This window comes from Callithrix jacchus, chromosome 1, assembly GCF_049354715.1.
Source record: "Callithrix jacchus isolate 240 chromosome 1, calJac240_pri, whole genome shotgun sequence".
Classification (NCBI taxonomy): domain Eukaryota; kingdom Metazoa; phylum Chordata; class Mammalia; order Primates; family Cebidae; genus Callithrix; species Callithrix jacchus.
Window position 1 is genome coordinate 138843961 of NC_133502.1, and position 72089 is coordinate 138916049.

Consider the following 72089-nt stretch of genomic DNA (forward strand, 5'->3'; position numbering starts at 1 on the left):
TATGAGCATAGAGACCAGAGGAACTGAATAGAGTTCACAGACCTGTGCACACATAAGTGAGACCCTCCCTGAGCACCACTGGGTAACCTCCCTATCCCTCATACACAGGTATACCATCTTGAAGTATAGAAGCAAGAAAGGAAGAAAATATAAATAAATGACTATTTCCTTCCCCTCAAAAAAGTTAAATTTAAAAAGGTAATTTTATTTTATTGGAATGAATTATTGAATTGAGTTTAACTTAGTTCACCCTTCCTATTTATGTACTTCCATCCCAAGGCTGTGCAGTAGGGTGAAGTTTTCTGTTAAGACTATAGGATATATTACATAAATATAATTTATCTATATGTGTGTATAAATTTACAAATCTATTGAGCAATCACATTATACTGTTAACATTTAAAGTAAAATGCAACATTAAGCCTAAAAGAAGAAAATGTTTAGTTTTTTAACACAAATTTTATGATTGCATTCAATAATCTCTATGAATAAATTGCTTTGAATATTAAAAGTGATGGAAATGTTTATTGATTAAATTAAAAAGGGTGTTGCCTTTCTACACTTCACAGAACACTTATAATAGTGGTTTCCCCATAGCTATCCAGAAAACTGGAATGGGTATAAATAAATTTAATGCATCATATTATTACTGTTCTTTTTATTATTGACAATTTTACTACATATTTTAAAATTTTATTGTTAAATTCTCACAAGCATAACAATTTCTAGAGGTTTAAATTAGAAAGTTATGAAAATTTCTTTTTGATTGCTTGGTTTTGTTTCTTTTTTCTCTTAACCATTGAATTGTAGTTATTTTTGGTGTGGGAACACATTATATAAAATATTTGGTAATACCACAATCTTTTTTCTCTTCAAAGATGAAGAAATAATTCAGCACTTTCTAGACTGAACTTAAAGAAGCGGGGGAAATAGCAAATACTTGATCCCCAAAGATGTTTGTGTTTCTTATTGGTGTACTTACTTATATAAAATAAATCCAGCTTATCAATGAAGGAAGCAAAACAATTAATAAATAATAGCATGTGTTTGCCATAGCACACAGTTCTCTGTCAGAGACGCTTTGCTAACTATGTCCACAGAATGAATGGTAAATGACTCTCTTGAGGATTGAGTACAAATAGGAATATGACATTTTAGTTTCCATTTGAAACCACAAACCACTCTCCTCTTCATATTGAAATATAATTTGTCATTGCCTATTGCTCTACCTATGCTCTTGGAATCATTTATTAACTTATTTATCCATTAAACATTCAGAGAGCATATCTTATGTGCCAGGAATCTGTTCAGAGGCTGGAAATGCAAACAGAAAAGAAATACAGGTTGCTTAGTTTAAGATGGAATGATAACCAATGAGAACCAGCTGCTTCCATGTAATACATACAATGATAGAAAACTAAATACAGCATCATAGGAGCTCCAAAACAAGTGTTTGCCTTAGACAGTAGTATCATAGAGATCATCTTATAGGAGGTAATGATTGGGCTGAATTTGAAAGGATGGTTAAGAGTGCTATGATGGGAAAGCCAATTTACTTAGTATTCTTTAATTAACATTGGGTTGATTTTTTTATACAGGGTGAAATAGGGTAAAATTTTATTCTTTTGCATGTGGTTATGTAGTTTTCTCAACACCATTGGTTGAAGAGATTGTCTTTTCCCTATTGTGTGCTCTTGACTTCTTTGTTGAAGAACAATCCACAATAAATATGCAGATTTATTTCTATTCTCGGTATTAGGTTCCATTGGTCTATAATTCTGTTTTTATGCCAGTAACATACTGTTTTGATGACTATAGCTTGGTAATATATTTTGAAATCAAAGTGTGTGATACCTCTAGCTTTGTTCTTTTTTCTCAAGATTGCTTTGGCTATTTGGAGTCTTTTGTATTTTCATATGAATTCTAGAATTTTTTTTTTTACTTTTGTGAAAAATGCCATTGGAATTTTGATAGTGATTGTATTGAGTCTATAAATCACTTTGGGTAGTAAGAACAAGTTAACAATATTAAGGCTGCTTTGCCTATGGAATAGTCATTTTGTTGGTTCTTTGCTTTTCTAAAAAACTTGCTTTCAAAAGTTATTAATACTTAGCATTTGGCATAGGAAGATAAAGGTATACAGGCCCCTAAAAGCATAGTATGTGCATAATGGAAAGTAGTTTAAGTCCATTATTGTGGGGAGGGCTCCCGTGTGAGACCCCTAGTAAATTGGGTCTCACCTTGCAGTGAGTTTGAGCCCAGACACAGAGTCTCCAGTTGGAGGAAGTCGAGCTAAGAAACGCAGGATCTAAAAGAGGCTTTAGGTTAAAGATAAACTACTGCAGACAATCACTAGATGGCCATGCAGTCTTGAAGAGCACCATGACCTAATAGTTAGCAGCCATGTGTAGCAGTATATTCATTTTCACAAGCATATTCTTCTTTGTTCTGTCAAGACAGTAGTGATTGACTGTCATAGCTTAAGAGAACCTTCTGTGTAGCGAGATGATGAATCTGAACTTTTATAAAATAGATAACAAGACCCACCTGCTGGGTTCCATTGTGTATCTGATCTTTCTACTGTAACCACCTGATTTATGTTGTAACTTGTGATTTCACTGTAAAACTTTCTGTTCCCCTTGATCTCACGGAACAATGTATTGAACTGACGTAAGCAAAGTTTCAAGAATGTATATAAACTGACCCTGAGCTAAATAAAGCCATTGGCAAAGCATAGACTTCTCAACCCTCCAGACCCCGGCTGTCTATCATCTTTATCTTTTGCACACCGCCCCCCATCCAGCTTGGAACCCCCTTGCTGGACAAGAGGTCCTGGCAGACGTGGCCCCGAGACATTATTATTGTAACAATGAGTACAGGGCAAAAGAAGGGAAAGAGTGACCTGGAAAGTAAATAGAGACTTTTTTGTCAAGAGTCATATGTCTTGTTCAGGAAGCTTCATTTTCTTCTACAAGAAGTAGTCATTCTCTAACGTATCTTTTGTGTGTGTGTTGCATATATATGTGTGTGTGTGTGTGTGTGTGCGCACGCGCACATGTGTATAACCTTTATAGATGTATTGGAAAATGAGCTTCACCGCCAGAAACAGAAAAAATGGGGTAAAGAGGAGCAAATGTTCTAAGAAATGGCTTCAACTGCAAATAACTCACCAGTTTCCAATCATCCTGTTACAAGCACCCAGCTCATACCCCACCTGCACTCAGGCATCCCATCTGCAAGTATTCAGCCTAAGCAGCACAACGTTATATAATTTTCCTCCAACTCTGCCTCTTTGCAGAAAGCCTTCCCTCTGCCATCTAGCCCATTGCTTTTTTGCATTACCTCTCTGGCTTTCCTCTAAATAATGCAATACATCTCTGTCTTTCTAAACTCATTTTTGTCTTGGTCAGTTCTTTTACCATCCGTGTGCTGGCCTCAGACAGTTGTTGATCACAGCATTTTGGTGGCCTTTATGGAGATCTCATTCCCTATGAGAAATCTCTCCCTATAGGAACACTCTCCTCACTCACTCCCTTTCTACTAGGGACATTCAGTGGACAGAACAGGACAACTGAAGGTTTCAGGCCAGGGCTATACCTGGTGAAGCTGAAATGTGTTCATGTAGAAGTGCCTTACCACCACCACCCACTTAGGTGAGGGACCTAAGTTCACTTTTCTTTTTCAGCATGCCAGCAGCCAGCCTCCAGTAGCCCTCCGGTAATTGACAGTATATGGCTCATGCTGCTCTCGGGTGTTGCCAAACAGGGCTAGCTGCCTGGCCCAGAAGGGAGGAAAACTCTCCTATTCTTTATGGTCAGAGGTCCCCAATTCCCAGGTGTGGTTCAGTTACCAGTGGCAGCTCATCTAGGGCAAATCTACATACAATTTGGGTGACTTAGACTCTCTGTCCCTCTTACTCTAGTTCTGCTGTGAATATAGCCAGGCTTCCTGCTTCAGAAGTTCCCACATCAGGTGATTTAAGGTGGTCTCATAGTCATTTTCCCATTCCTGTTCCCTCTTTTAAGCTAGTTCCAGGATAAGTTCCCCCTTCTCCCTTGTTCCTAATAAATGGAGTGGCCATCCAGTGTAAGGTCCCAGTGCTGTCAACCCCAGCACTAGGAGATTTTTTCAATAGGTGGGATTCCCCTTTGGAAAGTACATCTCAGAGTCCCTCAGCAGACATGAGTTAAACTTTTTTTCTTGTGGGACACCCCTACAGAAATTGTGGCACGTGTTCCCAGCAGACATGAGCCCCAGGTGGTAGGATGTTTCCCAGTTCCTCCATGGGAAAAACCCTGTCTACTTCTTTAGACTAACCTCTGGTTTGCATCCCAAGCATTGGGATAAATTTGGCCCCCAGACTCTCAAAAGAAATGTGTCATTATCCTGTGTAATGTGGTTTGGCCTCTGTATAACCTCCCAGATCAATTAACCTGGAGTCTGAATCAGACTTAGATTCTAACGCTCTTTTGCAACTCAATTTGCTATGTTACAACTCTTCTGAAATTGCTTATGTCCAGGCTTTCATGACTCTATCTTGGGATGTCAATCTGTAGCAAACCTGGCAAATATGCTTAGCTAAATTCTTTATCCCCTCTGACTCTCCTGACCTTCTAAAAGACTCTCCCTTTACCCTCTTCCACTCTTCCAAACTGTCTGGACTGGTTGAGGCTACCCCTTCTAAACCTCCTTCTTTCCCTGACAAATCACCTTTACGTTAAACTGTACTTACATCTGCTCCTTCTCCCTCACTTTCCTCCAACATCCCAACTTTGAATGTCATTCTCTAGTGCTTCCTCCTTTTATTAGGGGCCCTTCTCCCCTTCACATGCTAGATCAAATGAAGGCCACTTATGATCTCACTTCTGCCCCAGACAACACTTTGCTGCTCTGAGAAATGGCAAATGTGGATTGAGGAACCATCAGACTCCATGTTCCTTTCCTAATGTCCTACCTCTCTCAGATAGAAGCGAAGCTTGGCTTCTTTAAGCAGGATGCTTCCCATTTCATAAAAGAATTCGAAGGACTTATTATTTACTTTGAACACACATGGCAGAACATTTATATTATCTTTACCCCCAGTTGTACTCATGAAGAAAAGCCCTCCATTTGGTCCCTCACTCAAGAATGGCCATATGAGGTTCTTGCCCACAACCCTCAGTAGTCTGGCCCGGGTAGAACAGCAGTTCCTGATGTTGATCCTAAATAGGGCTACTGGGAGAGAAACATTGACAGGGAATGCCTTAATTATATGACTACTTGTTTAACTGAAAGCATGAAAAAGGCTGCCATAGTACCAGTCAACTATGCCGAACTAAGAGAGGTAACACAGGGGTCAAATGAAAACTCAGCTCTGTTTCACTCTAAGCTGGCTGAAGACAAGAGAAAATATGCTAATATGAACGCTGAGAGCTCAGAAGGCCTCACTAATTTGACTCTTCATTTTATCAGCCAGGCTTTCTTCAGATATTATGCACAGACCCTGGAGACTAGGCCAAAGACAACAAATTCCATTCCCCACTTTGCTGGACATGGCCTTCAATATCTTTAATACCAGAACTGTAAAACCCTCCCCAGCCACCTTTTGGCACTCAGGGACTACTGATTGGCCCCTGTACACACTGCAAACAAGCCAGGCATTGGAAATGGGTCTGCCCCTCTCTCCCACATGTGGGAGAGTCATCCCACTACCAGCAACCTCAATTATGAGCTAATTTGGGAGGACAGAAACAACAAATGACCCTAACTCTGTTCCTCAACTACACGGAAGCTAGTAAGACTGAGATAGCAGAAAGATAACTGATGGGACCCAGACGCCATCCAGACTCCTGTATTAACCATCTCTATGACTGAGCCTCGAGTTAACCTTAATGTGGCAGGGAATTAGACTGAGTTTGTCATCAGCATAGGAGCTACTTATTCAGCCCTAATCAGTTTTTCTGGACCTACCTTTTAGTCTTTGATCCTCCACGCCAACATAGACATCCAGCCACATCAGGGATTCTTCACCTCCCCCTTGTTATGTACTCTGCAGAAACAGGTTTTCACTCACTCTTGCCTGGTTCTACCAAGCTGTCCTACCAACCTTCTTAGAAGGGGCATAATGACTCCAAACTAGCTTTCAATTCCCCCAAAACACTTACCCAATATTAGCATTACTAGCTCCTACCATCAAAAGTGCCATTCCTCTAAAATCCTTCATTTAACAACAAATTCTAGAGGTATGGGATACCTCTACTCCATCATGTTCTTTGTTTGCAGACCCTGTAAACTACTGGTTGACCCCTGTACCAATCAGTAAAAATCCATCTTAATAACTCTAATATTTTTCCTAGGAAGCACCAATATCCCTTGAAGCCTGAAGCCAAAATGGGCCTACAGCTCCTGATAGGATTTGGCTGTGTCCCCACCCAAATCTCAACTTGAATTGTGTCTCTCAGAATTTCCATGTATTGTGGGAGGGACCCAGGAGTAGGTAAATAAATTATGGGGGCCAGTCTTTCAAATGGTATTCTCATGATAGTAATTCTCACATGATCTGATGGGTTCATCTTTTCCACTTTTGCTTCTTCCTCATTCTCTCTTACTGCCACTATGTAAGAAGTGCTTTTTGCCCTCTGCCATGGAATTTTCCCCAACCACCTGGAATTGTGATTCCAATTAAACCTCTTTCTTTTGTAAATTGCCTAGTCTCAGATATGTCTTTATCAGCAGCATAAAAACAGACTAATAAGGTAAATTGTTACTAGTAGAGGGGTGCATGCTGAAAAGACACTTGAAAATGTGGAAGCAACTTTGGAACTGGGTAATAGGCAGAGACTGGAACAGTTTGAAGGGCTCAGAAGAAGACAGAAAAATATGGGAAAATTTGAAACTTCCTAGAGACTTGTTCAATGGCTTTGCTCAAAATGCTGATAGTGATGTGGACAATAAAATCCAGGCTGAGATAGTCTCAGATGGAGATGAGGAATTTGGGAACTGGAGCAAAAGTGCCTCTTGTTATGTTTTAGCAAAGATAAATGGCAGCATTTCGCCCCACCCTAGAGATCTGTGGAGTGTTGAATTTGAGAGAGATAATTTAGGGTATCTGGCAGAAGAAATTTCTAAATAGCAAAGCATTCAAGATGTGACTTGGGTACTGTTAACAGCATTCAGTTTTAAGAGGGAAACAGCATAAAAGTTCAGAAAATTTGCAGCCTGATAATGCAGTATAAAAGAAAACTCATTTTGAGGGGAGAAATTCAAGCCTGCTGCAGAAATTTACATATGTATTAAGGAGCATAATATTAATCCCAAAGACTATGGTGAAATGTCTCCAGGCCATGTCAGAGACCTTCCTATCAGCCACTTCCATCACAATCCAGGAGGAAAAAGTGGTTTCATGGACTGGGCCCAGGGTCTCTGTGCTGTGTGCAACCTAGGGACTTGGTGCCCTGTGTCTCAGCTGCTTCAACCATGTTTAAAAGGGGCCAACATACAGCTCAGGCTCTGACTTCAGGGGGTGGAAGCCACAAGCTTTGGCAGCTTCCATGTGGTGTTAAGCCTGCAGATGCACAGAAGAATGGAGGTCTGGGAACCTCTGCTTAGATTTCAGAAGATGTGAGGAAACACCTGGATGCCCAGGCAAAAGTTTGCTGGAGGAGCAGGGCCCTTATGGAGAACCTCTGCTAGGGCAGTGCAGAAGGAAAATGTAGGGTCAAAGCCCTCACACAGAGTCCCTACTGGGGCACTACCTAATGGAGCTGTGAGAAAAGGCCCAGCATCCTCCAAACCCCAGAATGGTAGATTCACTGACAGCTTGCACCATGCACCTAGAAAAGTCACAGACCCTCAACACCAGCCCATAAAAGCAGCTGGGATGCTGTACCCTGCAGAGCTTCAGGGGTGGATTTGACCAGGACCATGGAAACCAACCACTTGCATCAGCATGACACAGATGCAAGACATGGAGTCAAACAAGATCATTTTGGAACTTTAACATTTGACTTTTCTGTGGGATTTTGGACTAGCATTGGGCCTGTAACCCCTTTGTTTCGGTCAATTTCTCCCATTTGCAATGGCTGTATTTACACAATGCATGTGTCTCCATTGCTTCCAAGAAATAACTAACCTGCTTTGTCCCAGGCAGACACAGATCTGATTCTGGCAAAGCTGTGGAGAAAAGTGAACACTTTCCCCGCTGTTGGTGGGAATGTAAACTAGTACAATCACCATGAAAAGCAGTTCAGAGATTTCTCAAAGAACTGAAAACATAACTGTTATTAGACCCAGAAATCCCCTTACTGGGTATATCTCAAAAAGAGAACAAATAGTTCTACCAAAACGATACATGCGCTCATATCGCAGCACTATTCACAATAGCAAAGGCTTGGAATCAGTCTTGGTGCTCATCAATGGTGAATTGAATAGATAAGATGTACATATACATCATGAAATACCACACAACCACAAAAAAGAAGAAAATTATGTCCTTGGCAATAACATGGATGCAACTGGAAGCCATTACTCTAAGCAAAGTAATGCAGAAACGTGAAACCAAATACTACATGTTCTCAATTATAAGCAGGAGCTAAACTGAGTACTGAGAAATATTAAGATGGCAGCAACACAAACTGGAGAGTACTAGAAAAGGAAGGGAGGGAGTGGGGCAAAAGTTGAAAAAATAACTGTTGGGTACTAGGCTTAGTACCTGGGTGGTGGAGTCATTTGTACCCTAGTTTGTTATACAAGTAACAAACCTGTATATGTACCCCCTTAATCAAAAATGAAATTAACAACCACTAAAAATGTATTTAAGAAAACATAAATCTGATTTGTGTCCCAAATTATTTTCTATTATTGGGCATATTATGTAAATTCCATATAGAATCCTTCACTTACACATATTTTTGCATTCATCCATGAAGGAAGCATGTACCAGCATTTCATTTGTTTATAGTGCTCAATAGCATTTCGTTGTACACATACATACAAAACATTGTTTTTACTCTCATCTCGTTGTTGGTGTGTATTCAATTTGTGGGTGTAATGAAAAAAATGCTGCCATGAAAATTTATATATACATCTGTGTTCTTAGTTAGATACATTATTACTCCCTTTTAAAGAAGTTTACTTTGAGTTCTGAGATACATGTGCACAACATGCAGGTTTTTTACTTTAGTCAACATGTGCCATAGTGGTTTGCTGCACTGATCAAGTCATCACCTAGGTATTCAGGTCTACATGCATTAGCTATTTGTCCTGATGCTCTCCCTGCCATAACTTCCCTAAACAGGTCCCAGTTTGTGTTTTTCCCTTTCCTGTGTCCATGTGTTCCCATTGTCCAGTGCATATGAGTGAGAACATGCAGTGTTTGGTTTTCTGTTCCTGTGCTAGTTTGCTGAGTATGACAGCTTCCAGCTTCATCCATGTCCTTGCAAAGGACATGATCTAATTTCTTTTTAGTGCTGCATAGTATTCCATGGTGTATATGCACCACATTTTCTTCATCCAGTCTATCATTGATGAGCATTTGGGTTGGTTCCATGCCTTTGCTATTGTGAATAGTCCTGGAATAAACATACATGTGCATGTACCTTTATAATAGAATTATTTATATTCCTTTGGGTATATACCCGGTAACAGAATTGCTGGGTCAAATGTTGGCAGAAGCAGTAAAGGAGAAAGGACTTACAGAATGCCTACATAAATTGATTATGAGTAACATATAAACTGGGAACAACAAACCACTGCAAACTTCAGGAGGCCTCTGGGGAGGCAAACTTCTCAATGCCTCATGTTCCAGTGCAGGGTGACCTAGGCCCTGTTACCATAAACATTGTGCTCAAGAACATAAAACTCCTGCATAGCACTAAAACATAACCAGACTTGTAGGCTCCTTGTGAGGCTTGTGTTCCACCAGCTGCGCATAGATAATAAGCTGAAGATAACCACATGTTCTTGTTTTGTGAAACTCCCAAACTGCTGCTGTTATCAGTCTTTAGGATGACACACCAGTTCTGGCTCACTGATTCAGTTCCAGCTCACTGATTCACCCCACCATCACATCACTCTCTCCCCACCATCACTCCACTGCCTACTGTATAGATCAAAGTGTTTGTAACCAATAAACACTGTGAAAGATCAGAGCTCAGGGCCTCTGCAGCCTCCAGTTTATGCACTGGCCCCCTGGTCCCACTATGCATTCTTAACCTGTCTTTTTCTCATTCTTTTATCACCACTGAATTCAGGGTACCCATGGGCAGTATGTGGGGGCTGGCTTCCTACAGTCAAATGGTATTTCTGGTTCTAGATCCTTAAGGAATTGCCATACTGTCTTACACAAATGGGTAAACTAATTTACATTCCCACCAACAGTGTATAAGAGTTTCCTTTTCTCCATAGCCTCATCAGCATCTGTTATTTTGACTTTTTAATAATTACCATTCTGACTGGCATAGGATGGTATCTCATTGTGGTTCTGATTTGCATTTCTCTAGTCATTAGTGATGTTGAGCTTTTTTTTTTTTTTTTTTTTTGGCAACTCTGCCAGGACGATGTTGAGCTTTTTTAATATGTTTGTTGGCTGCAAAAATGTCTTCTTTTGAGAATGTCTGTTCATGTCCTTTGCCCAGTTTTTGATGTGGTTGTTTTTTCTTGTAGAGTTGATTAAGTTTCTTGTAAATTCTGGATATTAGACTTTTTTCAGAGGGTAGACTGCAAAAATTTTCTTCCATTCTGTAGGTTGCCTGATTGCTCTGATTAGACCAATGGTACAGAACAGAGACCTCAAAAAAATTTTTTTTTTCTAAAGCTTACCTTTAGAGCAGTTTTAGGTTCACAGCAAACTTGAGCAATGAAGGTAAATATATTTCCCATATACCTGCTGCCCCTCACATACATAACCCTTCCCCATTATCAAATTTCCCACCACAGTGGTAAACTGTTTTACAGTTGATGAATCTACATTGATACATCATTATTATCTAATGTCGATAGGATAGGGTTAATTCTTGGTGTTGTACATTCTTGGAGTTTAAGCTAAATTTATATGTATCTATCAGCATAGTATCATACAGAATATTCTTGATATCCAAACTTTTCTTTGCTCTGCTTATTTATCCCTGTCTCCTCCTAACAACTGGCAACCACATATCTTTTTGCTCTCTTAATCATTTTCTCTTTTCCAGAATGTCATATAGTTGGAATCATACCATATGCACATTTTCAGATCAACTTCTTTCACTTAGAAATATGCATTTAGGTTTCCTTTATGTCTTTTCATGGCTTGGTAGCTCATTTCATTTTAGCACTGAATAATCGTCTATTGCCTAGATGTGTACCAGCTCATTTATACATTCATCTGCTGAAAGAGTTCTTGGTTGCTCCCAAGTTTTGGCACTTAGGAATAAATGTGTTATAAATATCCATATTCAAGTTTTTTGTGAACATAAGTTTTTAACTTCTTTGGGTAAATGCCAAGATGTGAAATTGCCATCTTTTATGGTAAGAATATGTTTAATTTTGGAAGAAACTGCCAAACTATATTCCAAAGTGACTGTATGGTTTTGCATTTCTACCAAAAATGAATGAGGATTTCTGTTGCTCAAAATTCTCAGCAGCATTTGATGTTTTCAGTCTTTTAGGTTTTGGCCATTGTAATAGGTCTTATATTGATGTCTCACTGTTGTTTCAGTTAATCTACATACATTTTAAATTCAGCTTGCCAATCTAAATAACAGCAATAACAACAAGTAAAGCCTGCTTTGGTTTTTAATAAATAATATGCTGAATATAGTAAACAGTTAGGAAGAACTATTTACTTAACCATATTGAGTTTTCCCATCTGTGAATTTATATTCACAGATGAGAAAATTAAATGTTCCTCCATTAATTTAAAGCATCTTTAATTTAAGCAATATAATGTAGTTTCAGTGTGCAAGTCTTGCACTCCTTTTGTTAAATTTGTTTCTAAATGTTTCATTATTTTTTATGTGATTTGGGGTTTTCAAATTGTTAATTGGTAGTATTTAAATGGTAACTTATTTTAATGTATTAGCCTTGTATCCTGCAACTTCGATACTCTCACTTATTTGTTCCAGTGGTTGGGTTTGGGGTCTGTATGTGTGTATGTTGCATGTGTGTGTGAATATGAATACATATTTTTTGTCAGTAAGAACAGGTTAGCATCTCGCATTTTAAATGTTATGTCTTTGATTTCTTTTTTATTTGATGTTTCTTCCTTCAAACAATAGAATCATTATCATAATTTATATAGGAACTCTATAGAAACAAACTTTAGAAGTGAGGATGAGAATTATGGATTAAATAGTCAGAGGAAGCCCAGGGCTTTTCTATATTTAATAATGTTTATTACTTGAGATTTAAAACATAGTACAAAGAATAAAGATTATGCCTTGTAAAAGGAATGTGACTATTAGAATTACTTCCTGACAAAAAATGATAGGGATGAAATTAGAACATACTTGTTAGAATTCAACTGATATAGCATGAGGGATACTTTGCAGCACTGTGGCAAAAAAATAATAAAAATGGAAATATGAGAAATTATCATTTTGTCATTCTAACCCATGTTAGATTTAAAACAAAAATCTTTTGAATGAGCTCTGTTATAGATGTTGATAAAGAATTTACAAATAAATACATACTCAATGAAACCATCTTCAGGTGTTGTTACATTTTGAATTTCACTCTCAATTATATGCAGGTAGGTAGATAATAATCAATTAAATAGAAAGGGTCAAAGAGGGCACTTGTGCTCAGTAAAGGGATCCCACTCTCTTCAGGTTTCCATGAAGCCTGAAAATGAGGGTGGGTATTCTAAGCCAATCTGCTTGCACAGATTGCTGCTGGCATAGTCAGTAGAAAGACATATAATGATGGAACTTTGAGGGACTGGGAATGATCCTAATACCAGCAAGCAGAACAGTATCCAGGACATAAGGGTAGTCGTTGCTGTTCCCATTTGATTGCCACTTGTATACTCATAAAACTGGAGATTATTTTGAAAATTCTTCACACACGCAAAAGTCAAATAACATGAAGGAAAAAAACTTTATCTAGATATTTTTCAAGAACAAAGTACTAATCAAAGGACTCCTTATCCGTAATAAACCCATTGCAAAATACATTTATTGCATCTTTATGATGATTTCTGCTTTGGACATACGCATATAATATCTGTAGCAGAATATTAATGCAAACCATGATTAGCTGAAATTTGTGATAATTTAGAGAATGATATCAAGCAACTGCTTTAAAATCATGGACTTCAGTAACTAATGGGAAGCAGATGTTTAGCTGGGCAAAAAACAGAAATTCTTATTCCAGATTTTATTTTGGCATCTTTTTCAAAGGTAAGTGTTTTGCAATTGAGTTGGAAAGGGCTAAGCAAATCAAGCAAATCAGCTATTAAGAGAGGAAAGGATCAGCTCAATAAGTCCCTGGTGATCAACTTCAACAGTGGCTTGGAAGACTGTAAACTTATTCATTGTACCCGACTCTGGCAGCATTGACCCCTTCCTCAGGCACATCAGCCAGCTGACAGGAAGACAGGAAGCACAAGTTTACTTAACCAGTACAATAATCATAGCATATCTTTAAGGCAGGTGTTAGTATTTTTATTTTAGCAAATCTAGAAAACGAAGATTAGAAGACTAAAATAGTGCAACCCTACATGATTAGAAGGAAAAATGAATGGAGGAAGGCAAGAAGGAAGACAGGTAACGATGCTGGTATTCATGAATATGAATGTATTTGATACCCAAGTGACTCGATGTTGTAATTCCAATGTAACAATAAAGGAAAGAGAAGAGGCTAAGGATTAGGAAGAAGGAAAGGGGGAGGATGGAAAATATTGATAGTAAGAATTTGTGATAGTTGCCCCACTTGTAAACATTGCTGACCTGAGATTTTTGCCTCAAACATTCAATTCCAGAATACATATTCAATCTAAAACATCAAGCTCTGGGCTCAGTGAATTCCTTCCTGAACTGTGTTTTAAAAAATAGTTTAAGATTTAGTTTTTAGCAATACCACAGAAATATTTGGTCTTTTTACCAATTCCCATTCCTGCTTTCATATTCCCTTCTACATTTGTCGTATTTAATGGTAGCCATGTAATACATACACATTTCAACTTAAAATTTTTCACAATCATATTTTTTCTTCTTACTGAGTGAGAATTTTTACAAAAATAGATGACCCATGCAAGCCTTTCACAGCATGTCTACTGCATTATTCGTATGAGAAGCAACCTATGTAAAATGACAGATCCTGCTGTGGAAAATTTAAAGATAAGACTTTTTTGTTTCTATTACAACTGCTTTAATTCTATATAAAAATAATCTGTTCCCCTTTCCAAGACACACGTATTTTCTTTGTAAATAGCTTCATTTTCCCACACTCAGAATTTGGACTTTCTGTTTACAAGATGCTATTCCTAACATAATAATGACATATATATGGCTGGCATGTTATGCTGGCCTAGGTTTCTAAATATTCAGGAACTAAGCTTCAGTATGAGACTGTCAGGAAATATCAGACTAACAGATGCAAAAGGGGCTGATTTATTGACTACTTCATGCAGTTCCTGACAAATTAGATAAGTGAAATTTGCCGATATTGAGTTGTAAGTCATTGTTCTGCTATGCCCCAAATACATCTAACTTGAAAAGAAATATGAGTTACCTGAATGAAGAGGCTTCATCAGAAAGTAAGCACTGTATTTAGTGCAAAGTGGGATGGATTTTCTCTGTGTAACTGTGTAGCCCTAGATTAAAGAGTTCTAGTGCTAGTTATTTCTTAAAGGAATAGCCATGTAGATTAACTTCATGTGTTTATTTAGATGATACTGAAGAGTATTTATTAACTCTAATTCTTCTTTATCACTGATTTGCAAATGAATTTTCCATGTTTACATTAATTAGCCTAAGTTTACGTGACACTGTTTCTTTATCGAACTATATTGTATACCCTGTTACTAACCCATTGTAATTTGCTGGAGAAAAGATCAATTAAAATTGTTATTTCTGGGTTATTTTGATAACCTGAACATGAATCAGTTTTGGGAACTTAGTCACTATGCCTCTCATTTTAGTTGCAAAGAAAAACTGTTTCTTATTAGAAGTATTTATGAATTAGCAATGCAATTGATATTGTATACAAGAGTAGTAGTGCTCAAATTTTCTTCTGAGAACAGTTTTACAGTCTTAAAAATTCTCGCATGCCCAAGATCTTTGGCTTGTGCGTGTTATACTTATTTTTATTTATTATAGTCAATATTGAAACTGGAAAATTAAATACATATATATTTAATAGTTTACTTTGTATGACAAAGATAAACTCATTACATTTTAACAAAATAAATAATTTTATAAAATATATTTTTACACTAAAAATAGTAAACAGAGTGGCCTTTTAAAAATATAACTTTATTCAATTATTATTTCTCTTCTGTATTCAATCTATTGCAATAATAGATGTTATGTAGCTCTTGGGGAATGTGGCTATATACTTGTAAAAGAGTGATAGTTAAAATAAAAATAATATTTTAATTTAATTATGAAAGCAGACCAGATCACACTTTGAGAACCACTGGGCTGTAGTATCGTCAAACAGAACTTACAATCTTACTAACATAAAACATTCACAAGTTCTGTTTAAAATGTTGAAAATCCAGTACTAAAATAAAGACAAATAACAGAAAGTTTAAAAGTTATGTTTATTATTAACTTCATTTTAACTTACTAGAAAACCCTCTGAATTTAAGCCCCATGCCCCTCCTGGACAAATTCTGAACGATCTCTGCTGAGCAAAAAAATTCAAGATTATCTAGACAAAGTAGCTTTTTGACATTGGCTAAAGAAGAAATTGTAAAATCAAATATGGTTGTATGCATGACTTAACAAGGGCACATTCTGAGAAATGCATCATTAGCTGATTTAATCATTGTGCCATATCACAGTGTGTGCTTACACAAACATAGATAGCATAGCCCACTACACATCTAGGCTATATGATATAGCCTATTGCTCCTAGGCCACACACCTATGTAGCATGTTACTGTACTGAATACTATAGGTAATTGTAACACAATAGTATGTATTTGTGTATCTATACATATCGAAACATGGAAAAGGTATAGTAAAAATATGGTATTAAAGATTTAAAAGATACAGTATTAAAGATAAAAAATGGTACAACTATAGCAGTAAATTCGTATGAATGAAGATTGCAGGAGTGGAAGCTGTTCTGGGTGTCAGTGAGGGAGCAGTGAGTGAAGGTAAAGGCGTGGATTATAACTGTATACTACTGTAGATTTTATGAACAGTATATACTTAGGCTGCACTCAACTTATCAAAAATGTAGTAACTGTGCAATTATTTTATGACAGCCACAATGTCACTAGACAATGGAAATTTTTCAGCTCCATTGTAGTATATAGGGTCCATCATTGATCACAACATTGTTGTGTGGTATATGACTGTAAATGCATTTTCCTAAGAAAAAACTAGAGTGTCCAAGAAGCTGGAAACCATCATTCTCAGCAAATTGACACAAAGACAGAAAACCAAACACCGCATGTTCTCACTCATAAGTGGGTATTGAACAATGAGAACACGTGGACACAGGGAGAGGAACATCACACACCGGGGCTTCTCAGAGGGTTGGCGGCTGAGGGGGTAGCAGGGGGTGGGGGGATTGGGGAGGGCTAACATTAGGAGAAATACCTAATGTAGATGATGGTGGGATGGAGGCAGCAAACCACCATGGCACCTGTATACCTATGTAACAAATTGGTATGCTCTGCACATGTACCCCAGAACTTAAAGTATAATTTAAAAAAAAAGAGAGAAAAAAACTAGAGCATCCAGTGACAAGGTGAAGACTAATATTCTGACTAGAAGTCATTGATAATTTATATTAAAGAGGCTGAACAAAAATTAGTCAAGGGAGGAGACATCTGGGGGGATACTAAAGGGATGCTTATCTTGAGCTAGTGTGCATAGGAGCATTACTCTTGTGCTAAGAGTTTGGAAAGTTTCCCAAAAGTTTTAGAACAGCCTCATAGACCTTTCTGTCTTGACATTTGAAGAAGCAAATTGATGAGATTAGCAAAAGGAATTATTTAACACAATTATTTAGAAAAGCCCAGAATTTTATTATTGTTTTTAAATTTTTTAAAGCAGACTAAATAATAATTACACTAACACCACAGATTCAAAAATTAAAAACTGGAATTTTATGCCAACTGGCATGACAATCATCACTAAAAGAATATTCAGAGAAATGAAGAAAATTTTACCTTTTTTCATGTAACAACTAGCCAGAAGAATCTGCTTCTCTCTTTTTACTCATCTGTTCCAATTCCAAATAAAATTACTCATTAAATTGCAGAATAAGATTATTATGTTTTAATACCAGAAATTTTGCCTTTGCTATATAGGTTGCCATTTGTATACAGAACAGGATTTTGGCTGATGTAATATTTGTCCCAAATACCACAAAAACAAATGGTGGTATTCCTCAGATAGCAAAAAGCTTCTGAGAGTAATTCAGAAGAAATGGAGTTCCTATAAAGCTTTAGAATATAGAAATGATTGGATAGACACCCAGTGATTTTCTTTGTTCATTTATTCCACAGTAAGAAGTGTGACTGGCATTACTATATTACTGAGAATGCCTATACTACTTTAAGGGTGCTTAAGACCCTGCTAGAATTGTTATCAAGTTGTTAATAAGGATAGATCCTAGGATGATTAATTATCAACTGTAAGAATAAGCATTTATAAAGGACCTATAGTGTGTAGGTTCACGCATTTAGTAACTAGTTATAACAGATACAAACCTACTTTGACATGATTGCCACCTACAGCATATAGGTTAAACTGGGTTTTCTTAATGCCTGCAGTGGGGTGGCCTATGACTATAGTTAATGTATGCTGACTATATTTTGACTGTGGTCCAGATATTTTTTATGGAAAATACAATCAAGACATTTCCTTCTGTGATGTACCTTAAGGATCCTTAAGGTACTTCTATTTTTATAGCTTGATTAAATTCTGTTAACATGTTAAGGAAAACATCTCTGAAAAACTGCTTTAGGCTTTGAGGATGGAAAAAACTGGATCAGAAGAAGGGGATAGATATAGTGTAGGATTGGGAGAGGAATGGTGTGACTATGGTGATATTGGCAGTGGAAACAATGTAGGTGAAAGTACAATGGAGAAAATAAGCAAAGCAATTGAGAAATAAAATGAAAAGAGCTGCTGACTAACATAGAGAAGTAATATGTGGGTGCTGTAAGAAGCATGAAATGAGAAATAAATTTGGATTTGCAAAGAAGAACCTAAATAGATAAATGTTTAAATCTCCACACAAAAGAATCTAAACTGAGCTTAACCATTATAGATTTCTCATCACAAAGCAGTGTTTGAAGAAGATTTTGGAGTGCTAAGTGCACAGGAAACTGGGAGAAATTAAAAACAAGGAATCAATCGCTTAGATCAGTTATCTCATAAAATATGTTACATTCCCATAAGGTGTGTATTTACATCCATTAATGCAGAGATAAACTTATTTAAATTTATTTTCTTCTTATACTTTGATTATTTCCTTTTATTTAGATTGTGTATTACAAGCTAGTTGATCAGTACATGTTTACATTTTTAAAATAGATATACATATGTAAAATAAGTGATTAAATAAATATTTAATAATAGTGATATATGATAAAACAGTTTTTAGATGACATTGAGATTAAGTCAGCCTAATATGGTAGAATTGATAATAAATTTGGAAGCCTAAAAATAAAATCAGAAGGTTGTGAAGGCCAAATTTGACAAATATCATAAAGGAAAGTACAGCAGAATTTGGTGACACATGCAGAATGAGTAAAAAGGCCGATACAGTGAAAACTAATACTAACCCTTGATGCCTGCAGAAATGAGATCATGATGCTCTTTACCAAAATTTAGATATTTGAGGATGAATTCTAATTGCAAATAGTGGTCAGCTTGATTTAGAATTTGATTGTTTTTCACTGTATTGTCAAATAGGTGATAAACACCTTACTTTGTGTTTTATTTCTTATCTAGATAGAAAATCTTATGTGCTGAATAGTACTGAAAGTACAGAAAAAGATAAAAGGTCTCTGAACCAATAAGAACCTCAAGATATTGGGTGAATATATATATATGAATGTATACATTTGTCGTACAACCATTTAGTGTCATAAATTGGTGCCTGCATAAATTCTTATAGCCATATAGATGTCAGAGCTATTGAATCTGCCTGGGACGACATCAGAGAAGAGCTGACATTTGTACATAGCAATTCAAATACTTCACCTATTCTTTATTTTGGATATTTATTACTTTTGACAAAACAATTAAAAATAATAATTGCCACCTGCCTCAAAAAATACTGTTTTCTTTTTCTTTTTGACACGGAGCCTCGCTCTATTGCCCAGGCTGGGGTGCAATGGCTTGATCTTTGCTCACTGCAAACTTTGCCTCCCAGGTTCAACTGATTCTCCTGTCTCAGCCTCCTGAGTAGCTGGGACTACAGGCACCGACAATCACAGCTGGCTATTTTGTATTTTAAGTAGAGATGGGGTTTTCCCATATTGGCCAGGCTAGTCTCAAGCTCCTGACCTGCCTCAGTCTCCCAAAGTGCTGGAATTACAGGTGTGAGCCACCGTGCCTGGCCTAAAATACTGTTTCCTATAATTATATATTTAACATTAAACTATTCATTTTTTCTGTAATCACTGTGGGTTATCTAGAAAAATAATAGGTGATTTAAATATGATATTTTAGAGGTACTTGATACTGTTTATAGATAAGCATGGTCAACTAATTAGATGATGTTATCAAGTACCACTATATAAAGAAATAAAACCATATATAAAGAAATGCCTCATGTTTACATTTTTAACCCATCTATAGTTAATTTTTGTGTAAGGTATAAGGAAGGGATCCAGTTTCAGCTTTCTGCATATGGCTACCCAGTTTTCCCAACAATATTTATTAAATAGGGAATCCTTTCCCCATTGCTTGCTTTGTCAGGTTTGTCAAAGATCAGATGGTTGTAGTTGTGTGGCATTCTTTCTGAGGCCTCTGTTCTGTTCCATTGGTCTATATCTCTGTTTTGGTACCAGTACCATGTTATTTTGATTACTGTAGCCTTATAATACAGTTTGAAGTCAGGTAGTGTGATGCCTCCAGCTTTTTTTTTTTTTTAATTGTCTTGGCTATGTGGGCTCTTTTTTGGTTCCATGTAAAGTTGAAAGTGGTTTTCTCCAATTCTGTGAAGAAAGTCATTGGTAGTTTGATCAGTATAGTATTGAGTCTACAAATTACTTTAGGCAGTATGGCCATTTTCACGATATTGATTCTTCTTAACCATGAGCATGGAATGTTTTTTCATCTGTTTGTGTCCTCTTATTTCTTTGAGCAGTGGTTTGTAGCTCTCCTTGAAGAGGTCCTTCACATCTCTTGTTAGTTGTATTTCTAGGTATTCTATTCTCTTTGTAGCAATTGTGAATGGGAGTTCACTCATGATTTGGCTCTTTGTTGGTCTAGTTTTGGTGTATAGGAATTCTTGCGATTTTTGCACATTGATTTTTGTATCCTGAGACTTTGCTGAAGTTGCTTATCTGCTTAAGGAGATTTTGGGCTCAGACAATGGGGTTTTCTAAATATACAATCATGTCATCAGCAAAGACAGACAATTTGATGTCAAGGAAAAAAAAAGAACTAGAGGAGCAAGATCAAACAAATTCAAAAGCTAGCAGATGGCAATAAATAAGATCAAAACAGAACTGAAGGAGAGAGAGACACAAAAAACACTTAAAAATCAATAAATCCAGGAGCGTGTATTTTGAAAAGATCAACAAAGTAGATAGACCACTAGCCAGACTAATAAAAAAGAAAAGACAGAAAATTCAAACAGATACAATCAAAAATGATAAAGGGATATCACCAGCGATCCCACAGAAATATAAACTACCATCAGAGATGACTACAAACACCTCTATGCAAACAAACTAGTAAATCTAGAAGAAATGGATAAATTCCTGGACACTTACATCTTCCCAAAACTAAACCAGGAAGAAGTGGAATTCCTGAATAGACCAATAACAAGGTCTGAAGTTGAGGCAGCAATTAATAGCCTACCAACCAAAAAAGGTCCAAGACCAGATCAGTTCACAGCTAATTCTACCAGTGGTACAAAGAGTAGCCAGTACCATTCCTTCTGAAACTATTCCAAACAATACAAAAGGAAGGAATTCTCCCTAACTCATTTTATGAGACCAATGTTATCCAGATATCAAAACCCGGCAAAAATGCAACTGAAAAATAAAATTTCAGGCCAATATCCATGATGAACATTAATGCAAAAATCTTCAATAAAATACTGGCATACCAAATCCAACAGCACCTCAAGAAGCTTATCCATCATGATCAAGTTGGCTTCATCCCAGGGATGCAAGGCTGGTTCAACATCTGCAAATCTGTAAATGTAATCCATCACATAAACAGAATCAAAGACAAAAACCACATGATTATCTCAACAGATGCAGAGAAGGCCTTTGACAACATTGAACAGTCCTTTATGCTAAAAGCTATCAATAAACTAGGTATCAAGGGATCATAACTCAAAATAATAAGAGCTATTTATGACAAATCCACAGCCAACATTATACTGAATGGGCAAAAACTGGAAGAATGCCCACTCTCACGACTCCTATTCAACAGAGTATTGGAATTTCTGCCTAGGACCATCAGGCAATATAAAGAAATAAAGGTTATTCAAATAGAAAGAGAGGATGTCAAATATATATTTCTAAGTCAGTGGAAGACATAGTAACATGTTAAAGACACAAAGTTAAATTATAAGAATATATATGATTATACAAGTCTTTATACAGTTTTTGTGTGTGTGTGTGTGTGTGGGAGTCTAGGGAGTCTAAGTCTCCTTACAGGTCTTATGTATCTGGGTGTTACGATCATTAGCTCTTATTGTTGCATTGATCCTTTTACCACTATATCTTTGTTGCTTTAAAATCTATTTTATCAGATGTGAGAATTGCAACTCCTGCTTTTTATTAATTTATTTATTTTTGCTCTCCATTTGGTTGGTAAATCTTTCTCCAACCCTTTGTTTTGAGTCTTCGTGTATCCTTGCATGTGAAATGGGTCTGGATGTAGCACATCGTTGGGTTTTGGCTGTATCTTTTGATTGGGGAATTTAGTCGATTTAAATTTAGGATTACTGCCATTTGATGTTAACTGGCTGTTTTGTCCATTTGTTGATGTAAATTCTTCATTATGTTGATGCTCTTTACTTTTTGGTATATTTTTAGAAAGGCTAATATTGGTTGTTCCTTTCTATGTGTAATGCTTCTTTCAGAAGCTCTTGTAAAGCAGGCCTGGTGGTAATAAAGTCTCTGAGTACTAGCTTGTTCATAAAAGATTTTATTTTTCCTTCAGTTGTGAAGCTTAGTTTGGCTGGATATGAAATTCTGGGCTGAAAGTTCTTTTCTTTAAAGATGTTGAACATTGGCCCCCACTCTCTTCTGGCTTGTGGGGTTTCTGCTGAGAGATCTGCTGTAAGTCTGATAGGCTTCCCTTTATGGGTAACCTGACCTTTCTCTCTGGCTGCCCTTAGTATTTTTTCCTTCATTTCAACACTGGTGAATCTAACGATTGTGTGCCTTGGGGTTGCTCTTCTTGAGGAATATCTTTGTGGTGTTCTCTGTATTACCTGGGGTTGAATATTGTCCTGCTTTGCTAGGTTGGGAAAGTTTTCCTGAATAATATCCTGAAGGGTATTTTCCAGCTTGAATTCATTCTCTTCGTCGCATTCAAGTACACCTATCAAATGCAAATTAGGTCTTTTTACATAATCCCGTATTTCTTGGAGACTTTGCTCATTCCTTTTTATCCTTTTTTCTTTAGTCTTATCTTCTCATTTTATTTCATTAAGTTGGTCTTCAACCTCTGATATCCTTTCTTCTGCTTGATCAATTCAGCTATTAAAACCTGTGCATATTTCACTAAGTTCTCATGTTGTGTTTTTCAACTCTGTTAATTCATTTATATTCCTCTCTATATTGTCTATTCTTGTTAGCATTTCATCAAACCTTTTTTCAAAGTTCTTAGTTTCTTTACATTGGGTTAGAAAAAGTTCTTTAAACTCCTACAAGTTTCTTATCACCCACCTTCTGAAGCCTACTTCTGTTAATGGAACACAGTCCTTCTCCATCAGGCCTTGTTCTGTTGCTGATGAGGAACTGTAATCCCCTTTAGGGGCCGGGCACCGTGGCTCATGCCTGTAATCCCAGCACTTTGGGAGTCTGAGGCGGGTGGATCACAAGGTCAAGAGATAGAGATCATCCAGGTCAACATGGTGAAACCCCGTCTCTACTAAAAATACAAAAAATCATCTGGGCATGGTGGTGTGTGCCTGTAATCTCAGCTACTCAGGAGGCTGAGGCAGGAGAATTGCCTGAACCCAGGAGGCAGAGGTTGCGGTGAGCCGAGATTGTGCCATCGCACCCCAGCCTGAGTAATAAGCGCAAAACTCCATCTCAAAAAAAAAAAAAAAAAATCCCCTGTAGAGGGAGAGGCATTCTGATTTTGGGTATTCTCAGCCTTTTTAGGCTGGTTTCTTCCCTTAGTTATAAATTTATCCATCTGTCATCTTTATACAATTTTAAGAGCTATGCAAGCACTCAAATATTATCCATATATCATTTTCTATCATTTGAGATGTTTCTTTCCTTCGTATGTGCACCTAAATCTACATAAACTTTGTCATCTTATGATTAGCCACATATTATTGGAAATCAAAACTGAAGTTTCATGTTTGGCTACATCTTTCTGACATATAGCTCTTTAACACCTAAATACTTATATTATTTAACTGAAAGTTTGGTCTTATATTAAAGATGCAAAGGCAAGTGTAATAGCAAATATTCAAAAATTTTTAGATACATTTGAGGGTGGAGATTAATGAGTTATCAACACAAATGCAGAATTGTATCCAAAAATACTATCGTAACTTAATTAAAGATATCATATGTTTTCTCTGATGAACTGCTAGTTGTGTACTGGAGATTCCTTAAAGAGAATTATGAGACAAATTGTGAGGGAAATAGTAAAGGGTCATCTGGATCAATTAATGGGCAAAACAGCCAGCTAGCATCAAAATGGCAGTATCAAATTCACACATAACAATATTAACCCTAAATGTAAATGGGCTAAATGCCCCAATCAAAAGACACAGACTGGCAAATTGGATAAAAAACCAAAACCCATCAGTGTGCTGTATCCAGGAAACCCATCTCACATGCAAGGATACACAAAGGCTCAAAATAAAGGGATGGAGGAAGATTTACCAAGCAAATGGAGAGCAAAAAAAAGCAGGAGTTGCAATTCTCATCCCTGATAAAATAGATTTTAAAGCAACAAAGATCAAAGGAGACAAGAAAGTCATTACATAATGGTAAATGGATCAATGCAACAGGAAGAGCTAACAATCCTAAACATATATGGACCCAATACAGGAGCACCCAGATATATAAGGCAAGTTCTTAACGACTTACAAAGAGACTTAGACTCCCACACAATAATAGTAGGAGATTTTAATACTCCAATGTCAATATTAGACAGATCAACCAGACAGAAAATTAACAAGGATATCCACGGCTTGAACTCAGACCTGGAGCTAGCAAACCTGATAGACATTTACAGAACTCTCCACCCCAAATTAACAGAATATACATTCTTCTCAGTGCCACATCACACCTACTCTAAAATTGACCACATAATTGGAAGTAAAGCACTCCTCAGCAAATGCAAAACAATGGGAATCATAACAAGCAGTCTCTCAGACCATAGTGCAATCAAGTTAGAACTCAGAATTCAGAAACTAACTCAGAACCGCACAGCTTCATGGAAACTGAACAATGGGCTCTTGAATGTTGATTGGATAAACAATGAAATGAAGGCAGAAATAAAGAAGTTCTTCAAAACCAACGAGAACAAAGACACAACATACCCGAATCTCTGGGACACATTTAAAGCAGTCTCTAGAGGAAAATATATAGCAATAAGTGCCCACATGAGAAGAGTGGAGAGATTCAAAATGTACACCCTATTGTCAAAATTGAAAAAACTAGAGGAGCAAGATCAAAAAAACTCAAAACCTAGCGGAAGACAAGAAATAACTAAGATCAGAGCAGAACTGAACGAGATAGAGACAAGAAAAACCCTTCAAAAAATCAATAAATCCAAGAGCTGGTTTTTTGAAAAGATCTACAAAATAGACAGACCACTAGCCAGACTGATAAAAAAGAGAAGAGAGAACAACCAAATAGATACAATAAAAAATGATAAAGGGGAAATCACCACAGATTCCACAGAAATTCAAACCATCATCAGAGAATATTACAAACACCTCTATGCACATAAACTAGTAAACCTGGAAGAAATGGATAAATTCCTGGACACATGTGTCCTCCCAAGCCTAAACCAGGAGGAAGCCAAAACTCTGAATAGACCAATAACAAGGTCTGAAGTCGAGGCAGCAATTAAGAGCCTACCACAAAATAAAGCCCAGGTCCAGATGGGTTCGCAGCCGAATTCTGCCAGACACACAAAGAGGAGCTGGTACCATTCCTTCTGAAACTATTCCAAATAATCCAAAAAGAGGGAATCCTTCCCAAATCATTTTATGAGACCAACATCATTCTGTTACCAAAACCCGGTAGACACTCGACAAGAAAAGAAAACTTCAAGCCAATATCCATGATGAACATAGATGCAAAAATCTTCTATAAAATACTGGCAAACCAATTGCAACAGCGTATCAAAACACTTATCCATCATGATCAAGTAGGATTCATCTCGGGGATGCAAGGCTGCTTCAACATACGCAAGTCTATAAATGTAATTCACCACATAAACAGAACCAAAAACAAAAACCACATCTGCATCTCAATTGATGCAGAGAAGGCATCTGACAAAATTCAACAGCCCTTTATGCTAAGAACTCTCAATAAACTCGATATTGATGGAACGTATCTCAAAATAATAAAAGCTATTTACGACAAACCAACAGCTAATATCATACTGAATGGGCAAAAATTGGAAGCATTCCCTCTGAAATCCAGCACTAGACAAGGATGACCTCTCTCATCACTCCTATTCAATATAGTACTGGAAGTTCTAGTCAGAACAGTCAGGCAAGAAAAAGAACTAAAGGGTATTCAAATAGGAAAGGTGGAAGCCAAATTGTCTCTATTTGCAGACGACATGATAGTAAATCTAGAAGACCCCATCGCCTCAGCCCAAAAACTCCTGAAACTGATAAGCAACTTCAGCAAAGTCTCAGAATATAAAATCAATGTGCTAAAATCACAAGCATTCCTATACACCAATAACAGACTTAAAGAGAGCCAAATCAAGAACAAACTGCCATTCACAATTGCTACAAAAAGAATAAAATACCTAGAAATATAACTCACAAGGAACGTAAGAGACCTCTTAAAGGAAAACTACAAAGCACTGCTCAAGGAAATAAGAGAGGACACAAACAGATGGAGAAACATTCCATGCTCATGGTTAGGAAGAATTAATATAATGAAAATGGCTATATTGCCCAAAGTAATTTACAGAATCAACACTATCCCCATCAAGCTACCATTGACTTTCTTCACAGAACTGGAAAAAACCACCATGAACTTCATATGGAACCAAAAGAGAGCCTGTATAGCCAAGTCAATTCTAAGCAAAAAGAATACAGCGGGGGGCATCACACTACCGGACTTCAAACTATACCAAGGCTACAGTAATCAAAACAGCATGGTACTGGTACCAAAACAGAGATATAGACCAATGGAACAGAACAGAGGCATCGGAGGCAACACAACATATCTACAACCATACAATCTTTGATAAACCTGAAAAAAACAAGCAATGGAGAAAGGATTCCCTGTTTAATAAATGGTGTTGGGAAAACTGGCTAGCCATGTGCAGAAAGCAGAAACTGGACCCCTTCCTGACACCTTACACTAAAATTAACTCCAGATGGATTAAAGACTTAAACATAAGACCTGGCACCATAAAAACCCTAGAAGAAAATCTAGGCAAAACCATTCAGGACATAGGAGTAGGCAAGGACTTCATGAGCAAAACACCAAAAGCATTGGCAACAAAAGCCAAAATAGACAAATGGGACCTAATGAAACTCCACAGCTTCTGCACGGCAAAAGAAACAGTCACTAGAGTGAATTGGCAACCAACAGAATTGGAAAAAGTTTTTGCTTTTTACCCATCTGACAAAGGGCTGATATCCAGAATTTACAAAGAACTAAACAGATTTACAAGAAAAAATCAAACAAGCCCATTCAAAAATGGGCAAAGGATATGAACACACACTTTACAAAAGAAGACATACATGAGGCCAACAAACATATGAAAAAATGCTCATCTTCACTGGTCATTAGAGAGATGCAAATCAAAACCACATTGAGATACCATCTCATGCCATTTAGAATGGCGATCATTAAAAAATCTGGAGATAACAGATGCTGGAGAGGACGTGGAGAAATAGGAACACTTTTACACTGTTGGTGGGAGTGTAAATTAATTCAACCATTGTGGAAGACAGTGTGGTTATTCCTCAAGGCCTTAGGAATAGAAATTCCATTTGACCCAGCAATCCCATTACTGGGTATATATCCAAAGGACTGTAAATCATTCTATTATAAGGACACATGCACACGAATGTTCATTGCAGCACTGTTTGCAATAGCAAAGACCTGGAACCAACCCAAATGCCCATCGATGATAGACTGGACTGGGAAAATGTGGCATATATACACCATGGAATATTAGGCAGCAATCAGAAATGATGAGTTTGTGTCGTTTGTAGGGACATGGATGAATCTGGAGAACATCATTCTCAGCAAACTGGCACAGAACAGAAAATGAAATACCGCATATTCTCACTCATAGGCGGGTGAGGAAAAATGAGAACATGTGGACACAGGGAAGGGAGTACTACACACTGGGGTCTATTGGGGGGAATAGGAGAGGGACAGTGGGGGCGGGCAGCTGGGGAGGGATAGCCTGGGGAGAAATGCCAAATGTGGGTGAAGGGGAGGAAGGCAGCAAAACACACTGCTATGTGTGTACCTATGTATGCAACTATCTTGCATGTTCTGCACATGTACCCCAAAACCTAAAATGCAATAAAAATAAATAAATAAAACCTTGTTTCAAAAATATTAAAAAGTCACAAGAAAGATAAACATGTGGATAAACAAAATAAAAAAATAAAAGTTATCCAGTAATAAAAATAAGTCAAGATAATTGGAAACATTTTAAATGTAGAATTGCACACAGTTTTTAAAATTTTATTGTCAGGAAAAAATATCATCCATCATGTTGGATTTCATTTCAGTTTATTGATATGCCTACAAATACATTTTTTAAAATTCTGTTCTCACTTTCCCAATTTTTATAAATTCCAGTCAAAAAAGCACAATAGGTGAAAGAGAGTCATTGAATTAACTTCTGATAAATCAACTCTCCATTTGAATTTAGAACTCATTCCAGCTGTTTGATGCTTTATATCACAATTTAAAAGAGAACATAAATCTAATTGTTGTCTTTCTGAGAATATCACTGGGCTTGTTTTTTGTTTGAATTTTGTTGTTGTTGTTAATGTTGTTTCCTTACATTAGGATCTATAGTCCTATATGATCTGCTTTGGGTATTACTGAAACTGCTGCTCTGTGGACCAACCAATTTCACTCAACAGTTTCCTTACTTCCTAGTCAACACACAAAATCAGCTCAAATGAATTGGAAGATAAACAAACACTCTACTACCGATTATCACTCTGGTAAACCTATCACAAGAGACTAAAATTAAAAGCCTCTACTAAGACTGAAAAAGAAAAGTTTCCTCTATTCCTTTTTAACAGTTACTTCTTTCGGGTTTCTATAAAATAATGAATGAATCCTTCTTTCAAGAAAATGTATGTATAATTATAAAAAGGAAAAAATAAATATGTATTCACAAATCTCTCATGCAGGTTATATAGCTCTAAATGAAGCCACAGATATAATAATATTATTTGTTGAAACTACAATTTGTGTTATGTATGTTTCCTTTTTGTTTCTCATTAGAGCTTTACATCAGTGATTAAAGTGGGATGAAAATTGTATGTTTGACTGCATAGCATTTAGAGTTCAAAAGCATTTTCATATAAATAAATATTTAAAAGTAAATAACCACTTAATATCCCCAGCTACAAAATCAGCTTGAATTTTTTGATTATACTGCTAAATAGTTAAAAACTGTGGGGCAATGCACAGATTTTTTAAAATTATACCATAAGTTCTGGGGTACATGTGCAGAATGTTCAGGTTTGTTACATAGTCATACCCGTGCCATGGTGGTTTGCTGCATCCATCACCCCATCATCTACATTAGGTATTTCTCTTAATGCTATCTCTCCTCTAGCCCTCCACCCTCCAAAAGGCCCCTGTGTGTGATGTTTTCCTCCCTATGTCCATGTGTTATTGTTCAACTCTCACTTATGAGTGAGAACATGTAGTGTTTGGTTTTCTGCTCCTGTGTTACTTTGTTAGAATGATGGTTTCCACCTTCATCCATGCCCTGCAATGTATATGAACTCATCCTTTTTATGGCCGCATAGCATTCCATGGTGTATATGTGCCACATTTTCTTTATCCAGTCTATCATTAATAGGCCTTTGGGTTGATTCCAAGTCTTTCCTATCATGAACAGTGCCACAATAAATATATGTGTGCATGTGTCTTTATAATAGAATGATTTATAATTCTTGGGTATATACTCAGTAATGGGATTGCTAGGTCAAATGGTATTTGTAGTTCTAGATCCTTGAGGAATTGCCACACTGTCTTCCACAACGGTTGAACTAATTTACATTCCCATCAACAGGGTAAAAGGTTTCCTGTTTCTCCACATCCTCTCCAGCGTCTGTCTCCTGATTTTTTAATGATCATCGTTCTAACTGGCATGAGATGATATCTTAATGTGGTTTTGATTTGCATTTTTCTAATGACCAGTGATGATGAGCTTTTTTTCATATGTGTTGGCTGCATAAATGTCTTCTTTTGAGAAGCACCTGTTCATATTCTTCACCCACTTTTTGAAAATCACTGTAAGCGGAACAGAATTAGAAAACAAAAGCTAATTTATTGCCATTTCAAAATTAGCCATTTGAAGCCTAAGGTCATTTTAGACATGTGTCACTGTCTATATAAAGTTTACATCCACATTTTTTATCTTTTTATACATTGTTGCAGTAGGGGATTGACAGTTTTGTAACTGCAGTTAAAAGGATAACAACAGGACAGAGTATTGTGACATGTGAATAGGTGATTGAACTAACAGAGATAAGACTTTATGCAGCAATCAAAAATGATGAGTTCGTGTCATTTGTAGGGACATGGATGAATCTGGAGAACATCATTCTCAGCAAACTGACACAAGAACAGAAAATGAAATACCGCATAGTCTCACTCATAGGTGGGTGATGAAAAATGAGAACACATGGACACAGGGAAGGAAGTACTAAACACTGGGGTCTATTGGGGGGAATAGGGGAGGGACAGCGGGAGGGGAGCTGGGGAGGGATAGCCTGGGGAGAAATGCCAAATGTGGGTGAAGGGGAGAAAGGAAGCAAAACACACTGCCATGTGTGTACCTGTGCAACTGTCTTGCATGTTCTGCACATGTACCACAAAACCTAAAATGCAATAAAAAAAATCATAATAATAAAAAAAAGACTTCATGCAAGGCCATAGGAAGGGGAAGAAAATAAAACAAGCAAAAATCTACCAACAACAACAATAACAAAACAGTACAATGATGGTTTCTGAAAGAATAAGGTGGTGATAATATGAGTAAATCTAAGTGAAGATATATAGAACAAGAGGGACTGAAAGGTTATCAAATGCTAAGACTATGACCAGTCAGCCAAACACAGAACTGGGGGGCTTTTCATGAGTGACAGAGACACACATGCACTGTGACACCCTGGCGATGATGTTTTCAATGGGATTTAAGAAAAAGTTGATGCAAGAAGTGCTCCATATATTCAGTTTGGTATATATGTTAATGTTGGGTAGTTTCAATCTTCATGTTCACTCACAGATAATGTAATGGTTATGATAATTTCAAAAGTACAATTATTTTTATTCTTTAATCACTATGGTGTTTGTGGCATAATTATTATATACCCAAAAGTTCTGGGAGAAGTAAATTTCTAAGCAATAGCTATAATAAATAAAATCAGTTACTTAGGAAATTCAGGATTCATGATAATCAATTCAAATAGGCCAGGCACAATGGTTCCCACCTGTAATCCCAGCACATTAGAAGGCTAAGGTAGGAGTATTGCTTGAACCCAGGAATTCGAGACCAGCATGGGCAACGTGGCGAAACTGTGTCTCTACAAAAAATACAAAACTCTTCTTGGTGTGGTGGCAAAAGCTTATAGCAGTTGCTTGGGAGGCTGAGGCAAGATGATTAAGCCCAGGAGGCCGAGGCAGCAGTGAGCCACGACAGTGCCACTGCATTTCAGCTTGGGTGACATAATGAGACTCTGTCTCAAAACAAACAAATCATAAATAAAATTTAACAGAAGAAAATGAAAAGTAAAATCTGGTAAAATATTGTTTTTGAATCTGTGCATGCATATAATTTCTTAATATTATGGACATATTTGCTTCTATTTTGTATGTTTTTACATAAAACATTTTAATTAGAGATAATTTAAATTATCCTAAATTTATAAGAAATAATAGGGAGAGATTCCTTCTACTATTTACCCAGTTTCTCTAGAAACTATGGTATAGTATCATTTTACAAAACTATGATACAGTATCACAACCAGAATATTGACATTGGTGCATCACAATTCCTTGATCAGAACATCCCTTCTGATAGCCACAGCCAGTTCCCTCTTAACTCACCAATTCCAATCATTAATTTATTCCTCATGTCTTTTATTTTTGTCATTTCAAAAATGGTATACAAATTTAAGTTATGGTATGTAACCTTTGAGGTTGATGTTTGCCACTTAGCATAATTTTCTAGGGATCTATCTAAGTTTTTTTTGTACCAATAGTTCATTAGTTTTATTGTTCAGTAGTATTCTGATATGGTTTGGCTGTATCCCCACCCAAATCTCATCTCGATTGTAATAATCCCCAGGTTGTCAGGGGTGGGACCAGGTGGAGATAATTAAATCATGGGGGAGGTTTCCCCCATACTGTTCTTGTGGTAGTGAGTAAGTCTCACAAGATCTGATGGTTTTATGAATGAGAGCTCCCCTGCACAAGCTCTCTTGCCTGAGGTCATGTAAGACTTGACCTTGCTCCTCATTTGCCTTCCACCATAATTGTGAGGCCTCCCCAGCCATGTGGAACTGTGAATCAATTAAACCTCTTTCCTTTATAAATTATCCAGTCTCAGGTACATACAATATAACCAGAGGTAATGAGGAAGAATTTAAAATTATTGTAATGGCAGTTATATACAATTTTTTCTCATTTTATAGAAATAGAAGGACATTTTGAGGAAAAAAGAATATGTGAATTAAAAGAAGAAGAGATGCTGTAAATTAGAATATTTAATACTATTAACATTACTAACATTTCCACACATTTAGGGTAATTATTTTAGTCATAATATTAATATCCAACTTTGTTGTACCAACTTCTATAGTGTATATTATACAGTTGTTCTTTAAGAGAAATCTATATTTACATATTTCTTTTTTTTTTCTTGTAACCTTTTTGTCACTGGCTTTGACACCAAGGTTTAAATTAATGGTTTATTATTCTCCACCTTTATTTATCGTCAAATATAGTCTTTTTGGGAAATAGAATTCTCAGTAACTTAGTTTTGTTTGAAATTAAAATTTGTAGAAAAAAGTTAAGATTGTATAAAAATGTAGCAAAATCCCAATTGTCCAAAGAAATGTAAAAATTAAGCAATAAGAAAACAAACGCATTTTTAAAACAGCAATAGATTTAACTGCACATCAACCAAAGGAGATGTGCAGGTGACAAAAATGCAAAATCATGATCAGTCTTGTTTGTCATTAGGGAATAGAAAAACAAAGCCACAATGTGATATCACTACACATATTAGATTGGCAATTTTTTAAATCTTGTCAATTAATAATGAAGGTGTGGAGCCGCAGGAATAATCATTCACTGCTGGTAAGATTGCAAAATAGTACCGCCACTTTGGAAGAAAAATGCAAGGAATGGCTGCTTTTGAAATTGAAGCTATGAAGAGAGATAAATAAATGTGGAGAATAATAAACCACTAATTTAAACCTTGGTGTCAAAGCCAGTGAACATTCTGGTGAGCATATAAAAAGAGCAGAGATGCTTCAAAACTAGAAGTGAGGAAAAAATTTATGAGGGTAATGGACCACAAGATAAATGAGAATCCGGCTAACAGCTGTGTACTGATACATGTAGTATTATCTTATTATAGGAATTATTTATGATATTACCTTATTGTAGAAAGTATTGATGAGGTAAAAAGTAGCCAGGATTGTTAGCGGCAGCAAAGAATGGGAGGTAGGCATGTTTTCATAACCTAGACATTTTTTCATGAGTCATGAGCCATAAGGTTGATGGCTTTTTGGGGCTGAAATGGCCATGCTCACCCAATCCTATCTGGTGAGTGACTCAGGCATTTATTATTATTTTTTGTCACATTTCTGGTAAGAGAAACCACTAAATATAGTCTTTCAGTGAGATGAAATTCTCAGTTACTTAGATTTGCTAGAAATTAAAATTTATAGAAAGCTTATTTTAATTCAGAAAAGATCAGTCCCTCATCAGATCACCACTGTCCTAAGTACAGAGGGCCTATTCATCTATGCAATATTGTCCATGCTTCTATCGTCCATGCTGTATTGATCAAATGTAATGTTGCTTGCAACCTCTCAATATATCGCTAATATTTGATCATAATTTTCATGACAGTTTCCCAAATCAGAAATGATTGATTGAGAAATTTTTTCTCAAGCTTTTTCTGACAAATGAGTACTTTAAAATTTAACCAAAGTTAGAAATTCTTTTCATTGAAAATTTCAAATATATACATATATGGAAAAGATAACATTTCAAAGTTACATATGGATGTCAAGTAAGAATTCTTAATTTTAGATGATTTAGTTTTTTACATACTTTATTATATCTCAAATTCATATTTTTTCTTTCCAAAGCTTATTTATAAAGCATCAGAGATACGTACATCAAGGATATATAGTGAGATGTAAAAGGGCTCAGGCTAAAATTTATTTGGGAAAAAATGTTTCAGCTATGTATTTTGTTCCCAAGATATTAAAAAGGTGATGAGGTCACTTTGTTACTATCAGAAAAGATGATTTAGTTAATTGGTCAATAAGAGAATGTAATTAGTGTAATTTTCCTTAAAGGTAAGAGTGTTGCGCTTAAGGTCTGTTTCCCACATAGCACTTCTGTATTTAAATAAAGGTTAATAAAGAAGAAGATGGAAAGGAGTTATGATGAGAAATTTTAGCAGTCTGTTAAAAAGTATATGTCATATCGAATTATCAGTTTCTTAATTTTATTATTTTAAGACCCATCAAAAGCATTATAGTTTATTAACTTGTGCATTGAAAATATACTCATTGCAGTTGACATTTTATTGTAAAGACATTTTATAATATAATTTGATCCATATTATTACATGCCTTTTTAAAATAATTTAACAAACATTGACTTCCTAATGTGAAATGAGCCAATTAAAGTCATTTTAAAAATTCATAAGTTTCACTAGGCTGCTATCAATTTTAAATAAGGATACTATATAATATACTGCAGCTTCATTTTTTATATTTGAAAATACAGTTAATCTCACCACAATTATAGTTCTCCATCACATTTACAAATTGAATTGACATTTCAGGTCACCTCTGATCTTCCTGCTTATCTTGATTTCCTAAAGAGATAGGAAGTCATGCCAAAGAATTCCATCTTTTAGTGAATTTGGAAAGCTCTGAATCAAATTTACTTGTGACTTTTATTCCTTTTTCTTTTCTGTTATAAAATTAGGGAAGCATCAACTGCACTAGAACAAATACGTATCTTTAGTTTAATGAGCATAGTAGCCAAATAAGATTTCAGCTTTAATAGGTCGCAGAGACTAATATTTAACTTGAAAACAAAAACATCCTTAAAAAAAAAAAACTGGGGGAAAAAAAACATCCTAGAGGAAAAAGAGTCTGTTAATAAGACTGACTCAGTAACTAAACTCCACTCCTGGAAGACATGTAAGAATTTTTAACAGGGCAATGAAACTGAAGACCACCTACCTTTGAGACTCTGCTTAAATCCCCAGATCCTTAAAAGTTAATGTGTTAAATTTAAAAATCTTAGGTGTCTAATTGAATCATTCCTCCCACGGTTAATATATTAATAGAGTGACAGAGGAAGGACATCAGGATGTGCCTACACAGGCTCTTTTCTGGTTGTGCATCCTGCCTGGAGCTAGTAGAAAATAAAGGGATTCAGTCACCAAAACTAAATAAGAAAATAAGTTTAGCATAGTTTTGGTTTGCATACTGAAACTTTCAGAGTCAACGTAACAAGATCCTGTTGTCTTTCTTTATTTCACTTCCTTCAATGTTTGAATAAAGCAAGTACAGTATTTTTTCCCTAGGAATACAACTAAATATGGAGGTGAAAGATCTCTATAAGGAGAACCATGAACCACTGCACAAAGAAATCAGAAAACGAAACACCACATGTTCTTACTCATAAGTGGATGTTGAACAATTAGAACACATGGACACAGGGAGGGGAACATCACATATTAGAGGCTGTTGGAGTGTGGGGGGCTAGGGGAGAGATAGCAGGGGGTGGGGGGATAGCGGAGGGATAGTATTAAGAGAAATACCTAATGTAGATGATGGGGTGATAGACGCAGCAAATCACCATGGCACGTTTATACCTATATAACAAACCTGCACATTCTGCACGTGTGCCCCAGAACTTAAAGTATAATTTTAAAACATGTCAATAAACAAAAATACACATGCAGGCAAGTTTACAGAGAAAAAGGAATACCCAGCCCAGTGTGGTGGTTCATGCCTGTAATCCCAGCACGTTGAGAGGCCAAGGCAGGCAGATCACTAGGTCAAGAGATCGAGACCATCCTGGCCGTCATGGTGAAACCCCATCTTTGCTAAAAATAAAAAAATTAACTGAGCATGGTGGTGCGTGCCTGTAATCCCAGCTACTTGGGAGGCTAAGGCAGGAGAATTGATTGAAACCAGGAGGCAGAGGTTGCAGTCAGCTGAGACCACACCACTGCACTCCAGCCTGGGCAACAGAGTGAGACTCTGTCTCAAAAAAAAAAGAAAAGAAAAAGAAAGAGAGAGAAAAGAAAAGAAAAAGAAACAGGAACACTCACACACTCTTGGTGGGAATGTATATTAGTTCAACCATTGTGAAAAACAGTGTGATGATTCCTGAAAGAGCTAAGTACAGAAATACCATCTGACTCAGCTGTCCCATACTGGGTATATACACAAAGGAATATAAATGATTCCTTTATAAAGACACATGAAGGAATATGTTCATTACAGCACTATTCACATAGCAAAGACATGGAATCAAGCTAAATGTCCATCGATGATCAACTGGATAAAGCAAATATGGAACATGCACATCATGGAATACTATGCAGCTGTATAAGTGAACTAGATCATGCACTTTCCAGGGTCATAGATGGAACTAAAGGCCATTTTCTTTAGCAAACTAACACAGGAACAGAAAACCGAACACTGCATGTTCTCACTTAAGTGGGAGCTAAATGATGAGAACACTTGGATACATAGAGGGGAACAACACACACTGAGGCCTACTGGAAGGTGGAGGGTGGGAGGAGAGAGAGAATCAGGAAAAATAACGAATGGGTTTTAAACCTGGGTGATAAAATAATCTGCACAGCAAACCCCCTGACACAAGTTTACCTATGTAACAAACCTGCACATGTAACCCTGAACTTAAAGGCTTTTTATTTTAAGTACAGTATTTTTCTAAAATTAGAAGACCCATGTGATTCATTTCTGAAAAGAGCAAATCAGCAGAAAGGCCCTACCTGGTATATGGTCCCTGATGTGCAGGCAAAAGCAGCATGCTTTGTCTTTATGTGTGTGCCACATGTTACCATGTAAACTGGGTGACACAGTTTATGTTGTAAACTTTAGAAAGATTGTTTAACATCTGACACTTCTTTGCCTGTTGTTTAAGTCCTAATAAATCTATTTCTATGTCTCGAGAAGTAGCTAGGGTTGGAAGGATTTATTTTGTAAATAAAGGAAATGGAGTTTCATTACTTTATATTTGGCAGTTCTGCCATTACTCCCTGGTAGGAAGTAAACAAATTTAAAACAGTGGTAGGGAAAGACAAAGCCATTTCTTCCACATCCCTAGAGTACACGACAGAGCCACAGGACTGCAGATTTTGTAGGGAATCATTGGCAGAATTTAAGTGCAAGCAGCTGGGTAGCAACAATCATTGTTAGAAGAGGGACCTTAGAGAGTTTTAGTTAAGGAAGTAATATTATCAGCATAAACAGTGAGACATACTTGGATGAACTGGATACAGGAGAAGTAGTAATGGCACTTAGCGGAAGTATCTATTTTAGGAACCGGAGGATTCAGTGAAAGTGACCCAACTGACCAGCAGTAGTGGTGGTGATGGCGAGTAAATCTGGTGGCTTGTGACAATCATAACAAGAAAAAGTCAAATGAAGAAGAGAATTAGGGTGGGGAGAGCACAGATAAACAAAACTAAAGTCCTCTGCTAAGCTTAACCAGACTTCATGAGAATGTGAAAAACTTCCTGTGGAAACAGTTCCACAATATATTGATTCTAGTTGGTTCCCCAAATATTAATTACTTTTCTCAAAGTCTTCTAAAGAAAAATTAATGTAAGCACCTTATTAATTTTTTCATCGACAGTGATTAATTTTAGACTGTATACATACCACAGATTTCAGATGTTTCAGAAATGTTAAAAAATCAGTCAACTTCTGCTTCAGGGTCTGATAACACACCTTTATATATCTCACTCTCACTGAAAATTATCCATTTCCTATTGTCTAAAATAAGCATTTAGGTTTTTCTCCTGATTGACCATGGAACATCATTTATCATTTATAAAATTATGCTGATTATTTGAGTACAACAAACAAACTTAACTTCCAGCCTTGAATTTTAAGTTTTGAGACTGCTCTTCTAGGTACCATAAATGTGCTTTCACTATTATTGAGCATCTAAATTATTAGATAGCATTGAGTTACTGTACATTTTAACCCAAAATATATATAAATAATAATAGAAAATAGAAATATGCTTATTTTGTATTTTAGGAAAGAAATTTTTAAACACATGAAGTAACTTGAAAACTGAAGATAATTCGGTAATAAACAGTGTTCACAGTATATACACACACACCCAGTATTAGTGTTACACATACACACACAGGCACACAGAAATTTCTCATAATTGCCTCATGCTTCTACTTTGCTTTCATAGTGAAAAATCTAGCTGAGCCCAGTTTGCACATGGCTCTATCATTTTCTTTAGCTCCATTTCATCTGGACTTAACTAAACCATGTTGCTGTCAATGATAGGAAAGAAATTATATGTGAATAATTCATTAGGCTGAGTGGGGTAAGATTCCAGTTTTGGAACAGTGCTTCTGTTACCTAATACAGGATTTCATGTCAGCTGGCCACCTACACAGGCATTTGTTCAATCTGGCTATAGCCAGTTTTATTAAAGAGCTTTTTTAAAAATAAAACTAGCCTACTTCTTTACATGTTTAAATTTCCTTTATAATTACTCTACTGAGAAAATTGTTGTGCAATTCTATTACATTGCAGAACTTTCTCCCAAATGATGTGGTGAAAACAGTTTGCTTTCAGTCGAAGGCTGTATAGCACATTTCATGGTGTGTGTCCCGTGAGAAGAGTAATATGTACCAAATAAATGATCTCCTGTTCTCATTTGCCTTGTCCGCTATTGTAATTGAATAATTTTATTCACATCACTTTTCTCTTTTCTTTTTGACATACGTGAACAAAAATTAACTTCTGCATTTGTTTAATTTTAAAATTAGATGTCAGAATGCCTTTTCTAAGATCAGTAAGCCCTGCCCTCACTTCAAGGCGCATGTTCTTTAACCACTCAGAAAGAATGCCACCATCCTGTTCTTAAAAATCTCATCAAAAAGCCTGTCTTCCTACAATATACTTTGGACATTTTGAATTTTTTATCTTATATTTCTTAAAATGCTGGCTTCCTTACCCTATTGCAGACTTGCTCAACCTTTACACTATTGATATTTCAGGTCAGATAACTCTTCCATATAGGGGTCTGTCTTGTGCATGGTAAACTATTAACAACAGCCCAGTCCTCTGCCTTCTGGATGCCATTAGTATCTGCTTTCCTCCAAAGTTATGACAAACAAAAATTCCTCCAGAAATTGTCAAATGTTCTTTGGCTAGACAACTCCTTCCCGGCTGGCTAAGACCCACTAGTTCTAGTTATACGGATTATAAATCATTTATCTGCTTGTCTAGATCAATAGATAAGTAGTTATTCTCGTACCTGTGTTTTTCTTCAATCTGTATTTTATTTTTAATATAAAAACTAGCATTGTAACTTTAAAATGAATATAATTTGTTATAAATTATACATGTTTTGTGATCTGTTTTTCTAGAATGAATTATATCATTAAACAGTGTTTATTTAGAAGCACTCAACATGTTATTTTTTTTATTTATTTTTTTATTTTTTATGGGATTTTAGGTTTTGGGGTACATGAGCAGAGCATGCAAGACAGTTGTGTAGGTACGCACATGGCAGTGTGCTTTGCTTTGCTTCTCCCCTTCACCAACATTTGGCATTTCTCTCCAGGCTATCCCTCCCCACCTCCCCCTCCCACTGGCCCTCCCCTTTTCCCCCAATAGACCCCAGTGTTTAGTACTCCCCTTTCTGTGTCCATGTGTTCTCATTTTTCATCACCCGCCTATGAGTGAGAATATGTGGTGTTTCATTTTCTGTTCTTGTGTCAGTTTGCTGAGGATGATGTTCTCCAGATTCATCCATGTCCCTACAAACGACACAAACTCATCATTTCTGATTGCTGCATAATATTCCATGGTGTATATGTGCCACATTTTTCCAATCCAGTCTATCATCAATGGGCATTTGGGTTGATTCCAGGTCTTTGCTATTGTGAACAGTGCTGCAATGAACATTCGTGTACATATGTCCTTATAGTAGAACGATTTATAGTCTTTTGGATATATACCCAGTAATGGGATTGCTGGGTCAAATGGAATTTCTATTTCTAAGGCCTTGAGGAATCGCCACACTGTCTTCCACAATGGTTGAACTAATTTACACTCCCACCAACAGTGTAAAAGTGTTCCTTTTTCTCCACATCCTCTCCAGCATCTGTTGTCTCCAGATTTTTTAATGATCGCCATTCTAACTGGCGTGAGATGGTATCTCAATGTGGTTTTGATTTGCATCTCTCTGATGACCAGTGACGATGAGCATTTTTTCATATGATTGTTGGCCTCATATATGTCTTCTTTCGTAAAGTGTCTGTTCATATCCTTTGCCCACTTTTGAATGGGCTTGTTTGTTTTTTTCTTGTAAATCTGTTTGAGTTCTTTGTGATTCTGGATATCAGCCCTTTGTCAGATGGGTAAACTGCAAAAATTTTTTCCCATTCTGTTGGTTGCCGATCCACTCTAGTGACTGTTTCTTTTGCCATGCAGAAGCTGTGGAGTTTCATTAGGTCCCATTTGTCTATTTTGGCTTTTGTTGCCAATGCTTTTGGTGTTTTGTTCATGAAGTCCTTGCCTACTCCTATGTCCTGGATAGTTTTGCCTAGATTTCCTTCTAGGGTTTTTATCGTGCCAGGTCTTATGCTTAAGTCTTTAATCCATCTGGAGTTAATTTTAGTGTAAGGTGTCAGGAAGGGGTCCAGTTTCTGCTTTCTGCACATGGCTAGCCAGTTTTCCCAACACCATTTGTTAAACAGGGAATCCTTTCCCCATTGCTTGTTTTTGTCAGGTTTATCAAAGATTGTATAGTTGTAGATATGTTGTGTTGCCTCCAGTGCCTCTGTTTTGTTCCATTGGTCTATATCTCTGTTTTGGTACCAGTACCATGCTGTTTTGATTACTGTAGGCTTGTAGTATGTTATTAAACTCTATCTCAGAACAACCTTTGAGAAGAAAACACCTATGAAAAAATGCATTGTTTCAATCATTCAGTCACTGAAATAATTATTTGTTAAAAGTTAACCATAAAATAGATAGTATGATAGGTCCTTATAGCTAAAACAAATATGATTTATAACCTAATGAAGATTATTTAGTTTTTCAAAATATTAACATAAGAAAAATATAATGTGAAATGTGACCACATATTAAATACAATCTGAGTCCAGAAAATACTCCCAGAGAATTGCCAATTGGCACTTGACGTGAGGTTTAACAAACATGAGATGCTAGCAATTAAAGGGTTTTAACATTTCTGAGATGGTGAAGTCAATGCTTGAAGATGATTGATGATGATGAAGACAGCTACCCATCTTGGTTATTGAATTTGTGCTGAGTAGTTTGCCAAGCACTTTCAGAGCCATTGGATCTCACTTTGTGCCTCCTAATTAACCTTCCTAATTAGATCTAATCATTCAACAACTCTTTGAAGTAATTTTTCTTATTGTGATCAAATGCAGTGTGGAATAGAAACGTAAATAATTTGGCAGAAGTCATGCAGCTTAAGTTGTGTAGTTAGATATCCGTCCAAAATATGACAGCCTCTGGAGTCAGAGTCCATAAACCTTAGATTTTATTATATTCTGTTGCTACATTAAAATACTTTATCAAAGAAGTGAACAAAGTTCATAATTTCTGGAGTAAAGAGGGTAGTTAAGATAAAAGGAGTAGAGTCTATGAGAAAAAGAGATGATTCAAAATAACCTTGAAAGGAAATATAACCAGGAACCAGAACATGAAAAGCCACGTGAGAGAGACTTGACATCCCAAAGGCATGAGAAAACTAAAACCACATTTTAATCCATGGAGTTTACGTATCAGCCTAATGTTTTTTAAGGTCCACTTTGTTTGAAGAAAGAACTGATTAGCGAGGGGTGAGAAGTTAGGATGGAAAGCAGAGATCTGGACAAGAAATGAATGTAAGTAACATCTTTGGGTGAGTGAAGTTGATTTGGAGACAAAGTGAATACACTTGAAATTTAGTTGGGCCATTTAATTGGCAGATATTGCACATTGACTTTCCCCAGAAGCTAATTTTAAGATGACAAGGAACTTTTAGGAAGGCAATTAGAAAGCATATTGAAAATAAATAACACTTGTGGTGTAAGAGAAAGCCGTAGGATTGGGCAGAGAGTAAAGTTAGACTGCAGTACCACATCAGGAAAGGATTTAGCTGTAACTGAGTTCACCATTCAGAGTTGTCCTGGGCTGGACAGAAAGTGCCAACCCTTTGGATGTACCCACATGGAGTAGTCACCAGATGGAGGCTGCCCCAGCAAAAGTGAATAAGCATAGAGAGGTCTTTTCATCTGGACCCAATCCCTGAAGAGAGATGACAGCTGGTGACTTACAGCTAGCAGAATTTCTAGCTGATAGGTCTCTCAGCCCTGAAGAGCTATCTGGATAGTGCATTGCAATATCCAGAATAGAAGACTTCCTGCAAAGTTGGAAGGTGATGATAAAGAGGAATCAAGGATTATGCCCAGGTTAATGAAACAAAGCAATAGGTAGCATGGTCTTTCCGAATAGTTAGATAATCAGTAGGAATTATCAGGTATATAGAGAAAGATGATCAACTCAATTTCAACAGGTTTGAAATTGAAGAACCCAATAAGGTGAAACATTTCAGTAGCCACTAACATGAGTCTAAAATTTAGAAGAGAAAGATGTTAAAGAGTTGACATTCATCAATATAGATATAATATTTGACCACATGGAATTAATCAAATCACCCAAGGAAAATATTTTGAGAGAGAAAATGTTGTCCAAAAATGCAACCCTAGCACAGTTTCATTTGATGTTAATTACTTTTAAATCAGGGGTATAAATTAACGTCTTGAGTTTATTTTATTTATGTTTTATTCACAACCCATTATAGGAAAAAAGATTATCATTTCTCAAAAATATCATATAGTTATCTAAGAAAGAATAGACAGTAAATAAATAAAATACAAAATATATCCATGAAACAATTTTAGGTACTCAGAATGGGGAAAGAACATTATCATGGTATTATATATTATATACAGGGATTTTAGTGTAGACTGAAAGAACATTGTAGTTTACATCTGGTAACTGCATGTACAGAATTTCCAGACAGGATAGCTATGTTTGGGGTCTTAATTTATGCTAATTATCTGAAAACTGTTAAAACAATTTATGTGAATTATTTCTGTTTTGTATTTTTTTCTAACACTTGTTCCATTTCTTTTTTTTTTTTTTAATTGCACTTTAGGTTCTGGGGTACATGCGCAGATCATGCAGGATTGTTGCATAGGTACACACATGGCAATGTGGTTTGCTGCCTCCATTCCCCTGTCACCCACATCTGGCATTTCTCCCCATGTTATCCCTCTCCGACCTCCCCACCCACCCCCAGGTGTCCCTCCCTTGGCTCCCAAATAGACCCCAGTGTGTGATGCTCCCCTCCCTGTGTCCATGTGTTCTCATTGTTCAACACCCACCTGTGAGTGAGAACATGCGGTGTTTGATTTTCTGTTCTTGTGTCAGTTTGCTGAGAATGATGGTTTCCAGATTCATCATGTCCCTACAAAAACACGAACTCATCATTTCTTATGGCTGCATAGTATTCCATGGTGTATATGTGCCACATTTTCCTTGTCCATCTATCGTCAATGGGCATTTGGATTGGTTCCAGGTCTTTGCTATTGTAAACAGCGCCACTATAAACATACATGTGCATGTGTACTTATAATAGAATGATTTATAATCCTTTGGATATATACCCAGTAATGGGATTTCTGGGTCAAATGGTATTTCTATTTCTAGGTCCTTAAGGAAGTGCCACACTGTCTTCCACAATGGTAGAACTAGTTTACACTCCCACCAGCAGTGTAACAGTGCCCTATTTCTCCATATCGCCTACAAACTTTCTGTTTACCTTTTATTTGGAAATAGCACTGTGTCAGAACAAAATATTGTGATCTCTAAAGCACTCTGGGGGTAAGATAAAGCTTTAAAAATTATACCTTTTTTTTTACCATTTCCTCTTTGGTTTCTTTGCTCCTAAATATTTTTTATGCTTATTTTTCTTTCTGCATGTCTCCATAGACCTTTTAAAATTGAAGCTTCTGAACTGGGTTTTATAATTACTTCTGATTAATACAGCATCCCATTAAGCATATTAAGTCTGCTAATTTCCTCTCACTAAAGTTATTCAATTGTCAAACAAATAATGATAAGGTTGAGGGGTCTTTTTGTTATGAAAGTTTGAAAATCATTATTCTAATACACATACATCAGTTGTTATGTGCCAGAGAATAATTTAAATAAAGATCACTTTTTTTTATTTTTTTTATTTTTTAGTTAATCTTTTCCTTTGGCAATATATATTTCATATTTTAGAGTAGAAAATCTCTGTGAAAATCAATGTATTACAGAAACAATTTAAACATTCTTTTATAGTTAGATTTATATTGATGATATATACAGTGATACTTCATTTAATTATCAGTTACTTAAAATTTGGGTCAGTAGTTTTTATAATTCAAGGAATTTTAATATTGACATTAAAATATTTTTCACTGAATTTAACAAATTGCCCTTGCATGCTTATAGTAAGCATGAAAATTAACGTTTAGTGGTAACATAAAGGCTACATAATAAAGGGACAGGTTTTCCAGGGAGTTAATATCCAAGTAGAAGCTACAGATAGAAGCAAAACATTGTAATTCAAGATAAGAGCATCATGATTAAAAGTACACTGTGAAATCAAGAGTTTTTTTTGAGGCATCAAATAACTCATTCTATAACATGTGAACTCTTGATTATGATGGAAAGTAAGAATAGAAAGAACACCTAAAGGTAAATGGTGTGAGTCAGGTTGAGTTTTTCCATAAGAGTAAACTACTTCACAAGCCTGAAGGTTACAAAATCTGGAAAATTATTTTAGTCACATTGCTTGTGTTTGAGGCCACAGTTCCCCAGTCAAGTAGGTCAAGGAGGAGAAGAAAGTTAATACAAATATAAGAGCAGCTAGACAAATGAGGTGACACTTTTGCAAGGGATACAGCCTATGGGGAAATTCCGAGAGACCTATGGGAGTGGTTAGAAAACAGGGACAAGGAAAAGGTGAGACTAAATTCAAGTCAATAGTTTTGAATTTTGAACTGAAAATGACTAGAATTTAAAAGTCTTCTCAATATTGATATTATTTAAAATATTAGCTAATTAGACTGGCTCCAAATTAGTGTTATTAATAATATTCATTTATACAATAGAATATATGTTGATGTATGTATAGATATGCATCTAAATGTATACATATATGTAATAAAATAATTAGCTGAGCATCCTCCACCCCTACTACAAAATAGAATATAATGAAAGCCATTGAAAAGATCTATGTGCTCCTCTTTATCTAAATTTTGTTTATTATTCCCTTTTTCATATATATACACACCCACACACACATGAACACATATACATACTTGTATATATATATACATATTTACATATACATATATGTAACACCATACTAACAATATGCTGTTTCAAACTACTCTTTAAAAAAGTGTATACATATACACTTTTACTACATTTAAGAATAGCATGAAACACCATATTGTTAGTTTTCTATCTGAAGTTTATAAAAATGGTATTATGCAATCATGCACTATGTAGTTCTTTAAACTGCCATTTACTTTCACAACATATTTAAAACACTGTAGTTTATTTTGCTGAGTTTTTTTGTTGTTGTTTTTTTATTAGATGGAGTCTCGTTCTTTGCCGAGGCTGAAGTGCAGTGACACAATCTCAGCTCACTGCAACCTCTGCATCCTAGGTTCAAGCAATTCTCCTGCCTCAGCCTCCTGAGTAGCTAGGATTATAGGTGCATGCCATTAACCCAGGTACAGCACAGAGGATCTGGGTCAATAAAGTTTTTCATTGTCAGCCTATAATAGTGGACACATAGAATTATACATTTGTCCAAACACATAGAATGTAAAAGATAGAACCCTAATGTAAATTAGGATCTCTGGGTGACAGAGACATGGCAATGTAGGCTCATTAGTTGTAACAAATATATCACTCTGGAGGGGAATGTTCATAATGGGGAAGGCTGTGCATTTGACATCTGTATCCAGATAGGTGAACGTCCTTTATGGGCCCAGCATGTATGGAACTTGGAGGTATGTTGGAAATACCTGTACGTTCCTCTTAATTTTGCTGTGAAACTAAAATTGCTGTAAAAAATAAAATATTAATGAAAAAGCAGAATGAATATATATTCAATTTTAACTCATACTTCATGATAGTCACAGAGCATTCTATACTATAGGACTGTCATAATTTATACAAACATATTCCTACTAATGTTCTTTTGCTCTTGTTTCCAGTTTTATGCAATAATAAACAATACTTCAATTTTAAAACAAGAGTAAGGCTATGACCAAGTGGTGTGCAGATGCTGGGTTATAGTGGCTCACAAAAGCCAACTGTTAAATTTTCATAAGTTTTGCAAGCTTTTTGCACACAAAGTTATTATCAAAAATTAAATTATATAAACTTAGACTTAAATTATATTGAAACCAAAGTTATTAATACCCCAAAGCTCATGATTTCCTAATTACTTTCCTATATTTTACAAATCTAGGCTTTTAATTTTTTTCATTTATTGCCATATCTTCCCATTTTTGTTGTTCATGATGTCATGCTGAGAGTGTGATACAGGGCATGTTGGAAATATTTAAATGGTAAAAATCACATTCATCTTTTTCATATACAAACTGTGGAATTTAAAAACCAATCAAATGGTTACTTGTAGACAGGGTGTAGGAATAGGTTTCATGAGAGCTAAAGATGGGAGTAGATCATTTCAGTTTATATCTTTGCTGATTTCTTCTTTGTTTTAAACCAAGTAAATAATAACCAGACCATAAAGTTCAAAACTGCTAGAAGCTGGAAATTTTGAAACACAGAAAATAAATCCTATGAAAAGCATAAATATTTATGTCAGTTAGGTAAGATATTCAGTATCCTAAATATTCATATCTAAGCCAAATATCATATTAGTTTTGAAAGAAACATGATATAAGATTTTTAATAATGTGTCATGGACACAGGGAGGGGAGTACTAAACACTGGGGTCTATTGGGGGGAAAAGGGGAGGGCCAGTGGGAGGGGGAGGTGGGGAGGGATAGCCTGGGGAGAAATGCCAAATGTGGGTGAAGGGGAGAAGAAAAGCAAAGCACACTGCCATGTGTGTACCTACGCAACTGTCTTGCATGCTCTGCTCATGTACCCCAAAACCTATAATCCAATAAAAAAAAAATAATAAATTAAAAAAAAAAAAAAAAGAAACCAACCCAAATGTTCCATAGACCTAATGTACATTTTATTTTATTTTTGTAATAAACATAGAAATTGGCCTTTCTAGTCTTAAAACTTGAGAAAGTTACATTTGTCTTACATGAAACACAGGTTCCATTCTCAGTAAACCAATCATCAGGCCTCCCAAATTGTGTCAAGGAATTGAAACTTACCAGATCACTGTGTCTGGACAACGAGATGCCAGACTCCTCACCCATCATAATTGCCTAACTGACCACCTGCTTCCTATTGACCAACTCCTCTTTCTTACCATTGGCAAATGCCTGTTCTCTTGCAGGTAGTTACATTTCTTCCCTGCTATTATAAACTCCTGATTTTAATTGATAAAGAGGATGGATTTGAGACTGATTGCCTAGTTCCTTGACTGCAGTGCATGAATACAGCCTTTACTCTGGCAATACTCATTGTCTCAGTGATTGGCTTTCTGTGTGGCAAGGAGCAGGACCTATATGGAACCCCTGGCATTTCAGTAACAGATTTTGGCTCCCTGACCTGGATGCATCTCTCGTGGCATGGCTGCTGAAGTCTGGGAGAGTTTTGAAACCCTCCTAGGCAGCTGCCCCACCTGTTTTTGCTGGAGTCTTTCTCTTTCTGGCCCCACCACTGGTAACTCCAACTGCATTCCTTATTACCTATGAAGAATAGCCTTTGTAATTTCACATATGTATCCAGATAGGTGAGCGTCCGTCATGGGCCCAGACAGCATGATTTTCTTCTCACAATTTCTCAAGGAATTTCCATTTGAAGGTTGAACAAGCCCAACTGACAGAGAAGAACCACCCAGATTGTGTCAGTTTGGACACCCTTGTGGGCTTGTTTACAGTTATGTGTATGTACAGGCAAGTGTCTTTTGTGGGTACCAGATAGAAAAAACAGCTTCTCTTAATTTGAGAAATGTCTAAGGTATTTTTATTTGCAGATTGATGAAGCTCAACCGATGGAGAGAGGAAATACTCTGACTGTTGCTGTTTGGACACTGGGGCTTGTTTGTTGTTGCAGCAGTAGGATTGTGTTTTGGTGATTGTTTATTTGTGTGTGTGTCAACACTGTCATGGGAAATCAGAATTTCAAAAACATATTCTTTCATAATGCTATTTATTCCTATGTTCTTTGGTGTCTGGAGTTTACTCTTGAATGGGAAAGCAGGATGGAGTTCCATGTATTCAGGTTTTTATGCTGCTGTTCTAGGCAAGGTCAGGCCTGGTTAGTAGATTCCAGATGATGTTCTGTGGTGGTGTTTGGCTCTGGTGTTCTTTGGAGTCTGGGGAGGTTTCAAATTTAAAAATCAAACTGCCATGAGTGAGGACTCGAGGGTTTTTTGTTGGTACTTCCTTCTCAGCTGGATTTTATCTTTCAGAATTTTTCTGAGAAATGACTTCCAATAAAATGAGTGCTACAATGAGGCACTCATTATCATAAAGTACCAAATTATGCAGTATAAAAGGAGAAGAAAGCAAACACCATAATAAGATGCTAATTGTGCCACACACTCTGATTGAGTGACACTGATTGCAGAGCAAAACCCATCAAGTCCTATTCACCCTGACACCTCTAGTCCTCCAATACCCCCTTCATCAAGCCATTAATGTGAGTCAACACATTTTTCAACAAGATACCACAGGAGTAAATCATCTTGGCCAAAGTTTTTATAATTTCAGAATTTGTGGGCACCTGGCTGCCTATTGGATTGAAAAACCTTTGTATTCTAGGAATAAGCTTAAATATGAAGAGTTTGATTATTTAGTATGTATTCGGCAATGTTTCTTTGGATACTTCTACAGCAAACTTTGACTATCTGTACTAACAGCTCTATGACGTCTGCTACAAAGCAAAGGTTCAATACAGTGGGAGAAAATATGAAACTATGCATTTTCTAAGGTACTGCTAGGCCCATGTACATAAACTGGACTTGAAAATGCCTTGCTATGTGTGTCATGGAGAAAACTTATGTGATTTTCTTTTCCACAAAACTCAACAGGCTCCAAGAGATCTGTTTACAGAGAACAAACATGCTTTATTTTCAAGCAAAATATATCAATCTTTATTTTTTTCTCAAAAAATCCTTTTTTTGCTTTTTCCAATTTGTTAGTCCATGGATTTAGGATCTACTATGTGGAGGATGTGGCCAAAGTCATGGTATGAAGGTATTCTTTCTTTTTACATACAGAGGGTAAATTAGTGGTATAAACAAGACTGTGAAAAAGAATCTTGAAACTAGTTAAGTGAACAGACTATGCTAGTGCCTCTGTGCACTTCAAAACCCTGTATTTAGCCACTAACAGCTAGTATGCTAATTACTGCTTGTTATCAAGTGATTAAAAATGCTTTCTTAGAAAACTACTCCAAACAGCTACTTGTTTTGCTCATTTTGACCTTCTATTTACATTAAATAAAATCAAAATTGGTTTCTCAGGAAAAAAAAAATCAAACTATTGTGAAAACTGCCTTAAACAAAATTTTAGGTCACAGCCTTCACTGAATTAACCATTGGGACCAACAAATTTTAGCCACTTGAACATATTTGTAGGCTGGTGAGCTTGTATTGCTATCTTATGGCTAGAATTACAAGGTTAAAAACTACTAGATTTGCGTGTATGTGTGTGTGTGTGTGTGTGTGTGTGCATGTTTAGACGTATTTATGTTGTTACAGGATCCTTGGGGTGTTGCTTTTCTGGCCTGAAGCATACACTTTATCTGGGTTTGTATTTGACTCTCTGCTAAATATTTCGAGGTGTTAGGGTTTAACATAGAAGAGTATAAAACTATGAACCCATCCAAAACAAAATGATATTTGTTTATGTGACTTTTTTGACAAATAAGACTAACTTAATGCTGTTGGTTTAATAAAAACAGTTGAATCTTCTGTCATTAGCAAAAATATCCATGTGTTAAACAAGTTAATAAAAACAGTTGAAACTTCTGTGTTATTAGCAAAAATATCCATGTATTTAAGTTTCTTACTTAGGTAAACATCTGATATTCAAAGGCCATAAACAATAGTGTTTTTGTGGGAAATAACTTGAAATGCTAATTAGCTTTATCTAATATTTCAGTGTTCATAAGTAATCTAGATAAACTATTAAGGCAAGAGTATTGAGCACATGTAAATGGGTGATATGGTTTGGCTCTGTGTTGTGTGAGGGACCCGGTGAGGTATAATTGAATCATTGGGTTGGGTCTTTCCTGTGCTGTTCTTGTGATAGTGAATAAGTCTCACAACATGTGACATCTTTAGAATCATGTGCTTGCCTGCACAAGCTCTCTTTTTGCCTGCCACTATCTATATAAGATGTGACTTGCTCCTCTTTGCCTTCCGACACGATTATGAGGCTTCCCCAGCCACATGGACTGTGAATTATCCATAAAAACTCTTTCCTTTGTAAATAGCCCAGTCTTGAGTATGCCTCTATCAGCAGAGTGAAAATGGACTAATACAATGGGATAAATGCTTTTAGGTAAACTTTTTGTGTAATTTAAAATTGTAGTTATTTTGGAATGAATAATAGGTGCTCACTGGAAGTCTGGGTCATTTCCAATTAAGAAAGGGTTATGCTATAGGAAAATATGATTCAAAATTGTGGAATGTCTCATATATAAAGTGTTTATATCTGATAGTTCAGGATTCTTTGCTTCTTAGCATTTTATTAGAATTTAAGGTTATTAAGAATAATTCTAGTTAATATATAATTATGTATATAAAATGTGCCAAATAAGATGTGTTCTTATTTATAAAATAAATAATTTTCTCTAATTCAGAAGTTATCTAAAGATTTAACTCACATAATGGACTTGAAGAGGTTATTTATGAAACATAGTAAAAAGGAACCAGTAAGTAGGGGAGAGAGATGTGAAGAAAGTTATGTATATGAATTTATTTTTGGTAAAGAAAGTTATATAAAGGATAATACTTTTGTATAAGGCAAGAACTTGTACGGTAAATTTTTGTTCTAAAATAAAATGATTATTAAAAAAACAAATTTAGAACAGAAGAGAAAGTCCAAGAATGTTATAAATGGTCTTTTTGAGTCCTGTGTAGTTTTTTTTTTATCTGTGTGTCTATCTTCACACACATACAGAGAAAATAGAAAGTTGAAAAAGTTTAGGTAGTAAAATACTCTTTTTAAAACCAGATAGAAAAATTTGGAGAAATTTGGCTTATTAACATTGTCAAAGTTCTTAGTCTTGATGAAGTAAAATTTAAAAACATTGTAAAGAAACACACTGGCAGTTTGGTAATTCTTTTAAATAGAGTTAGGCATATTTCTCCATCTGTTTATATTATTTTTTATTTCATTGAGCAGTGGTTTGTAGTTCTCCTTGAAGAGGTCCTTACATCTTTTGTTAGTTGTATTCCTAGGTATTTTATTCTCTTTGCAGCAATTGTGAATGCCAATTCTTTCTTGATTTGACTTTAAGTCTGTTATTAGTGTATAGGAATGCTTGTGATTTTTGCACATTGATTTTGTGTCCTGAGACTTTGCTGAAGCTGCTTATCAGTTTAAGGAGATTTTGAGCTGAGACTATAGGGTCTTCTAAATATACAATCATGTCATCTGCAAATAGAGACAATTTGACTTCCTCCTTTCCTAATTGAATCCTCTTTATTTCTTTTCCTTGCCTGACTGCTCTGGCTGGAACTTCCAATACTATATTGAATAGGAGTGGTGACAGATGGCATTCTTGTCTAGTGCCAGATTTCAAAGGAAATGCTTCCAGTTTTTGCCTGTCCAGTATGATATTGGCTGTGGGTTTGTCATAAATAGCTTTTATTATTCTAAGATATGTTTCCATGCTCATGTTTAGGAAGAATCAATATGAAAATGGCCATACTGCCCAAAGTAATTTACAGATTCAACGCTATCCCCATCAAGCTAACAATGACCTTCTTCACAGAACTGGAAAGAAACACCTTAAACTTCATATGGAACCAAAAGAGAGCCCTCATAGCCAAGTCAATTCTAAGCAAAAAGAACAAAGCTGGAAGCATCACATCACTATACCTAACTTCAAACTATATTACAAGGCTACACAGTAAGCAAAACAGCATGGTACTGGTACCAAAATAGAGATATAGACAAACTGAACAGAGTAGAGGCCTCAGAAGCAACACCACACATCTACATCTATCAGATCTTTGACAAACCTAGCAAAAACAAGCAATGGGGAAAGAATTCCCTGTTTAATAAATGGTGTTGGGAAAACTGGCTAGCCATGTGCAGAAAGCAGAAACTGGACCCCTTCCTGACACCTTACCCTAAAGTTAACTCCAGATGGATTAAAGACTTAAACATAAGACCTGGCACCATAAAAACCCTAGAAGAAAATCTAGGCAAAACCATTCAGGATATAGGCATTGGCAAGGACTTCATGACTAAAACACCAAAAGCATTGGCAAAAAAAACCAAAATAGACAAATTTGATCTAATTAAACTCCAGAGCTTCTGCACAGCAAAAGAAACAATCATTAGAGTGAACTGGCAACCAACAGAATGGGAAAAAAATTTTGCAATCTGCCCATCTGTCCTTTGTCAGATGGGTAGATTGCAAAATTTTTTTGATATAAAAATTGGATTTGGATATAGATTTGGATATAAATCCAAAATCTACAAAGAGCTAAAACAGATTTACAAGAAAAAAAACGTGAAAAAGTGGACAAAGGATAAGAACAGACACTTTTCAAAAGAAGACATATGTGAGGTCAACAAACATATGAAAAAACGCTCATCATCACTGGTCGTTAGAGAGATGCAAATCAAAACTACATTTAGATATCATCTCACGCCAGTTAAAATGGTATTCATTACAAAATCTGGAGACAACTGATGCTGGTGAGGATGTGGAGAAATAGGAACACTGTTACACTGTTGGTGGGAGTGTAAATTAGTTCAACCATTTACTAATTAACTGGAAGACAGTGTGGCAGGCAATTCCTCAAGGACCTAGAAATAGAAATTCCATTTGACCCAGCAATCCCATTATTTGGTATATATCCAAAGGATTATAAATCATTCTATTATAAAGCACATGCACACATGTGTTCACTGAAGCACTGTTTACAATAGCAAAGACTTGGAACCAACCCAAATGCCCATCAATGATAGACTGGTCAGGGAAAATGTGGCACATATACACATGGTATATTATGCAGCCATAAAAAATGATGAGTTCATGTCCTTTGTAGGGACATGGATGAACCTGGAAATCATCATTCTCAGCAAACTGACACAGGAACAGAGAATCAAACACCACATGTTCTCACTCACAGGTGCGTGTTGAACAATGAGAACACATGGACACAGGGAGGGGAACATCACACACTGAGATCTGTTTGGGGGGGACTACGAGAGGGACAGTGGAGGGTAAGCAGTTGGGGAGGGATAACATGGAGAGAAATGCCAGATATAGGTGATGGGGATGGAGGCAGGAAACCACATTGCCACGTATGTACCTATGCAACAATCCTGCATGTTCTTTACATGTACCCCAGAACCTAAAATGCAATAAAAAATACCTATGTGTACATATATATATATAGTTAGGCATGAAGATGGATTTAACATGGATCCAAGTTTTACATAAAAGCTTACATTGCTTTCTTTCACACTATATTTGCTATTCTGCATAGATAGTACTAGTGATTGCTGGTCATGTGCCTAAAGTGAATTTTTTTTGCACAAAATATATACTGGTATTGGTAGACTTAAAGACATTAATTTGTATAGCAAAAATAAAATATCCATTATGCACTTTTTTAAAGGCTCTGGGTAACACTGTTGACCTCAGATCTAGAGAGATATAAGAAATGTAATATTACTGGCAAAAAAGATAATTTTATAACTTAGGAGCAAAATGTTATAATATTCACTTTGTTATTTGGAAAAGTAGGTGAGAGTAAAAATGTTTAATTGGTGTTTAATTTCAAGGAAATTCATTTTAATCAATAATTTCAGTTGATTTTCAATCTGTTTGTATAGGTAATGAAAAAAAAAAACTGTGATATGTGTACAAAGTTTTAATGTTCAGAAAAGATTGGCCTTGTCCTTAAGAAGATTATATTGACTAGGATTTCTCTCACCATACTTTAGTTGTGTTTACCATTATTAAAATTAAATGACATTTACTTGGATTAAGTAATAATAAAAAAATTGAGATTTTCTAGTGATTTTTTATTCCAAGCCATTGTTATCACTGTGAGGTCTTCATGTGTGTATTTGAAAATAAAATATCTACAAATGTTGCACAGGTTTGAAGATTTTAGTGGTAAGTTACATAATCAGTTATTGGTACTCTATTTAGAAATCAATCTTGTTTTTTTTTTCTTATTTTTTATTGCATTTTAGGTTTTGGGGTACATGTGCAGAGCATGCAATACAGTTGCATAGGTACACACATGGCAGTGTGTTCTGTTTGCTTTCACCCCTTCACCCACATTTGGCGTTTCTCCCCAGGCTATCCCTCCCCACCTCCCCCTCCCACTGGGCCCCCCATTTTCCCCCCAATAGACCCCAGTGTTTAGTACTCCCCTCCCTGTGTCCATGTGTTCTCATTTTTCATCACCCGCCTATGAGTGAGAATATGCGGTGTTTGATTTTCTGTTCTTGTGTCAGTTTGCTGAGAATGATGTTCTCCAGATCCATCCATGTCCCTACAAACGACACAAACTCATCATTTCTAATTGCTGCATAATATTCCATGGTGTATATGTGCCACATTTTCCCAATCCAGTCTATCATCAATGGGCATTTGGGTTGATTCCAGGTCTTTGCTATTGTAAACAGTGCTGCAATAAACATTCGTGTGCATGTGTCCTTATAGTAGAACGATTTATAGTCCTTTGGATATATACCCAGTAATGGGATTGCTGGGTCAAATGGAATTTCTATTTCTAAGGCCTTGAGGAATCGCCACACTGTCTTCCACAATGGTTGAACTAATTTACACTCCCACCAACAGTGTAAAAGTGTTCCTTTTTCTCCACATCCTCTCCAGCATCTGTTGTCTCCAGATTTTTTAATGATCGCCATTCTAACTGGCGTGAGATGGTATCTCAATGTGGTTTTGATTTGCATCTCTCTGATGACCAGTGACGATGAGCATTTTTTCATATGATTGTTGGCCTCATATATGTCTTCTTTCGTAAAGTGTCGGTTCATATCCTTTGCCCACTTTTGAATGGGCTTGTTTGTTTTTTTCTTGTAAATCTGTTTGAGTTCTTTGTAATTCTGGATATCAGCCCTTTGTCAGATGGGTAAACTGCAAAAATTTTTTCCCATTCTGTTGGTTGCCGATTCACTCTAGTGACTGTTTCTTTTGCCGTGCAGAAGCTGTGGAGTTTGATTAGGTCCCATTTGTCTATTTTGGCTTTTGTTGCCAATGCTTTTGGTGTTTTGTTCATGAAGTCCTTGCCTACTCCTATGTCCTGGATAGTTTTGCCTAGATTTCCTTCTAGGGTTTTTATCGTGCCAGGTCTTATGTTTAAGTCTTTACTTTCTTCACAGAACTGGAAAAAACCACCATGAACTTCATATGGAACCAAAAGAGAGCCCGCATAGCCAAATCAATTCTAAACAAAAAGAACACAGCGGGGGGCATCACACTACCGGATTTCAAACTATACTACAAGGCTACAGTAATCAAAACAGCATGGTACTAATACCAAAACAGAGATATAGACCAATGGAACAAAACAGAGGCACCGGAGGCAACACAACATATCTACAACTATACAATCTTTGATAAACCTGACAAAAACAAGCAATGGGGAAAGGATTCCCTATTTAACAAATGGTGTTGGGAAAACTGGCTAGCCATGTGCAGAAAGCAGAAACTGGACCCCTTCCTGACACCTTACACTAGAAATCAATCTTGTTAATGTGTGATGCCAATCTCTTAAATAGCTGAAAATAAATTATTATATGTTTGTTCATACCTTGTCCCTGATTTGTTGTATAGTATTTAAGTGAAAGGAGGTTGTTTATCCTCATACTGAACTTCCAAAACTAATATTTGCATTTACCATTTTTTAAAGAATGAAATGAAAAGTTAATTCTCTTACTTATTTAAGTTTTGTATAGTAACTATCATTATTTGTGGTGCTTTTGGTCACATTTCTCTCACTAGAATGCTAGCAATTATGTATACGCAAAGAGTAACCTTACCACTTTAATACCATGGCTTCAAGTGCTGACTGGACACCAAAATCAGTGTTTTAATTTGTGACATGTTCGAGAGAATGATAGAACATTTTGCTACATAAGTGTCCTCCTTGTGCTGTTAAGTTACAGGGTTTTGACTCCTTGGTCCTCAAAGGTTTCCCACTCCAGATAAACTTTGGACATTGATACTAGTCAAAGCTTCATGTTCAGATCCAGGAGAAGGTGGCAATCAAAAGGAACTGCTTTTGTCAGACACAAGGCCAGAAAGTAAAACCATTCTATCCCTCCAGGCCCAGGGACTACTGTAGAAGAGGTGGGCATGTGAGATTGTAAGGGCTGATTTTGTGGGATAAGATTATTTCAATGAATTTCTATAAATTAAAGATTAAAACAAGTCCAGTGTATGAGGCCCTGTGTCAGAATAACAGGGTTTTCATGACACACTGATCTACTGTTTAATAGAAAATTGTAAAATGTTATAAAAGGTTTATGTATATCTTACCTTATGGTCAAACTGATTAAAATTAAATAGATTTGTTTATAAGGTTTCATTAAAATTAACTTTAAAATTAATAATACACTCTGCAAATGGAAAAATTGATTTCTCTTTTTTGCACAACATTTTTGTGCAATATTTGTGGATAATAGAAAATTTGGGGCCACCTTTTCAGTAACTTTTAGAGAAAAAATAAGAGAGGAAAGACAGATGTGGTTGGCCGTATGTTTTATCAGGTCTCATTGTTTGGGAAGCTGAGTCTCTTCTCTATCAAAGAATAAATATGTTTGTTTTATCGTTTTGGCTAAACAAATATTTTATAGTGTCCTATAAACCTATTTTGTGATGTCAGATATCTAAAATCTTTTATATTTGACTGACTTCCCACAAACAAAATTCCAATTTCCAAATTTAGTTATTTTTTTTTTACCTCGAACTAACTTTTTAAATATATTGGGTCCCCTGAAGTGCAAAAGAGACATATTAGACTTATATGTTATATTAGAATTATACAGAAAGCATTGTGAAATCTGAGGTGGTATTTTATTTCATTGGGTTATAGTTATATAGATATGTTGTTAATATATATTTCAGGATTGCATGAGATTTCTGAAATGTCTTAATAGATTATGTATAATTTTTAATATAGTTAGGCATATATTAAAAATTACATATGTAGACATATATATATGTGTGTGTGTCTCACTCTTGTCAACCAGCGTAGAGTAAGTGGCACAATCTCAGTTCACTGCAACCTCCACCTTTCAGGTTCAAGGGATTCTCATGCCTCAGCCTCCCGAGTAGCTGGGATTACAGGTGCATGCCACCATGCCTGGCTAATTTTTGTATTTTTAGACAGAATTTCACCATTTTGTCCAGGCTGGTCTGAAACTCCTGAACTCAGGTGATCTGCCTGCCTCTGTGTTCCAAAATTTTGGGACTACAGGCATGAGCCAAGGAACCCAGCCTGTTATATTAATAATAGATTGTGATATATCTTAATATATGTTATTAGTAATGATTGTGATTATTACATTAAAATGTTGTATGCCATAGAAATAACCAAATACCCTTGTCAACTGTATCTTTAACTATGATGAAATGATTTGGATTTGTGTACCTACTCATATCTCATGATGAAATGTACTTCCTGCTGCTGGAGTTGGTGCCTGGTGGGAGGTGATTATATCATGGGGGTGGTGGGCAGTGGTTTGGAACCATTCCCCTAGTACTGTTCTCATGATAGAGTCTTCAGGAGTTTCAAAATGTGTAGCACCTCCCACCTCTCTTTTCTTCCTGTTCCAGCCACATAAGATGTGCCTGCTTCCCTTTCATCTTCCACCATGATGAAAAGTTTTCTGAGGCCTCCCCAGAAGCCCTCGTGCTTCCTGTACAACCTGCGAAACTGTGAGCCAATTATTCCTCTTTTCTTTATAAATGATCAAGTCTAAGATATTTCTTTATAGCAGTGCAATACAGACTACTACAGAACATGCTATCCTAATAAATATGTCATCCATAATTGTTAATTTGGTTTTATTCTTCTCAAAAAGTGGCTTATAATCAGCTTGCAGTCCAGGACGTGTTTCTTTGGGGGAGATAATGAAAAATGATTCTTGAATATAGGTTTCTGGTAACTTTGGAGATTGTGCCATTGGATTAGAGAGAAAACTTCTGGCACATTAATTTGGCTGATGTGTTCATGAAAACTGCTAACTCAATATGAAGCACAGCAGGAATTGCTTGCATGGACTAAACTAATGGGGACTGAAATAATTTCTCATGTTTTTTGTTTGTTTGTTTGTTTAAAACATTGCTGATTCTTTCTGTTTTGTTTTTCACAGTCTGAAGAACCATTTTTCTTTTGAGCTATTATGGCCTTTAACAATTGAGTATAATTATAAAAAGAATTTTAGGCATATTTCTCTCTATCTAACTTCTCCAGAATTTATGAACTATTTGTGAATATTCTTAATTCTTAACAATAGGGTTGTTTGCATAAGTTTAATAACAAACTATTTTCTTTTATGAAGGGACACAGTTGGAAAAATTGGTTATTTTACCAGGACTTTGAGGGCTTGGACTGAAATAGCCTTATGAGAGGTTCCAGTAAAGCCAATTTAGGAGAGCCTATACAAACAATAACTCATGCTGTATTTTTTGGGGGGTGATCGGGCAAAGTATGTGGGACTGAAGCTCATTTCGCAGGTAGGCTGGTCCTGCTGTGATTTTTCCTTGGTGAAAGTAGGGGACTGGAAAAAGAAAGATTGTATGTCAGAAGGAAACCATAGTATTAGATTAACCTTTAATTCCTCACCCATGACATGGAGCTGCCCACGAAGCCCCCGTCAGCATGAAGCAGCCATAAAAATAGCCAGATTCCCCATGATTGAAGAATTGATAAATAGGAAGTGTGGGGAGGGACTGAAATTGTCCCAATTGTCCCAAAGTACCACTGTGTACTTTTTTGGATAAACATAAAAATTGGCCCTTCTAGTCTTAAAACTTGAAAAAGTTACACTTATCTTATTTGAGTTACTTTCTCAGGAAACCAACCATTAGGCCTTCTGGATCGTATTAAGGAAGTATAAATATAAGTATAAATCTGAGATTCCTGACCCCTCACCCATCATGATGACCTAACTGACCACCTGCTTCCTGTTGGCCAACTATTCTTTCTTAGCCCTCCTTAATACTTGTTTTCCTGCATGTCGTTACATTTCTTCCTGCTGTTATAAACCCCTGATTTTAGTTGATCGGGGAGATGAATTTGAGACTCATCTCCTATCTCCTTGACTGCGGCACCCAATTAAAACCTTCTTCCCTGGCAATACTCATCTCAGTGATTGGCTTTCTGTGCAATTGCTGAGCAGCAGAACCTAGACAGACACCCTGGCTTTTTGGTAACACATACTGAAATTGTAATTAATATTGGGGTAGTTGCTTTGTTATTAAAAATGTTACCTACTGTAGTATTTCTTTGAATATATATTAGACTGAAAAATAACTTATCTGTGAAGAACTTTGTCAAATCTGAACTCCAGTAGTGGACCAATGTAGCATTCTTTTTATATTTTGAACCATCACATATTCTTTGACTTCAATTCAGATCATTTCAGTTTTTATATCAGATTTGTAAACCACCTAAGATTCCAATTTCACCATAAATTTCACACTACGTATCTACTTTTAGTGCTACTTCTTTGAACAAAGTCAAATATTTGATGGGAAACTACTGTGCAAATCATGTATCTCCTCCAATAAAATTAGACAACTCTAAAGCAATCATCCCTACTCCTTGCACTCATATTTCCTCTTTTTCAATTTTTTAATTTGCAATCTGAATTTCAAATGTTAATGTGAGACAAATTAAAGGAACATGAAATACTTTTGTAATTATTTTATCAATATTCAGTACAGAAAATAGAAAATAAAAGTGATTCAAGCAAATTTATTTCTTAAAGCTCATTTCTATTATCTGTTATTTATTTAGCAGATATAATTTTGAATAAAATAAAAATCATTTTGTAAATTTTTAAAATCTTCATTCTAGGAGCAACAATATAGTCAACGTTTTCTGTGTATTGTTCAGATAATAGAGAATTCAACAGCCTGTGGGGGCCTGATTAGGCCTGATTTTGAATTCTTTTAAATTCCTTGGCTCTATATATTTATTTTGATCCCCCAGGGTTTACCTCATGTTTTTCTTGAGCTACACATCCAACACTTTAGAATATCAAGTTTTATTCCTAAAGTAAAGCAATAAGAATGCTTGACCTAAATCAAAAGATTACAGTGTATATATGTTTTACTCTTCTTGTATCTTGTGTTTGATTTATGGATACATCATAGTCTGTTGTATGATGAATTTGTAGTCATCATAGGGCCTGTAGAGTCAAGATTTTCTTTTGACTTAAATTATATGGGTTTTCCTTTTCTGATTAGCTATTGCTTTTTCCAAAGGTAGGTTAACCTCATCTATTTTTTAATTCAACCTTAATTGTATTTAAACATTTTTTTTTAATTTTTTATTGGATTTTAGGTTTTGGGGTACATGAGCAGAGCATGCAAGACAGTTGCGCAGGAACACACATGGCAGTGTGCTTTTCTTTCCTTCTCCCCTTCACCCACATTTGGCATTTCTCCCCAGGCTATCCCTCCCCACCTCCCCCTCCCACTGGCCCTCCCTTTTTCCCCCCAATAGACCCCAGTGTTTAGTGCTCCCCTTTCTGTGTCCATCTGTTCTCATTTTTCATAAACATTTTTTAATTTAGATATTTGGAATGCATTTTTGTCCTTTAAACGAGTTAATATTCTATTAATCATGTAACTAATGTTTCCTCAAATTTATTAGATTAGGGACTAATGGAAAAATATAAAATTGAGAAAAAGTTTGTGGCGTTTTATGAAGTGATGTCAATTTGTTCAAATATATTCAAAAAGGCAGATCAGGAGACAGAACATATCTGAGGGTCAGGGAATTAAATGACACATTTATTTAACACATTTGTTTTGGGCATGTCATTATAACATTTTTGAATATAACAGTTTAAGAGGAAGAAATGCTAAATTGTTATTTAGTTAGCTATTGCTTTTCCAGAACTGAGGATCTTAAATATTCATTCCCTGTGGGGCCTCATTCCCTAGTTATCTTAAGTAGTGTAAGTTTTGCTCTCATAGGGCTTGGAGCTATCTACTTTGCTCCTTATTGCTGGACATATATCATGGTTTCTCTCTCAAAAACCTTATCTAAAATGTATACGTCGGATTTCTGTATCTGCTACTCATCTTTGTTGCAGTATTTACTGACCTCACAGTCACAGCCTCTCTTTTTTTGATGCTTTCAGGCCTCTGACTACATGTCTTCCTCTTTATTGCTCTTTCTAGTGTCATTGCTGGTGACTTCAATATCCCATCCATTATCCATATTCTAATTCACTGTCTTTTACCACCTAACCTTAAAATATCTATATTCCCTCCCATTCAATCACCTATTCTTATAGCCTTAATTCAGCCCTCACAAATAATACTTCTAAAATCTTGATTTTTAATCATCCTACTTCTTTACCATTATCTCCTGGTTCGTAATGTTGTAAATGGGTCGTTGAAAATCTTTTTACAATGAAATACCAGTTCCTGTGCCTATCTCAGTCCAACCCTTTTATCTGCACACAAAATTTCAGACCATCTCTTCCATTTACACATTGCCTTTGTAATTTTCTTCTGTTTTACCTGCTTTATATGTATTTTCTTTATTGGATAATTAGTGTGTGTGTGTGTGTGTGTGTGTGTGTGTGTGTGTGTATTCTATATAGGAATATACAAAATGCAAGGAAGGGCTATTGGCAAACATCGGTTCTTAAGAGTTATGTGTACAAAGATGAAATGATGTATAAATATTGAATCTACCTTTCTCAGACAGAGCACTTGACTCCTACAGCAAAATTGGCATTTTTCCATGAATTATAATGCATAAGAAAATATCAATTATGTGATACAAACTGAATCCTTCACTATTTTTTCGCATTTATTATATCATTGAGACTGGAGGTAGATACCTGTAAACAACACATCATTCACTAATTTATTACATCCTACTTGACTAATCTGGATTTATTTATTTTAAAATCCTAACAAGTCATTCTAGCAAGGCAACATACCTACAAGATAATTCCATAGGAAGAAACACATCTAATTTATTAAATTGTATACATGGCCTCATATCCAGATAGTCTATCTATTTATCCCTACAAAATTGTCTTAGTTATAACTAAACATATCAAATAAGACTCTGATATTCTCCATGTATTTTTAAATTTGAACTTTGTTAAAGTTATTACTACCTTTTGTATTTCTCATGGTTCTAATGATGAGTGGAGTAGGCTTCATGGGCAAGAAAAAAAAATGAATCCTATTTGGGGTCAAAAGGGTTTATCTCCATTACAGAGTGCCATTGTTAGTCCTCTGTGTATTCAGAATTATTCCTCATCAGCCTCCTGATGAAGTATTAGAGCATCAAAGTAGTTTAAAAGAAAACTGATTCATTTTAATATAAAGGTATTTTCTCAGTACAGAATTCTATGTAGTTGAGGTCAATAAACTTTTATTTGAATATGTTCTATGTAACAAGAATCCAGTTGGTGCAATGAAACAAAAATACAAAAAAAAATCATAGTTTTAAGGAACTTGAAATCTAGTAGTCAGTAAGAAGTTAGATATGTAAACATGTAGATTTAGTTCAATGTGTTAATCCATAAAATTACCAAAATAAAATATATTACCATATAAGTCTTTTTTCTAATAAAATCATTAGAGATGTTTAGAGGAACATAATGAAGACAGGCAACAATCAGGTAGAATGGACTTTGAGGACTTTATTACCCTCATGAAAGCTGTCCAGTAACAGGGATAAGGACAATTTCAAGCTATTATAGAGAGGAAATCATTCGCCCAAAGATGAGCTCCTGACAATACGCATTTCCCAATCATCCTTCACAGATTATTTTCAGATGATTATGTTAATGTTATTTATAAAAATGCTCATATAGAATTTTTTCAAACATTATTTGTAAAAATTAGCATAGAAGCAACTGGAAATATGTATTATGTTTTTTTTATCCCCGGGGCATGAAGGTTAGGTACCATGCAGGCTCTTATTGTCACCTTGATAACTATTGACAATCGATGTCTATAGAACTGTCATGCAGCACAGCTTGCAAATTCTGCTGTTAGGAAATGTAAGTAGAGACTAGTGATAACAAGGAAAATTGTCATGCTTTACACTATTTTTGTAAGTGTGCTGATTGAGCACTTAATAAAAAATATGACTTGTATGTACAGATTTATACTTTATTTATCTCTCAGTTATAAATAATTCTCAGTTAAATAGTTTTAAAATACCCAACTGATAAAGTTATAGTAAGATAAAATCAGATAACATATCTAGGTGCTAACATATTCACAGCATATGTTATTAAGCCTTGTTCTTTCCCACTTGGGAATATGCATCACATACTTTGGGTGCACTCACACTACTTAGGAATAAATAATGGCATGTTAAGTCTGTTGACATACTTAAAATATGAAGCATCAAGCAGATAATGCTATAATCAAAGTGAAAGAAATACCCTTGTTTCCTTTTGAAAATAGGGTTTGACATAATATTTTAATACTTTTTCTCATTTGGTTAATTTTATTGATATTTAGGTGCAATGTTGAATTTTCTTTAAAGTTGTCATTAATACATTATTTAAAATCATGACTATTTAATACTTGGAGCAGATTCAAGATCTAGAATTTAGAAGAAGAGAGTCCTGGCTTAGAAGTGTTAGTTCTAAGTGTGAATGTCATCTTTACACTCAGTTTATATCCTCCGAGGTTCAGTTTTATTATTTATGAGCTTGAATATCTAAATTCCACAGTTTTAATCTAAAATAATAAAATAAAGTATGTAAAAGAGCATAGTACATGACATGAGTAAAATTAAAGCTGCTTAATTAGTTCTTTATTTTTTGTATTTAAGTGTGCTTTACTTTTCTATACAAGTCATTCAACCTTACTATATGTATTATAATTTTATTTCCAGTATTTTTTTTAAATTACTTAAGTTAGAAATCTTGTGCATGAATAAAACTGGTATGAATATTAAAAAATCAAAAGCATCTGATTTGACATGAAGCATTAATACCAAAATTATATATATTATATATTCTTTAATTTGTTTTATTTTCCTAGGTTTTGGGGGAACAGGTGTATTTGATTACATAAATAAGTTCTTTAGTGGTGCTTTGTGAGATTTTGGTGTACTCATCACCTGAGCAGTAGACACTGAACCCAGTTGTAGTCCTTTATCCCTCACCTCCCTCCTACACTTTCCCCCGAGTCCCCAGAGTCCATTGTACCATTCTTATATCTTCGTATCCTCATAGCTTAGCTCCCGCTTATGAGTAAGGACATATGATGTTTGGTTTTCCATTCCTGAGTTACTTCACTTAAAATAATAGTCTCCAGTTCCATCCAGGTTACTGCAAATGTCATTAATTCATTCTTTTTCATGGCTGAGTAGTATTGCACCACACATACACACCACCCCACAATATTTTTATCCACTACTTGATTGATGGGCATTTGGACTGCTTCTGTGTTTTTGCAATTATGAATTGTGGTGCTATAAACATGAGTGTACAAGTATCAATTTTGTATAATGACTTCATTTCCTTTGGGTAGATACCCAGTAACGGGATTGATGGATCAATCCCAGTAGAACTAGTAGTTCTACTTTTATTTCTTTAAGGAGTCTCCACACTGTTTTTCATAGTGGTTGTACTAGTTTATGTTCCCACCAGCAGTGTAGAAGTGTTCCCTTTTCACTGCATCCACCTCAACATCTATTATTTTTTGATTATGGCCATTCTTGCAGGAGTAAAGTGATATTGGGTTGTGGTTTTGATTTCCAACTTTCTGATCATTAGTGATGTTGAGCATTTTTTTCATGTTTGTTGGCTATTTGTATATCTTTTTTTGAGAATTGTCTATTCATGTCCTTAGCCTAATTTTTGATGTTGAAGTTTCTTTCTTCTTGCTAATTTGTTTGAATTCACTGTAGATTCTGGATATTAGTCCTTTATTGAATGCACAGATTGTGAAGATATTATTCCATTCTGTAGGTTGTCTGTTTACTCTGCTGCCTGTTCATTTTTCTGTGCAGAAGCTCTTTAGTTTACTTAAGTCCTAGCTATTTATCTTTGTTTTGTTGCATTTGCTTTGGGGATCTTGGTCATGAAGTCTTATTTCAGTTTGCCTAAGCCAATGTATATAAAGGTTTTTCCAATGTTATTTTCTAGAATTTTTATGGCTTTAGGTCTTAGATTTAAGTCCTTATTCATCTTGAGCTGATTTTTGTATAAGGTGAGGGTGAAAGATGAGAATCCAGTTTCATTCTTCTACATGTGGCTGACCAATTATCCCTACACCCTTTGTTGAATAGGATATCCTTTCCCCACTTTATGTTTTTTTTCCTTTGTCAAAGATCAGTTGGCTGTAAATATTTGACTTTATTTCTGGGTTCTCTGTTCTGTTCCACTCATCTACATGCATATTCTGTTTTGGTGACTATGGCCTTATAGTATAGTTTGAAGTCAGGTAATTTGATGCCTCCCAATTTGTTATTTTTGCTTAGTCTTGCTTTGGCTATGTGGGCTCTTTTTTGGTTCCGTGTGAAGTTTAGGATTGCTTTTTCTAGTTCTGTGAAGAATGGATTGGAATTGCATTGAATTTGCAAATTGTTTTTGGCTATATTGTCATTTTTACAATAATTGATTCTACCCATTCAGGAGCATGGGATGTATTTCCATTTGTTTGTGTCATTTATAATTTCTTTCAGTAGTGTTTTATAGTTTCTTGGAGAGGTCTTTCATTTCCTTGGTTAGGCAGGTTCCTAAGTATTTTATTATTTTATTTTATTTTATTTTATTTTATTTTTTACAGCTATTGTAAAAGGAACTGCATTCTTGATTTTATTCTCAGCTTGGTGGCTGTTGGTGTATAGCAGAGCTACTGATTTCTGTACATTAATTTTGTATCCTGAATCTTTTCTCAATTCATTTATCAGTTCTATGAGCTTTCTGGAGGAGTCTTTAGGGTTCCCTAGGTATACAATTTTGTCATCAGCAAACAGCAAAAGCCTGAATTCCTCTTTACTGAATTGGATCCCCTTTATTTTTTTTTTTTTGTCTGATTGCCCTGGGTAGGACTTCTAATACTATGTTGAATACAAGTGGTGAGAGAAGGCATCCTTGTCTTTTTTCAGTTCTCAGAGGGAATGCTTTAACCCCATTCAGTATTAGTGAAGTTTAGGATCGTTTGTCATAGATGGCTGTGTGTTTATCATAGATGGCTTTTATTATATTATGCGCCCTGTATGCTTATTTTGCTAAGGGTTTTAATCATAAAATGATGCTGGATTTTGTCAAATGGTTTTTCTGCATCTATTGAGATGATTGTGTGATTTTTGTTTTTAATTATGTTTATGTGGTGTATTACATTTATTGACTTGTGCATGTTGAACCATTCCTGTATTCCTGATATGAATCCCACTTTATCATGATGAATTATCTTTTTGGTATGCTGCTGGATTCGGTTAGCTAGTATTTTATTAAAGACTTATAAATAAAATTGGTAGACCATTAGCAAGATTAACCAATAAAATAAGAGAAAAGATCCAAATACACTCAATTTGGAAATGAAATGGGAGATATTACAACCAACACCACAGAAATTCAAAAGATTATTCAAGGCTACGTGAACACCTTTGCGTGCATAAACTAGAATACCTAGATGAGATGGATAAATTCCTGAATATATACAACCCTCCTAGCTTAAATCAGGAATGATTAGAAATCCTAAACAGACTAATAACAAATAGTGAGATCGGAATTGTAATAAATAAATTACCAACAAAAAAAGTCCAGACCGGATGGATTCACAGTTTAATTCTATCAGACATTCAAGGAAGAATTGGTACCAATCGTGTCGACACTATTCTACACGATAGAAAAAGCAGGACTCCTCTCTAAATCTTTTTTATGAAGCTAGTATCATCCTAATACCAAAACTAGGAAAAGACATAAGAGCAACAGCAACAAAAAACTACACACCAAAATAATATTTTTCATGCTATTTTCTATTTTTAAAGTGTATTTTAACAGATTCAAGGTATACAAGTGCAGTTTTGTTATTTGGATATATTGCATAACCGTAAAGTCTGGGCTTTTAGTGTACGCATCACCTGAATAATGAACATTGTCCCCAGTAGGTAATTTTTAAACCTTCACCCGCCTCCCAACCTCCCACCTTTTGGAGTACCCAGTGTTTATTAGTCATCCTTTGTATGTCCATGTGTATCCATTGTTTATCTCATAAGTGATAACATGTAATATTTGATTTTCTGTTTCTAAGTTAGTTTAATTGGGATAATGGCTTCAGTAGTATTGGTGTCAAACTCCATTTTCTTTATCCAGTCATCCTTTGATGAACACTTGGGTTGATTCAGTGACTTTACTCTTGTGAATAGTGCTGCAATAATCACATGAGTGCACATGTCTTTTTGATATAATGATTTATTATCTTTTAGATAGATATCTAGTATTAGGATTGCTGGATTGAACGGTAGTTCTATTTTTAGTTCTTTGAGGAATCTACATACCGTTTTTCATAGAAGCTGTACTAATTCTCCCTCCCACAATTAATGTATAAATGTTCCCTTTTCTCTGGAGAAAAATAGATTCTTGCCAACATCTAGTGCTTTCTGACTTTTAAGTAATAGCCATTCTGGCTGGTGTAAGATGATATTTCAGTGTGTTTTAATTTGCATTTATTTTATGATTAGTAATGTTTAGCATTTTCTCAAATGTTTGTGGACTGCTTGTATGTCTTCTTTTGATATATTCATATTCTGTTCACTTTTTAATTAGGTTATTTGATTTTTTTTTCTTGTTGGGTTGTTTGAGTTTCTAGTATATCCTGGATATTAGTCCTTTGCTACACACATAGGTTTCCTCCTCTCTGCTGAGGGCTGAATACTCCATGAGAGGACCTGCCTATAGAGAGGGGTTACCCACTGTGAGCTTCTGCTAAGCTGTTGTTACACTCAATGAAGCTCCTCTTCATCTTGTTCACCTTCCAGTTGTCTGCATTCCTCCTTCTTCCTGACCACAAGACAAGGACTCTGGTGAAGGTGCCAACAGCCACAGAGGTTTCTGGGAAGAAAATCAACACCCCAAAGATCCCATAACCCCATGACACTCTCTTACCATAAAGGAGCACCTTTTTTGTCCATGTACTCATTCCCTGGTTGTTTTAAGTTTGGGTTGATTCCAAAATTCTGTAAAAATTGAGTCTTTCAGGGTTTTGCCAGCTTGTTAATTACTTTTGTGGATGGAAAAGCCCTGGTGTTACCTATTCCACTATTTTTGGTGATGTCACTCTCCTGAGTTTTCTTTTAAGTGGAAGATAATACATAACGAAAAAAGTTAAATGTCAGTCTTTTAGGTTATTTCTCTTCACGCTTAGAACCAAGCGATACAAACGGTTCCTATATCTTCACATTTGTAGAAAGTTTCCTGTTTGCAAGAATAATGGCTTTATCTAATTGTCATAATGGGTAAAAGCCTCCTATCTGCCCTGGGCTCTGCTATTTTATTTTCCACTCTATTATCCATGCTGAAAATAACATGTAGTAAATTTTCTTCTCTTCCCTTCCCTGAGTCTGGATAGTAAGCTCTGTGAGTCATGATTGACATCTATGACTTTATATTCCTGATTTCTGGAGGTTGGTGACCATAAGCTGTTTCTTCGATTTAGATGGCTAAATAATTATCATTATTCAGAAGACATATTGCACTACCCTTTTACAAAGAATGGAGACAATACTAAGAAAATTGATTGTGATCACACATTTAATTCCTTTTTGTCAATTCAATGTTATTAATACGAAAGTTAAAATGTTGATTTACTTCTTTATGATTCTCTCTCACTCTGTGTGTGTGTGTGTGTGTGTGTGTGTGTGTGTGTTCATGTGTTTTCTTTCATTAGCATTAGCAGTTTGAGTGGTTGAGGGGATATGGTTAATAATTCACCACAAATGATGTTTTGTCTGGGAGACAATGAGAAATAGAGAGGAAATTACATTTGATAAGCAGTGCAAATAGAGTTAGATATATTCAAGTGTAGGTATAATAAAGTTATGTAGTCTTAAAGTATAGCCATTAGTGATGGAGACATTAGTAAGATCAAGCTTTTCTTACCCAGATGAAGCCACTTTCACTGTGACTGCCCTCCATCATTATGTAGTTATTTTTTAACTGGTGTAATATTTCCAGGTTTGGGTACCTATCAACTTTTTGAGCTTTATGGACATGAGACTTAGATTATTTACATATGGTACATTTTGCTATTTCTAATATTCTAGTGGCGAACATTAGTAGATGATATCAGATTAATGGACTCAAATTCTGCTCTTCTTTTTATTATTTCAAACTCTATGTAGAGCCAAGATAATATGGTAATCTCTTTTCATGTGAGTAGAGGTTTAGGCGTGGCTAGAAATCTTAAAGTCATTGATCATCACTCATATCTAGTTAGCATGTGATGAGTTTGTAATACAAAAGTTTTAATCATGGTTTTGAAATTTAAGGACCAGTGAGAACCCAGAAAAGAAACAAATACAGAACTGCTTTTTTAAAGCTGCAGATATAGACTCATTCATTGGAGTGATTGGGGAATTATTCATCATTTAAAATTTCAAAAGCATTTTGAAATGTAGAGACAAAAGTTAGACAACATTGAGCAAGTATATAGGGCACTGTTAACTGGATTCAGAATTACATAGTTATTACATAATAATTACATAGTTATTCCAGGAAAAATATGTCTGGGTTACAAATAAAAGGAAAAGAAAAATGAAAGTAAACAAGTCCTCGTCTCCAATAAGTAGTGCCAACTTTATACTTAGTAGAAAAGGGAACAAATTTAAAAGTTCATGAAATTAAGAATCTTACCTTAGTTACCTAGAAAAGAGTATGGACAGAAGAGTGGAAAACATAACACTAGAGAAATATGCGTTTTAGACTGTAAAACCTTTCTACTATCATTGAAGTTAGCAAAAGTTACTGAATTCTAAAATTAAAGATCCTAGAAAAAGAAAATTTTTGGTAGGGGTAGTACAGCTATTGTGTCTGTCCTCACTGGAACCCTAAGTAAAGCATCTTCAAAAATCTTAATAGCAGCTTTAGTTCAGGATTTTAAGATGGGTGTTTACTACAGGAAAAAAATATGACCACAGTGGAAAAAATGTACAAAAGAAGTTTTGAATTTGAAGATTTTTAGAAACAACAGACAGGCAGTAACAAAAGTCAATGTCTGTTTATTGGAGAGAGAAGGAAGGGAGAAAGGAAATTGCATCAAAAAAGTCCAGATTTCATGCAGCATTGAAAGGTCTAAAAGAGAGCTCAAAGGAAAAAGATAAATTATGGGATTATAAGTTTGTACCCTGAGGAAAACTGATACATAAGAAATTGACAAAGTGGGGGGGGGCAGGGGCAGTCATCATTGCAATTTTTAGAATTTTCAAGAAGTCAAAAATTTTCAGATGTTATACTATCTATGAAGGTACACGCAGATTTTTCCTCAAATGTATTAATCATATTACCATCAATCTCTTGTTGAGTAACTTTTCACAATTACATTTAGTTTCTTATTCTTTTTTTTTTAACAGTTGCAATAGACTAAAATCCTGGCCAGGCTAAATGCAAGAAAATATATACTTCTTCCTATTTTTTCACTACTACTCTCTACCACCTAGTAACTCTGAGTCTTTTTTCCCATTTTTTTCTCCATTTTTTTAAATAACAGTAAACAATGTGTGTCTGGCTTATACTAAGTATCAAGATATAGGAACATTTCTTTTGTTTTCTAGGTTAATTATGATAAGGTCTGAAAATTACCTTGCACATTTGTAATTTTGTGAGCTATAATAATCCCATTTGCATTATTAACTCTTCAGCCTCATTGAATATTGTGACATATTAAAGGTTCTGAATTGACTTGTGCATGTTAAGCCAGAAATGACCAATACAGCTGCTGAGTAATCCTGTTTC